This window comes from Chelmon rostratus, chromosome 10 (genome assembly GCF_017976325.1).
Source record: "Chelmon rostratus isolate fCheRos1 chromosome 10, fCheRos1.pri, whole genome shotgun sequence".
Taxonomy (NCBI): domain Eukaryota; kingdom Metazoa; phylum Chordata; class Actinopteri; order Chaetodontiformes; family Chaetodontidae; genus Chelmon; species Chelmon rostratus.
Window position 1 is genome coordinate 252,508 of NC_055667.1, and position 60,245 is coordinate 312,752.

The 60,245-nt window shown below is 40.1% G+C and overlaps 2 protein-coding genes across 3 annotated transcripts; one reads left to right on the forward strand and one right to left on the reverse strand.

The window, feature by feature from the left end:
• The first annotated feature begins 5,057 nt into the window (after positions 1-5,057).
• slc38a5b (solute carrier family 38 member 5b) lies at positions 5,058-20,618 on the forward strand. The gene is made up of 16 exons (XM_041945742.1): positions 5,058-5,196; positions 9,881-9,981; positions 10,071-10,140; positions 11,087-11,202; positions 12,198-12,271; positions 12,435-12,527; positions 13,072-13,153; positions 14,484-14,566; positions 14,890-14,948; positions 15,457-15,573; positions 15,743-15,822; positions 17,238-17,338; positions 17,473-17,597; positions 18,853-18,997; positions 19,528-19,631; positions 19,729-20,618. Exons 2-16 carry the CDS (start codon positions 9,917-9,919, stop codon positions 19,831-19,833), a joined length of 1,419 nt encoding a protein of 472 aa, XP_041801676.1. The 5' UTR covers positions 5,058-5,196; positions 9,881-9,916; the 3' UTR covers positions 19,834-20,618.
• Positions 20,619-21,713: 1,095 nt separating this feature from the next.
• Positions 21,714-49,194, reverse strand: ccdc22 (coiled-coil domain containing 22). 2 transcript variants are annotated; one of them, XM_041945483.1, is made up of 16 exons: positions 48,740-49,194; positions 48,299-48,476; positions 46,993-47,125; positions 44,363-44,469; positions 43,673-43,757; positions 32,761-32,930; positions 26,843-27,058; positions 26,563-26,724; positions 25,564-25,683; positions 25,363-25,479; positions 25,170-25,271; positions 24,940-25,047; positions 24,441-24,536; positions 23,906-23,965; positions 23,725-23,799; positions 21,714-22,452 (listed from the first exon to the last, which is right to left on the reverse strand). In XM_041945483.1, exons 1-16 carry the CDS (start codon positions 48,787-48,789, stop codon positions 22,339-22,341), a joined length of 1,893 nt encoding a protein of 630 aa, XP_041801417.1. In that variant the 5' UTR covers positions 48,790-49,194; the 3' UTR covers positions 21,714-22,338. The 2 variants fall into 2 exon arrangements, with proteins under 2 accessions (XP_041801417.1, XP_041801416.1); XM_041945482.1 differs by having other exon boundaries at positions 26,563-26,727; positions 48,740-49,193.
• Between the last annotated feature and the right edge of the window lie 11,051 nt (positions 49,195-60,245).

A 60,245-nucleotide genomic window follows, 5' to 3' on the forward strand; every position in this document is an offset into this window, starting at 1 on the left:
GTATTTCTCTATTCCTATTGCTATTTTTTTTTTCCCCCAACTGCCATTACCTGCTGCTTGTAAAACCTGAATTTCCCCAGTTGGGGATTAATTGTGTATATCTTGTCTTATCTTCAAAGTAGCCGAATGCAAATTCTCTACCTGTTTTGACTTTCCTTGGCTTTCTTCCCTGGCACCCATGATGTTGAAAGATGACAGCCAACTTTGGCTAGCTAATGCTGGACTGTAACTTCAGGTAAAAGTTATGAGCAAGTGAACTTTAGCATTCATTCATAGACACTTGGCTTCAATTATTGCCACCTTAGGAGACCAGCAGGTGCTTGGTGAGATGTCTTTCCTTAAGCACAGACTGAGCAAGCCTCCACATACTACCAAGTGTCAGCCCCCATCCCAGGCTACCAAAAATGCTGTTCAAGGAGTTTGAGAGTCCAGGTGGTACCAGGGTGGCAGGCAAACTTAGAGGTGTGGGCCCATTAATTGAAGTCAGGTGTGCTCAGGAGAGGGGGAGGCCAGACCAGACCTGCCAGCCATGCCCACACAAGACAGACAGGGGAGAGACAGACTACAGACCTACAGACAAAGGGAAAGGGTAACACAGGAGCATACTAGGCAAAAAAATGAAAAAAAAAAGGAAGGGAGACTTCAAATTGCCTCAGAATTTCATTGTACAATAAAATTAATATATTAAATGATGCATTCAATTATTAATGAGCATAGAAATAAGCTCATATTTAACATTCAGCTTTAACCGAGAGCTCGGCAGTTGTATTGGAATACAATCGTGAAACCGCTTTTTTTTTTCTTTGAGAATCAAGATGGTGCGCGTGCAGACACAGCGGCTCGTAGCTCCCGTGTATACGTTTTTGTTTGTTTGTTTTTACTCATTTTCACATTCACCAGTTTTCTGGAAGCTCTGACACAGTACAGCAGGTCTGAACTGTTGAACTTTGGAGTACAGTTCGGACTCCACACACCCCCTAAACTGGACTTTATTCCACCGGAGCTGCTACGGACCCCAGAGCCCACCACCATCTCCCCGCTGCTGCCAAGGAGACGGAGGAGGCACTGTCAACAAAAAGTGAGCCAGCTTGCGTGCTAGGCTACAAGCGAACCCTCACAGGCCGGCTCTCCCCAGTTTCTTCCTCACTAACACTAGGTCCCTCGCCAACAAAATTGACGAAGTCTGTCTAAGGATAGCTGGATGGACAGCTGTGTTATCGTTGTCACAGATACCTGGCTGGACGACAACATCCCAGACGCAGTGGTGGAGATAGCGGGGCGCTCTCTGTTCCGGGCGGACAGGACTGCAGCTTCAGGAAAGAGCATAGGCGGAGGTTTGGCGCTGTATGTACACAATGCCTGGTGTACAGCCACACCGTCACCGTCAGCACGTTCTGCTCTCCTGATTTGGATTACCTGGTGGTGAAATGTCGACTGTTCAAGCTGGTTAGAGAACTCTCGTCCATTGTTATTGTGGCCACCTACATCCCAACGGGGGCTGATGCTAAGTTAGCATTAGAGGAGCTGTACTGCCTTATCAGCGGGCAAATGGATAACAGCCCCGGGGCGGCTGTGATTGTGGCGGGGGACTTTAATCACGTTTAGGCGGTGTTTCCGAAATTTCACAAATACATAAACTTTCCTATCAGACACAGTAACATTTTGGATCAGGTTTACTGCAACATCCCTGCTGCTTACAAGGCTGCAGCAGCTCCACACCTGGGCATGTCAGACCAAATCTCAGTGAAATTCATTCCTGCCTACAGCAGCAGCACCAGGTGACATCCACCCTGAGGAGGATCAAAACCCGCAGAGCTACAGGACCGGATAAGGTGTCAGGCCAGACTTTGAGGACATGCGCTGACCAGCTAGCAGGAGTGTTCCTGGACATCTTCAATCTGTCCCTGCAGCTGTCTATGGTTCCTGAGTGCCTCAAGTCCTCCACCATCATTCCGGTACCTAAGAAGACATCCATCCCCTGCCTGTTGCTCTGACCCCGGTAATCATGAAGTGCTTTGAGTGGATTCTTCTCAGGTACATCAGAGGCTTCATCTCCACAGACGTAGACAGCCTTCAGTTCTCCTACAGAGGGAAACGGCTCACAGAGGATGCTGTCTCCATCACTGCGGGAGTGACAGGATGATGGAGTCAACAACTGAAATAGAAAAAAAGCTAAAACAAGGTCTCTACCAGTACGTCAAAGACACGCAGCCCAGGGAAACGAATCAAACATCCCCATGAGTATCTATTAATAGCCTATAAAATGACGTGTTGAGAAGACACAAAATCAATCCATTTCTATTATTGTGCGGGCATAAATTCTGGTGCGGGTGGGGGTGGATATACACGTTGCGGGAGCGGGCGGGAGTGTAACACACATGTTGCAGGTGCTGGCGGTAATGGTCAGAAATTCAGCGGGAGCGGGCAGGAGCGGGATTAAGAAAACAGTCCCGCGCAGGGCTCTAGCCTGCATCACTGTGCCACTGTGCTTTCATCAGGAAAGCGGTACAGGAACATCCGCACCACCATCAACAGACTGAGGGACAGCTTCTTCCCTAGGGCTGTCAGAGCTATTACCCCCAGCAGCTCCTCACTGGAGTGAGAGACTGTGGGGACTTTGCTGAGGAACTGTGTGGATCAGCTCTGTGAGGTCCTGTCAACCTGAGCCTCAGCCTGGAGAAGGTTGCCATCTTCAGAAGTTCTCTGATGATCATGGACTTTGTGGACTGGTGTGAGCACAATCACCTGTGCTTGTACACCAGTAAGACGAAGGAGATGGTGGTTGATTTTAGGAGGAGGACACTACGACACTCACCTGTTGAACATCCAGGGGGGAGACATTGAGACTGTGGACAGTGTCAAGTACCTGGGTGTTCACCTCAACAATAAACTGGACTGGTCCCACAACACAGTTGCCCTGTACAAGAGGGCCAGAGTCGCATCCACCTTCTGAGGAGACTGAGGTCCTTAGCACTACTAAGCTAAACAACCTGGTCAGGAGGGCCAACTCAGTCCTGGGCTGCCCACTGGATTCTGTGGAGAAGGTGGGTAAGAGGAGGCCAAGCTCACAGCCACCATGGACAACAGCTGTCACCCTCACAACAGCTTGCACCGGACTGTGGAGGAGCTGAGCAGCTCTTTCTGTGGCTGACTGAGGCACCCTCAGTGCAGGAAGGAGAGGTACCGCAGGTCCTTCATTCCCACTGCTGTCAGACTGTACAACTCTACTGCATAGTTATTTTGTGCAGTAACCTCTGTATCTGCTAATACCTGGAATCAGTGTCACTTTATCGACCACATGTACCTCCTCTGTGATTGCAAACATATATAATCCACTCCTCTTGCACTGGAAGGTTATACTCTTGCCATAGTTATATTATTGCTAGGTGTAGCAGAGAGAATCTGAGTTGGAGACTGCTGCCTCTCCAAAAAGTAGGTCAGCTCCTCCCCTTTCCCAACCCCTCTAAATTGGCAGCCTAGTTAAGACACCTGTGGCATGAAGGCTGCCTTTTTCTCTGTGCCTGGTGGCTGCCACATGGTCATGCCTCTGAGTTTACTGTCTGTTGTGCACTGATGGCCTGGCCGTCGTAGTGTCCATTAAAATGGATTTGAGTGGTGACTTGTTCCAGACTGATTGAAGGACATCAGGGTAATTGTTGTACAATCAGCTGCTGTTTTGTTTTGGGCTATTTTGTTTTGTTCTGTTCTGTTGAAATGAGTGTTTGTCTTAGGTTTGGTTTTTGTAAGCGCTATTAAAATTTGCCCTTTTAGTTTGAACCAACTGGTTTAACACAGTTTTAACCGTTTCTTTAGTAACATTTCCTTTCCTCTCCCTTACAGTGCAGTGATTGCTGGTTAGCGGTGGAGGCTAGGCACTCGGGATGGTTCCCAGCACCATTCTGTTGTAGTGATAAGGGCACTGGGACAGGATAGTTTGCACCCGTTAGGTGGCGTTGTCTGGCTTGCAATTTGTATCATTCTGTTACAGCCCCTTTATAATATAGAAGTACCGACCACAACGTTGCCACATAGGCAAAACACTTAACTATTTTTTTTCTTGAGTTCATTGTACATAGGATATCTTCTTTTTTGGAATTTTGAGTTCTTTTTGTTGTTGCCTATTTGCACAGTTGCATTGTTCTTATTTGCACTCCATTGTGAGATTAACAAAGTCTTATCTATCTATCCTGCATTGATAAAGGGCTAGTGCTTATTAAATATCCTGTAAGTACAGTCATATAGAGCACCTGTTAAGTCCACCATTTACCACCATTACTGCCTTTTTGTTAATCTGTATAATTTATACATTCTTTATCCAGGATTTTTTTTTTTTTTTTTTACTGAACTTAAATGGTCCTTTTCAGCATAATTTCAAATATCATTCCAAATGTTTTGTACACCATAAATCATACAATGATGGATTTAATGTCTTAAGGAATATTGCAGCCAAACCTCCACACACACATTTAATGGAAGTGAATCCTCCTGAGTGGAAACAATATACCAAAAAATCAATGGGAATGTGTGTCCCTGGAGCAAGTGTTGTTTCAAACAACTCTGTGCAGTTGCAGGAGTAAGGTCACTTCGGACACTTCTGGGGAACGCTGGTTTACATATTTACTTTTCTGTGGAACATTTCCACATTGATCTAATAGAGCTAGCTTTTTCTAGTTTGTTTCTAATGCAGAGTTGCCCACCAGCAGTCTGGCTCTTATGCAACCCTGTGCATATCACCTTACCATATGTCCACTGCTAGCACAGCACAGAGGCTGGGTGTGTGAAGAGAGTAGAAACAACTAAACAATTCAATAGGCAAGGTGTGTATGAAAAGGGCATAGGAACCCAGTGAATTCTCCACAGAGCAATCCATCACCATCATCCCTGAGAGAAAGTCACAGTTAACTTCTTTTCTTTATTTATTTTGTTTTTTTGGAGAGGAAGAGGAGTGTCTCTACATGTGACATCACAAGAAACTTGAAACCATCATTCTCACCAGCCCTCCGTCCTCCCTGCATGCTCCCACATTTGCTCCCCTTTTCCAAGCCTCTCCCAGAGACGCTCTATGCTTCTCTGCTAGGCTCCAAAAACAGGCCAGCATTATCATTCTCCTAGCCAAAACTACACATCTGAAGCCCAGAACTTCACCACACTGTTTGCCACTCTGTGTCACAGAGTCAGCTGGGCCTGCTTCTGGAGGTAAGTCACTCCATACTTATGGCTGATTTGGAACTAGAGTGCTGCCACGTGTTTTGGCAGCTTGAGGAGGTCTGCTCTGGATGAGTGAGGAACCATGGGAGAAGACCAAAACTTTGTAACTGGTGGTCTTTAATTTTGAAAGGCTTATCAGACTCATTAGACTGATTGTATGCACAGGTTATGCAGCTGTGTGATCCAACAGTTTGAACAGTTACTGACAGTCAGTTTTTGGTAACCCTTTTATTTATTTTTTTGGTATAAAAAAAAATTTGAGCTTGATTCTTCTAGATATTGTAATTTAAATTGTTAATTGTTATTGAAAGCAATTTTCTAATCTAACTTATCAAGTTTTTTACTAATTATTTTTGAAATGAGTGATGAATGTTTCTGTTATTGTTGCAGTCGCCACTGACTTTGTTCAGAGTTTTTGCTTGCTGTTGAGGTTATTTGGTATCTATTTTGTATAAACATGGAATTTCACTCTTTTGGCAATGTTAAATTTTTCCTTCTAAAAATGTCCTTAATCCTTAAATAACAAATGGTAAGTCTATAGTCTATGTATATATATAATTTGTAAAGTAAGAAATAAGTGAAAAAAGGAGGAAATGCTTTAATTCACTCATTTAATCATGACATGTATGTATACATGTATGTCTGTCAGCTACTACACATAAATGTAGAACGTACAAAATCAACAAAAAACAGTTAACAGTTTGCCTGGTACCAAGGTAAACGTGAGCCTCAGTGGACGTTTGTCATACCAGAGATCTCAGATAGAGATCTATCTATAGATAGATAGATAGTTAGATTTAATTTTTGATTAAATAAAAATGTTAAGCACATTTTTATTAAATATGCTACACATATTAATAAAGAGACTAAAACACATGGGAAAAGGTGACAGTATTACATAAGCTACATATCTACACTTTCCATGCTTGGAAAATAGGGCAGAGCCTCATTCAAGGACACATTGCACACCAGATGTTCCATCTTACTTCAGTGTGTGGCAGACTATATATACTGTCCAGGTCAGATAAAACACACAGTGTAAAAAACCCAAGTCGTCATTTTCATATTTCTCATGTGTACAGATCAAACAAACAGACACATGTTAATCAGTGAGCTTTAGAGGTGATTACAGGTCTTTTTTCACATGCTACCAGCCTTTATGCTAAGATAGCCTAACCACATCCTGCCCCCAGCTCTGTATTTAACACAGACATGCAACTGATATCTATCTGAATGTCTCACTGTAAGAAAATAAGTGTACTCCCAAAAGCTTACATCTGCTAGTTTCTATGTAGGCTAGATTGGGTTAAACCCACATCGGGACAGTATTGTAAGTTGTTAACTTAAAATCATGTTCATGCTTCTTTGGTCTTTGGTGGATAAATAATGATTTCATTCTCAACAACCCACTGAAAGCACACGCATAAATAGAAGTTTTTGTTTACAGTTGTACGTGTCCTTGGCCAAAAAGCATTGGCAAGAAATTCCTGAACCTGATTGGTGCACAGGGTGGGTGGGTGTAACTGCATCACAATAAGTCAAATAATGTCAGGTGAGCAGACAGCTACAGGAAACAGTTTGACTTTGACTTTTATATACTCTACTGACAAGTTTCTTTAATATTAACAACTGGCATTTGGGAGTTGTATGGGACATTGTCTATATAGTTATTGCATCAGAAGTGTAATAATTGTGTGAAATTTTCTAAGCAACAAAAATGCATCATTCATCTGAGTTCAACAAAACTGGGATCCAATCAGATACTAATCAGATCCAGTAAATACAGCTACTACTGATACTAATCAGATCCAGTAAATACAGCCTTTGTAGCATAAAGACACGCAGTGCAAACATGCACCCTTCTTATAAGTATCATTAAAGTCGGACCAGTGCTGTGTGACTAATAACCTTTGAATAGACAGACAAAACCTGCTCTTCCTGTGGATTAATTACATGATTATAAGTGATGCTCTGAGCACACAAATCACTGTTAACTCATTTCCAGACAGCAGAGATTAGTATGCAGAGGTTTATTTTTTCTCACCCCACTTCTGACATGCAACCCTTTACCAAATCTCTGCAGCTGGCGATTAATATAGTTTATCTTATCGTATCGTATCGTATCGTATCGTATTGTATTGTATCATATCTTATCTTATCACTTTACCACCACCTGAACTGCATGACAATGCTACAATAAATGTATTTCTCCCTCTCTCCCTGGAAAACACGGATATAGTAATAGATATAAAGTGCATGATAAATATCTTCTTTGTCTCTCTGCAAAAGGACAGTATTTACAAATATAGTCCATGTGACAACTACAGTACAAAATGTCAATGTCTGAGGAGCCAGCTCAGTCATGTTTGAGGAGGGAGGTCATTCTCAGCTGTTATCATGTTGTCTGTCGTTACTGAGGCCTACAGGGAGAAGATATCCACAACTGGATCCGTACAGACTTGGCTTCACTCCAACCTCTTATCTTTAAAGCCACGTTGCCTTTCACTTGGGATTGGAAAACTGGCTTACCAATACAAAATGTATAATTAATATATTACAGTCCTGGCTAAGGTCTGGTTCTGTGAGCCAACTATATTGATCTTCTCTAAATTATTAATTATTATCTCATTTATTTTTGTAACTGTTAGATAGAGGTAAAAACTCTTAATAGCTAGCTAGATACTGAGTTGATAAAGTTTCCATAAACTGATTCCATACTGGATTCAGATTTTACAAAGTGCTATCAAACTCCAGGGCTGGACTAACTCTAGGCTTGGAGGCCCAGGGTATAAAATAGCTGACATCCCACCACAATATACAATATACTTCCATCTCCAAGGAAGGACTGACAAATTTTTTCATCACTATCAGCTCACAGCACAGTGCTGTTCCTCAGGGGTTGAGAGAGCCAAAACAAAAACAATATTCAGCTTAATATCTAGTCTAGAGAAATGAGCTATTATTCAAATTTGAGAGGCTGGAACTAGTGATTTTGGTTTTTTTCTATTCAAAAATTACTTAAACCAATAATCAATTGGCAAAATTGCAGCAGATGAATTTTCTGTCAATTGAATAATTGAGTAATGGCTTCAGCTCTCATTGCATTTGTCTTAAAATGGTCATCTAAATGGAAAAATAACAGGATACGACATAGAGCAGGTCTGCCTTTTAAAGCTGCACAGATGTATTATGAAATGTATCACCATAACATATGGGATTGTTTCACTTTTTCAGTCATCAGTCTTCAGGGGTGTTTTTTCTTTCTTTCTTTCTTTTGCTGTTTTTTCAGTGAGGTTTTTATCTTGCAAAGCGTTGGCTGTTTACCAGAAGCACCATTGTACCAAGTACATTTACATTTGAAATACTTAATACCTATAGCTTTCTATACATGTGAGTGCAGTTGAACAAGCTACACTGGCACACCATCAACTTTTGAAGGTGTTACGACAAACATTTTAGCAAAACATTTCCAAGGGTGCCCCAAAGCCTTGAAAGCTGCAAAAGTTATTGCTATTTCTATAGGAGCCAACAGCTCTCAGGCTTATCAGCATTTTTCTTGTACTTAGTAACTTAATGGAAAAGTGGTGTTTGATCAGGTTTCACTCTTCTTCCGTGAACAAAGTTCATGAGTTCCAACATGTATATAAAGATGGTCACTCTTTGAGTACAGCTTTAAAGGAGATCAGCAGTTGAGTAATATAGACTGTGCTGTCCCACTTGATTACAGCACTTTATTTGTATAGATGTTTTGGTTTTTACCAACTCCTTAAGGAAATATCTGGCTCTTTAGCTGCTAAATGCTCTACTATGTTCACCAACTAGTCTCTAACTGTGTGTGTCTGCTGTTCGCTGCGGAGCAGGTAGTGTAAAATGGGTTTTTACAGCTTTTTTTCTGGAAACAACCACATGCTGATGCTTGGAAACCGAGATGATGATTATTATATATTATTGTATGTTTGCACACTGTTACTTAGTATTGTCAGTCTGTTTCTCTTTAGTGTGATTTTGCTCTTGCTATGTATGTATTCTGTTCTATTACACGTGTTCATCCCTAAAGAGATATCACCACTCCTTTAACCCTCTTAATGTAACTTTGGAGTGTAGATGGTGTCATGTTCCACAGAAAAGTCCTCTGAGGCACATTTGTGATTTATGAGTTTGGGTTGTTTGAATGAAGTTGACTTAACTTTAAATGTAACAAAAAGCATTTTGCATTTTTTAGCATGCAAGAGTCCTGTCATTAATTTTATTTTTGAATAATTTTACATTTCACATTCGTTGGGTGTCAAGATGTAATATCTCTTTCGAGAAGTGCTAAATAAACTTCATTATTATAATCATTTCACTCTGGACCAAAACAATTGAAGCCCTAAGATTCCGAGACCCATGCTGCTAGCTAACATGGCTACAAATATGCATCTTTTTATTATCATGTATTTGGATTTGTATTACAGTGTTTTTAACGATGCAAAAAAAAAAATAAAACAGTTTTAACCAGTTTACATTTTGATGATTCAGTTTTCTACAGTCAATATAAAATGACTAAATATGCAGTGGTTGCATATGGTGGTTTTAAGCCGTTTGTGTCCTGTGTCTTCGTTTTCAGGTTTCACCTTTCAGTAAGTTTTCATTCTTTTGATTCTTTTGATTTTTCTTTCCCATCTACCTGAAGAAACAAGGCAGCCTATTGTATACACCTGTCATAAGTATGGAACTGCAGAAGCTATCAAATGGTAGTCACCACCATGACGTTGCTGTGCCCGTGGAGGGAGGGTATGTTTCCCATGTGTTTCCAAGTATGTTAATATTATCTAAGTTGTAGATGTACAGTAGTTATTTTTTGTTTGTGGTGAATATTACAGAATCCCACCAGAGGAAGAAAAGTTCCTGCAACACAAGAGTGATGGCTCAAAGAGACCTCAGTTCACAGATGTGAGTATGAGGGAGAGGCAGAGACCATGCAGCCTGTCGGTGCTCCATAGTGTATAATTCATAACAATGAACATTTATTTTTTAGTTGTGTTATCATCATGTTCTAATGGACTATACAAAACTATAAGGTGGGGAGGGGGGCCAGAAAAGGGGACCACTGTACCTTAGTCTATAAATGGTAATTTGGTGAATGTCTTTCATGTGTCCACATGATGCATGTATCATGTGATTGCTTTAATTTTCTATGTCTGACACGTTACAACACCCTCCGATAAAGATAATTCATCTTTTTTTTTATTATTTGTAACCTGAGGATGGTGATGTCTGTGCCTGGTTACCCAAAAATTGTTTCATACATTATGATGTATGGTATGATGATGCAGCATAAAGGTCCTTGGGGCATAAACTGGAATAAAGATGCTTGGGCAAGTTCAAACATTGAAAGTTCATCTTAACTTATTTTCATTATTATACTATCTAATGTTAGAAATCTATACTATATATATTTGAATTATATTTTGGTTTAATTCAACTTTCTTCAATTTAACTCAGCTTTTTGTATGTGCTATGTCACCAACAACAGCTTTTGTGGAGATCTACAATCACTATCTTCACATAATGCTATTGCTAAGTGTTTTTTTAGTTTTCTAACCTGAACTCTGCCAACACATAAACATATTGCAGGAATAACTAGACTGAAAAAAATAACATAATCCAGGCAGTATTGCTTTCCCCAAAAACATAAATGCTATTGCAAAAGTGTTGCATCTTAAAGCATATTGTGGAAGATATGGTTGCATGATTTGTGATTTGGATGCTGAAAGGTATTGCATTGCCTGGACACTGGTGAATGGTGAATGTTGATGTAATATCACAATATGCAGCATAACGTGAAATCATTGTTATATTGTCTTTGAAGTTAATTTTACAGTCATATATTTTCTAGTTTGAGGGTAAGACCTCCTTCGGGATGTCTGTCTTCAACCTGAGCAACGCCATCATGGGAAGTGGCATCCTGGGTCTGTCATATGCCATGTCAAACACTGGCATTGTCTTCTTCCTGTAAGTACCAAAAAATAGACACTTTGGTACAGAGAGTGCAGCTGATAGACTCAAATTCTGTACGTCAGTAGTTCCCTAGAAACGGCACACAGTAGACGCAAGACAAAGTAAATATTACACAACATGGGTATGGCTTATTCCAAATGTAGTTATGACATATACAACCCTGATTCCAAAGAAGCTGGAACACTGTGTTAAATATAAATAATACCAGATGCTATAATTTGCAAATCCTTTTTGAAATATACTCAATTGAAAACAATATAAAGACGATATATTTAATGTTTTACCTCACCAACCAATTTATTTTTTTTTAAATATATGCTTATTTTGAAGTTCATGCCATGGTTCTAGCAAGTAGGGACAGGGGCATCTCATCATGGATAAACTAATTCTTCATATATCTAATAAAAACTCAGCAGTCTTGAGAAATACTTAATATTTCACATTTCAGTTATACTCAATATTTCACATTACAAACACAAATGAATATAAGCCTTCTATTGTTGATTTCCAATGTTTGTTTTCATGATATTCTTTTTACATGAATTGTTACGCATTTGTAATAGATGATCCCAGCAGGAATTGCCTATCAATAATTTGTGCACTCAAATCAATACCTTGCCATCTATACATCTATTTAGCCCTCATGACCATAGTCTGTGCCTTCCAGAACTGTTAGAAATCACTGTTGGAAAATACATCTGTGACAAAACTCTGGTTATCGTTCTGTTCTGGCACAAAAACAGTTTGGTTAGGTGTAGGGACACATTTTGGTTTGGGTTAAATTGAATGGAGGCTAGCATCCACATCTGAATCACTGTAATTCTCCATGTCTATTATGAAAAGCTCACTTTTCAATGTTCAAATTGAATCCCTCCCAACATTATGCCTATCCTGTTTAATTTGGAAATACATTGCAATACGGAATTGTCTTGAAATGCCTTTTCATCTGGACTTTAACTACATTACCTACCATACCTGTTGTTTTGCAGGATCCTTTTGACATGTATTGCCTGTCTGTCCTGTTATTCCATCCACCTGCTCCTACGCAGTGCTGGAGTTGTGGGTAAGGAAATTTAGAAAATATTGGTCTCAGAGCTCAAATTTTCAAAAATCTCTTCACTTCCCCCCTTCTGTAGATGAAGCAAATTCAACTAGCAGTCCTGTACAGATGTCTGAATGTCCAAAGTCAGTTTTGTAACATGGTTCTTTGTCATTGATCTCTTCAGGTATTCGTGCCTATGAACAGCTTGGCCTGAGGGCTTTTGGTCATCCAGGGAAGATCATAGCAGCTGTCATAATAACACTGCATAACATTGGAGGTAAGACACTGGCATATAGGTGTGGTATTTTGAAATGTCTATGTCACACATGATGAACACACTCCTAACTCCTAACTTCTATTCACTCTCTCTCAATAAAACAAAGAATTGATTTTAAAATACTTGTTACTCTTTTCAAATATGAATGAATGGCTCTGAATGGCTAAGCTCCGTCCGATGTCATTGATATGCTCACTGAATCCACAACTGACAGATCTTTGATCATCAAGTAAAAGTCTCCTCACAGTACCTAGAATAGATTCAATGACAGCTCATGATGCCTTCAGTCACATTGGTCCTGCTCTCTGGAATTCTCTAACCTAGGTCCACTACAACAGTGACCAAAGCAGACTAAAAACATATCTTTGTGTGTAGCTAATGGGTAAACCTTTTACCTTAGAATCAGAATTATTGTTTTTATTGTTATTAATATTCCCTTTTTAATGATAATAATTACTCTTTCATTTTTCTAAGGGACATCACAACATCACTGTTATGAAGGAATAAGTAAATGCTAAATACCTTTCCTTTTCCTGACCTGCAGCCATGTCCAGCTACCTGTTCATAGTCAAATCTGAGTTACCACTTGTCATCCAAGCCTTTCTTGGCCAGACATCCAGCTCTGAGTGAGTATCGCTACAACTTTAAAACCAAAAAAATGTGTGAAATTCAATTAGTTTTATCTGGTTGTGTCAATTACAAAGATAGGTCCAAGATAAAAGATGAAAAGACAAAACCCACCTACAGTATATGTTAGTGAGTCTCTCAGTACTTTCTGGCATCCTGTCTGTGGCTGTCAGGCCCAAAGGTTGGTTCTTACTGTTGCTTCACACTGAAAAAGTAAATCTTTTCAGCTGCAAATGAATCTACATTTGGTGCTCTAATGACAAGTTCAGTAAGCCAACTCACATATAATGGATTATTATGTGAATGTAGAGTATGTACAGTAATATACGTTTTTTGGTATTTGGGCTCTGACCTCATGATTCCCCACTAAGAAACACCAAACTCAGCACAGCAGAAAGTTTGAGGGAAGTGACAATATTGACCTCACCCTTGGGGTAAGGTAGTCTTGCAGGGGTGGAGATGTGGCTTGTGAAATTCAATATAAACAGCAGCAGCAGGTGAAAACACAGCTTTCAGTTGAGCACTGTGGTAGCAAGTACATCACCATGAAGAAAGGGGTGCCTTGAACATATGTCGCAGTGAGGAATATGTCATGTTAGTGTAGCAGCAGACTTCCTCTGTTTCACTATACTCACACCAAAGAATTAACTGAATGTTTTACTGTTAACAAAAGAATCCTTCACAGTGAGAAGATGTAGTCGATGTAACAGACCCTCTCTTTCGCTTCAATGAAAGCCTGACCTACTGACTAAATTTAAACAGGTGTTTCCTGCTCTGGTGCAATCTCCTGGTCACAGTAAATTTTTATGATCAACCAACAGAGACACTGTTTGGACATTGAGAGGTTATTTTTCTAGCCATGTGGCATTACCCTTTACAAGTGAATTCATTTATCCAGTGGAACTTACCCATGATCTTACCATTTTGGTACTGAGAAATGAATGCTTTGCAAGATGTAAATAAGTTCAAGCGAAATACTGGAGGAAGTATAACAGAATTTGAAGTAAGTCAACAGCAGACTCCACAAACCACAACAAGAATGGAGAAAAAAGTAATAGTACTTTAAGCAGTAACCTTTTTCTGCAGTGATCTCAACAATACCTATATGATAATTTTCTCATGTGTTGCCATGTTTAGTTGTGTTTACACCATTCAAAAGAAAGGATTGTTTGAAACCTTTAGGTTTTTTCCAAGTAAAACACAATGGATTTTCCTGCCGTGGGACAAATCGAAAAATTTTATTTTACAACAGAACTGACCTCTCTTTTGCTCTAAATGTAGTTTGTGCATATGCTTTACTGTTTTTGTGTCTGATGTTTTGTGGTCTAGTGACTGGTTCATGAATGGAAACTACCTAATCATCATGGTCACTGTCTGCATCATCCTCCCACTGACCCTTATGAAACACCTGGGTAGGTCTCTCAACTATATAATATTCAACATTTCCTCAGAGTAATGCTTTTGACAGTTTGTGGACACCAAGGCCATCAATTATTTCAAGTCTGTAGGAAAAAACTCAGTGTCTGTGTTTCCTTGTATTGTATGGTGTACACTGAATTTCATGCAGACTTCAAAAAGCCACGTAGGAGACAAAAGATTGGATCTGCTTTCCTGCAGGAGAGGAAACTCAAATCAAGCTTACATAAAATCTGTTCAACACAATAACAATTATCCTTATTGTGCCTATATGAATATTTTGAGGTGTGTCTGAGGCTTGTATTCTTGTATTCTGCAGGGTATCTTGGTTATACCAGTGGCTTCTCTCTCTCCTGCATGGTCTTCTTCCTCTCTGCGGTGAGTCTGTGGGTAAACAGGTTGATTGGTAATAGGTGATAGCATCCTGATTGGATATGAAAGGAGCATCCTTGAAAGGCTCAGTTGTTCACAAGCAAGGACCGAGTGAGGTTCACCACTTTGTGAAACACGCGATATAAAGAATGTTACTACATGGACTCAGGAACACTTTGTAACGCTGCTGGCAAGTGATTACAATCTATTTTTATTTACATTTTACACAGCAACCCAGACTTAAAACAAACAAAAAAAGATTGTTTTATGATGCAGTATTTACCAGCAACTTTATTCCATTCTATGACAGTGAGCTTCATGACGTCAATTTATTACTTACCTAGATATAGAGACATGGTAGGGAAGGGTTAAGATGCCAACTAAACATACTGTATGTTGTTTAGTTCGCATCTATGTAGACTACCACGAGTTATGTTGTTTTGTTACAAAAGGCAGCAAAGATAACGGTTGTTAACCTTCCTTTAACTCTCTCTGGCTCTCTCTGTCACAACAGGTGATCTACAAGAGATTCAACATTGTTTGCCCCCTGGAACTGTTTGGAAACTACTCTATGAGCACACCCGTCCCAGAGAACACATGCATTGCCAAATTCTTCACCATCAACCAAGAGGTCAGAGATGAATTTGCTCAATTTTAAGCAGACATAAACAACAGTGTGTTCTGAACAAATGTATGGTCAGGAGCTATTTGTAGATGCATCACATTACATTGGGTGGTGTAGAGTTCATGCACTTCCTGGAAAACAACCAACTGAAATAACTCGGTTACTTGATTTGCAGACGGCATATACCATCCCCATACTGGCATTTGCTTTTGTATGTCACCCTGAAGTTCTTCCCATCTACACTGAATTGACCAAGTAAGATTACACATTATTAGGCTCTTTACATACAGTTCACCTGATGCACTTCCACAGCACATTTGCAGGAAAACTTTCAGGTGGCAAAGATTCTTTATTGTGACCTAAAGATAGAAAGGAATGCTCTTTGGTTCATGGTCCTTCTTGCTCATTGAAGATGCACTTAATTTTGGGATGGTGTCCTCATTATTTAAAAAAAGTTCCATCCTACTCACTTTTAATGAAAAAAGTCAACACAGTTCGGTGTTAAAAGATAACTGGTCTATTACGATTTAGGCCTTATTTTTGTGGGTTTTGGCCACCATCAGTAGCCATCAGTTATAATGACATCTGGGCCACAGAAGATCAGACAAGTTGCAAAAATACATTTTATCCAGTTCATCTAAACCACATTATTTCAAAATCAAAATGAAAGTGAGTGCACCTAAAATGTCTAACTGAATTACCGAAAAAAAAAAAAAAAAAAAAATGCTGTTAATTTCACATTTTTGCACTACAGCAGTATATTGGGGGTGTTTAAGTAAATATTGTCAGGCCAGCACACGATTAGGACTCGGATGCAGAGACTTTAAATGATCACAGCTTTTATTAGCACGAAATTCCAAATCTCTTGGATGACCAAAGGAACAAGGAGCTATGAAATTATCTATCTATCTATCTATATATATATATATATATATATACACATACTACTAATGATATAAGGCTGAGAATTCTACGAAAGGAAAGAAATAACAAAAGGCGCTCTGGCAGAGGAAAAATAAGAAAAATAACAGAAACACTATGATAACTACAAACTGAAATCGCTCCAGAGGGAGGAAGAACACAACAGACTAACAGAAAACAAAACCTGACTAGAAAATCTATTGAAATAAAAGTCGCTCTTAAAAAACAGAGGAATACTAACGCTAAGAATGAAAAGTCTAACAAACAAAAAACTCTGTTAATGAGGACTACAAAACGGGTTAGTTAATACAAACGGAAAAAGTCAAAATCTGAACTATTAAACTTAGAAACAAAAAACACTCATGAAGAGGACTGTGGAACACGTGGACGAGATGCTGTGGCTATGGGAACGGGACAAAGACAGGCACGGGTGAATCGGCTCTCGGACTAAGACACACTGGCACAAGACAAGGGAGACGCAGACTATTTAACACATGGAGGGTAATCAGGAACAGGTGGAGACAATAGGTAATCAGAACGGACACACCGATGACACAGAAGGATGGGCAAGTGCTCTGAAACATTAGGCTTTCTAAATAAAACAGGAAATAACGAGACAAAAACCCCAAGATGAGACAAACCTCACCACAGTGTGACAAATATAAACATTTGGAAAAATAAACAATATTAATGGCTATTCCTCTCTCTTGACTTGATATACTGTAACTATATATCTTTCTTCCCTAAAGCCCAACCAAGAGAAGAATGCAGAATATTGGCAATGTTTCCATCCTCGGCATGTTCATCATGTATTTCTTCACTGCCATATTTGGCTATCTGACCTTCTACGGTGAGGCAACATCTCTTTAAGTCAGCTGCAGAACTTAGCTGAGTTAAATGACAGTGAGGTCTCATGGGGTCTATATCTGTGTGTGTGTGTGTGTGTGTGTGTGTGTGTGTGTGCGTGCGTGTGTGTGTGGGCAGAGAACACTGAAGCAGAGCTCCTCCATACCTACAGTAAGGTGGATCCCCTGGACACTCTGATACTGTGTGTTCGGCTGGCCGTCCTGGTGGCCGTCACTCTGACTGTGCCTGTGGTACTGTTCCCTGTAAGAACATGTCTGATCTTCACACACACATCCATCTGACATACTCACACTGGCCTGAAACACTTGTGTGTTTTTGTACAAAATTAATTGGTGGGCAAATTCTCATATAAAACCTGAGCTGTGTCCAACATATAAAGACTAGGCCAGGTGAGAATACAAAGCAGGTGGAAGTACCTGTAGAAGTAATTGGCATGGTAAATTCATCTCAAAAGAGGTGGATCCACTTCCAGCTACATAGAGTTTCACATTTAAAGCCTACCAGGAAAGGAAGTACGCCAATTAACCAGGCTTTTAATATGAAACAGCTGGGCTGAAAGGTTTAATAAATACTGCTCTCGTTCACAAATTCATCCCATTATTAGTGGAAACACTAGTTCATGTAAATTCTGATTATTTTCTACAGAGGCGTATTGCATTCATCCAAGAAAATAAATGGAGATGACTATGATTTCTGTATGTCATAACTATGACAAAAAATCCCATAATTACAAGATACAGATCACCTTATTACAATCATAATGACCAAATACAGATCTCATGATTGCTGTGAAAATAAAGCATGCAATATGGTAATGGTAAAATGTTTACAGTGGTAAGATATGAAATTACATATCAGGTCACAGAATATGGAATTATTTAAATTTAGTTCAATGGAGAAGTTGTCTCAGGGCACCTTCCATGTAGAGCGGGTCAGGACCATACACTTAATCTACGGAGCGTCAACAATTTTCCCATGAGCAAACACAGCGATTAAGAAAAATGTCCTTTTAACTGGTAGAAACCTCAAGCAGATCCAGGCTCTAGTTGGGCAGCCATCTGCCTCGACTGGTTATTATGAGATCACTAGGAGATTTTTTTGAGAAAATAAGCCATAATTATGAGATACTGAAGTCACAATTCCTTTTTTGGTCATGCAATTTGGTTATTGGGTTTTTTGATATGCAATGTGCTTTTGTACCAACATTTGGAAATGTCCCACATGGTCATGGAATTCTACTGGTTGAATCATGAGTGCAATTTGTAACTTTATTTTATAGTGTAGCGACATGTTTTTCATCAGTACAAACAATAAGACACAGCTGAAAAAAAAGCTTCATGGTCAAATAGTACAGGGTAAAGGACTGTGTCCGTAACCACCCAGACAGCAGCACAGAAGACAAACAGAAACAGAAATCTTCCAATTCTGTTGCCATGGGACCAGTGACTTGGTCCGATACCTGAGCAGCATTGTGCATCCTTTCCTCTGCGTTGTCAGATCCGTCGTGCCCTCCTGCAGCTACTGTTTCCACAGAGGCCCTTCCACTGGCTCCGTCACATCACCATCGCCATGTGTCTGCTGTTTGCTGTCAACTTGCTGGTTATCCTCGTTCCCAACATTCGAGATATCTTTGGCATTACAGGTGTGATATCAGACTTAACTTACCTTAGCCTGAGCGGAAAGGGGTATTTGTAAGAAGAAATATAGCTCCAGTGAAATAAAAGTGCAATCCTATAAAATTCAGTTAGGATGAAAACAACAATGATAGCACATTTTAAAATAATGAGTTGACTTAAAGGTATTGAAATAATCTAATTGATTTACATTGATGTTTTCTCACATAAAATTAATTTCAACAACTGTGCATCAGGATTATGTGCAGTATAGTGTTGGAGTAGATCTCAACCATTGTGGAAGACTGTATGTGGCAAAAATTCAGGCTGGAAAATGGTGCTAAACTGGTTTCAAACTTATTTGAAGGAGAGGGACTACTTTGCGTAAAGTGAAGAAAAATGATGTGGGTTTCCTAAGGCTCCACTCTTAGGTCTCTTCTGGCCAATGATCCCACTAGCTTTGATTCTAAATGTCAAGTTAATATTTTACCATAATCATGCAGACAACACAGATGGTCAAGTCAATGACTGATTTATTGTACCTCCTCTGTGTGTCCAGGGGCAACCACAGCTCCCAGTCTGATCTTTATCCTTCCTGGACTGTTCTACATCCGCATTATCCCCACCGACCAGGAGCCCATGAACTCCAGACCAAAGATCCAGGTAGGTTCATATCTCTCCATGACTGAAAGGACAGACATTGGGCACAGTGGGCCTGGTGATTCTGTATTGATGTGCTGCATCTTCTTTGGGTTTTCAGGCTGCGTGTTTCACAGCGCTGGGCTTCATATTTATGACCATGAGCCTAACATTCATCGGGCTTGATTGGGTGAGTGGAGAAAAGCGAAGTCTCGGTGGCCATTAAAGTGCAAGCCCCAAACCCTACATTAACAGCAGCCCATTGCTGCACACCTCCTCCAGTCCTCTAAATCAGAAGCAAGGTTCAACCTACTGCTGTCAGGTTTGCGGCTTTGGTGGGACTGTTATTATTAATCATAAGGACAATGAGAGGAGGCCAGTTTTGTCACCCCACCCAGGCTGACACCAGGATCCATCACAGGTAGTGTTCCTCTGTTCTACATGAAGCGTTGACACACATGTTGACCATGGAAGCCCCTCAATCACTAAAAGCAATTTGCCTTAACAAAGGCCAAATGTGGTGTGTAATAACAGCAATATTAAACGCAATGTCTAAATGCAAAAAAACATGTGTAATTATCAGTAAAGTTTGATGGAGAAAATGTATTTAGTATCTGCTGGATAAAACTGCTGTTTAAAAATAGAAGTCATCATGATGTTTAAAATTATAGTCCAATTATTTTTATTTATCTGAGAGCCATACAGTATGAGGTAACCGATCAGATGCCTTCAGGAAATTCACTTCAATTAATGTATAGATAAATTGTAATTCTGCAGAGCAGTATTTAGCAAACTGGGGGGGGATGGTTTGGTTTTCATCATCTAAAGTGTAACATGAGGTTAATGCAACTATACGGCAATTAATTTGGTATAATTCATTTGTGAATATATTCTGGACAGCATATGTGGATATTGTTTCACAAAAGTTTTTCTTTTTTGGCGTGATTTTAAGTAATTGTAATGTGTGTGGTGGTAATCACAATATTGCAAATAAAATGCCATTGTACAGGATTTAATGTGCTAAAAAATAAATTTTCTTTCAACTGCATTAAACAGTAATTAATAATTTTATGAGGGAACAGGAAACTAAAGTCTATGTAACAACCTCGATGCTCGATGCTTGTGTTGCTCTGTGTCTATTGGATGTGTCAGAGAGCTGCTGTTTGCTGTTGTTTCCCATGATAACCTGATAAGCCAATTGTATATTGGGACTGTGATTCAGCCAGTTTCTGCCCCCTAGTGTTCAACGGAGCTTTATAATAGAATGGTCTAAATTCTTTTGGAGAGTCCGCATGACAAATTGTTGCCCTTGAGTGAGACATTGAACTCCCATATTGCTCCCAATGACCAGCATCTTGCACCGTGCCGGCAGTGACATTGAACACAAATTGGGCATATGACAAGAACACCATTTCCCCCTTTCTCTCTTGCCATCACTCTTTTCTAACTCACATCACAGTAGGGCAGTAATGGGTATAACAAAATTGGACCTTACCTGTACCTGTATAACATGTAAAATACCAAAGCAACAAATATTCTTAAAAATATTTAATAATTACACAACAATTTGCTTAATTCAGTGTAATTGCTGTCTATATACACCACTGATCAATAATTAAGGACATTCAAGAACACTGTAGTACATTAAAAAAAGCAGAAGAGACTTGTGTTTTTTAAAATTCTTTTTACTTGTTTTATTTATTTGTTGTTTTTATTTTTCTTTGTTAAGCACCTTGTGCTTCTTTTGGATGTTGGAAGGCGCAAAAGAAATAAAGTTTGATTGATTGATTGATTAAGTTAAAGATATAAAAACAGAACCACCGTAACATTGTCACTGGCCCAAATACTGCTCTCTGTTATCCTGATTTCCAGCCTGTTTGTGATGTTGCATGGGGCACACCAGAAAAAAAAACAGCAAAGGCAAACTCATCTATTGGCTCAACTGGCTTTTTAGCAGGTTGACCTGCATTTAAAAGAAACTTCATATACACGGAAATGGTACAGAAGTGGTATATGAAACTGTATTGGGGTGCAGATGATGTAAATGACAGCAGGTCCACTCAACACGACCAGCGTCACAAAGGATTATAGTAAAAGCCGCTCCTCAAGTTTGTAAGGCATCTTTATTTAAGCCGGTACCATATGTACAACAATTCTTTGCTGATGTGGCTGGAAAACATTGAAATGCCATTCACTCAACATAATCAATTCAAATAAGATCATTAGAACAGGGGAATGGCTAATGTCTGGAATGGTGGAATAATTCCTGTATTAAAAATTCAAAGATAAAGATTTTAATCAAGATATCTTACAAAAGCATCTTATACATCAATATGAATGAGTTTACATTTGATGAGAAAAGAACTGACAGCACCCTCTGCTGTCCAGTGTTATGTTTCATTTGGGTACAGGGCAAATAACCACCACAGACCCTCAGACAGCATGCCTTGCTGTGGAAATCAGTTTGAAATGACAAAGTAGTTGTCATAAATTATCCATCCACAGGTTGTGTATTAAAACGTCAGTTTAATTCCACAGTACAAAAATCAGCTTGCCTTTCAAAGGAAAAACAGGTCTCCAATGGCAACAGAAGGTGGGATTGATTAACAGCAGTGCTATCAGTGAAAAAAATTGAATTCCGTTTCAGTCCCATTCAAGTCGTCTATGGCTCCACTTTTTTTTACTACAACTTCAGCCTCAGCAGGCAGCGTGGAGGAAACCAGGGCTTCCTTTAGCCCTCTCTGACTTTGGCAGCGAGTGCAGAGTTCTCCTGTCGAATAGCTTTGTAGTCATCCAGAATCCTCTCCAGGTTAGCCACAGTTTTGTTTCCGTTTTCTGTCTCAATCTGTGAACAATTTAATACACACATGGGTCAAGTAACAAACAAAAAAGCATGGTTTACTCTGACCAAGAAAGGTCCAAACCATTTCAAATTCAAGATGAAACAGGATTTCTTTCTCACTCAGTGACTGGAGTGCTGACACTAGTGACAAGAAGGAATAATACAGCAATACTACAGACCGAAACAGCATTGAGTAAAAAAAAGACATTCGTGCACCAATTTGATTCAATGTTGATTTGTATTGTAGTAAGTCATGCATTTGTCACGTTGCACCTGCCTGATGATCTTTTTGTACCTCTTCAGTTGCCAAAAAGATTACTATCACTCACTGACATCTTATTTTCAACATTTTTTGAAAAACAAATTTTAAAATCCACTCAGCAACCAAAAGTTATGGGACATTCAGGATCATAATAAGATGAAGTACGAAGTACATAACTGTTTAACTACCCAAAGACAAGGGAGATATGGCTCTACCAAGTCTTTAAGAACATTATTGTGCTGCTCAAGTCCGATCTTTGTTGTATTGGTGTGATACAAGATCCACTGCAAGTTGGAAAGATAATTAATTAAATAGGGATGCAGTGTCCAAAGTCTGACTACAAATAGGGATATGTTCAAGGGAAATGAGAAAAGGCTTTGAATTGAATTTATAAAATTTCTTCACACAAGGTATTATATCAATAAGGACTATAACTCACATGGGTGCAATCCAGTTTTTACAGAGGGAATGTGATTTGGAGAACAACAATTTATTTTTTTTGGTATCTCTTTGACAGAGATTTTGAAAGCGATAAGAACAGATTTGCTGTGTAATGCACAGTCATTTCAGTGGTTTGGATTGTCTACACTGAAATTTAACAATGAGGGTTAAATGAAAAATGAGGAAAACGGACTGCTTTTAAAACCCATCACAAAGATGCTACTAAACCCTGACAGCTCATTAACACTCATTTTGGAGTTTCTACTGTAACAACAAAATAAAAAGAAATACAATTTAAGTTTCTAAAAAGGAAATAACTCTAATGCTACCTCTCTAATGAATGTCTTGTTTCATATTTCTGCATTTGTTAAACAGACTTTATATATGATAATGAAAGTGAAATGGAGATGGGCTGCTCCCAGTCTTTATGCTAAGCTAGGCTAACCACATCTGGCAACTCTCTCTGTACTGGACACACTTTTTCTCATCCGACACTGTTTAACATGGCAAAATAGTATTTCACAAAATGTTAGAGAGTATGATGTGATGATGTTAAAATAACTAAATCTTACCTGCTCCTCTAGATCGCGAATCTCTCTCAAGATTGTACCGGTGTCCTCAATGGTTTGGATCAACTGATTACAGTTCTACAGAAGAATGCAAGATAGAAAAGATGACACATGTAACACATGTAACACATTCTCTAATGAGATAAGATGAAATACATGAAATTCAGACATACACATGACATACCTCATGCAGGGCAGCCAGGTACTTATAGGATTTGCGTACCGATTCATCTTTTTTGGCGTCCTACAAATGACAAAGGAGGAAACAGAATAAATAGATTTTTCCAAAAACACAAACACACAGCATGTACTACCATTTAAAGGATCCACAGGATTTTAGCATATGTATACTGTACCAGGCAAGAATTTAAACCTTAACTTTTTTGACATTTTCCTTGTGTAATGAATTGCACTTCAATGTACATCATGAAGATAAAGCACAATACGTTTTTGTGTTAAGTAGGGGTATTTACATTCAGTCAAGGGCAACTTTGTGTTCAGCAGTGTTCAGTTAGAAATCTATCCTTGCGTATTATATTCACACATACATTTACGCACAATGTATACGGTAAGTGCAGCTGAAGAAATAATTGTGTAAATTTTGTTGCTTTGGATTGATGCTGGTTCTACAACCATGGTGAAATAAAGGATTCACATCACTACTTTCACAGTCAAACAAAATGTACAATGTACAAAATGTTACAAGAGTTCTCTGTTACCTTGAAGACGAGCTCATCAGTCACAGCGAAGGTCCTGTCCAGCTTTCCTGTCAAGTTATTAATCTCTTTCTGGAGCTCCTTAGTATCTGACAAAATCTGCAAGCAAAATTAATACAATGCTGCATATGAAAGACGTTACAGTTAACACACAGCTGTGGCTCAGGAGGGCGAGCGAGAGAGTCAGTGGTCCCATCCCTGGCCCTTCAAGTCAACATGTTAAGTCCTGTTGTAAATGTGCTTTGAGTAGTCATTAAGACTAGAAAAGAATGAATGTATATGATTACAGTCCATTTACCATGTATATAGCAAACACTTAAATGTTTAAATCCACTAAAATGAGTTCATTTCTGTTTAAAATGTTGGGATGATTGGGCCATTATACTGCTGTGTACAGGACTAAATTGAAACTATTCATACTAGCCAAGTATTTGCTTCCTTGCTTTATGTATTAGTTAAGTGCAGATAAATCCACCTTCTTGTCAATTGCTTTTAGATGTACCTTTGTAATTTCCTCCTTCTGTTTCTTGATGTTGCTGACAATCTCTAGAATCCTCTGAGTGTATGCTGACCGAGACACATCCTGTGGAAGATTTTCTAACTCCGTTGCCTATGTTGAAACAGGAAGAGACACAATGCTAATTGGACAACTAATTGTGCAACTCCTACCTCCACTGTGACAAAATTTCAAAAAATCCTGTGTCAGCAAGACGTACAAATTCAGTCCATTACCAGTTGTTTGTATATTTCTTCCTTCTTCTTGGCCTCCTCTGTAGACATGCGTATTTTGTCATGCAAAGACTTGATTTCAGACAGCCTTCTGGATGACTCCAGCTGAAAAATTTGAAAACACATGGGCACAATTAAAATGTGTTTTCACTGGAACAAATGTTTGATGAACATGTTGTTCTAAGGCACCACTGACATCTTGGTTGCTACAGATTTCTTTGAGTCTACGGTGTTCATCAATGAGTGGAGCACGGTGTTTCTCCCACTGAGAGGCCAGGTTCACCACACGCTTGGCACTGGCCTCCACCAGAACCTGGAGAAAAAAAAACACACAGGTTTCTCTAAAACTGAGTTCCATGCTGGGTTTGATGACAGACATCTTACTTGGAACACTTACCTGAAGCTTCAGCAGGTTGTTGTCAGCATCTGGCAAAAGGTTGATCGTTTTCTTCTTTACCTGCATCTTCTCCTCTTTTTCAGTGTTCCCCAGCTCTCTCTGCTTCAACTCATCCAACACCTGCACCAAAACATAACCCCTTTACTTCAGAAGGATGCAAACAGGCAGTTATTGACACTTTATGACTGAGTTCTGTGTCATCAGGCAGTGATGTGGGGTGGTTGTGGCTCAAGAAGCAGAGCGGTCATCAACTTATCAGCTCCCGATAGCTGTGCCATCAGTATGTGGGTGCATGAGTGAATGGTTATCGTAACTGCTGAGCGGATGGCACGTTGCATGGTAGCCTCTGCCACCAGTGTATGAATGCATGAGTGAATGGGTAAATGCTGGTTTGTGTTGTAAAGCACTAAGTCATTGGCAAGACTTGCAAAGCGCTATATAAATGCAATCCTTTTGATGATTCTCAGGTAAGTTTTGCAGTTATAAATAAACAAGAACGCTAACATGTATAATAGCCACTGTGCAGTATTTTGGTGCCTGATCAGCCATTAAATGGATTCATCTGTTGCTCCAACTGTACTCCCCTGTAGGCCTGTTTCCAGTCTGAATGCAAAATGTCTTCCCTCTGAAAGCACCCCAGGTCATATTATGAATACAATTTTCTCCACATGTTGAGGAGAATTTAATCTTCAAATGTATATAACACTTGAGAGCTCAGTAAACCACATCTTGACAAACAACAATTGGTCTTGCCTCTTTTTGTATGCATGTGTGTTTGAGTGCATGTGCAGATTCACAGTTGAAAGCCAGAATCCAATTGAATATACATAAAACACAAACAGCATCGTGCCAGTCTACATACAATTCCAAACACAAAATGCTTGCTGGTTTAGAAGTAAAAACGCACTGTATAAGTGAACCACTGGGCCATTACCTTACAATAAGTAAATGATGTCTAGGCTAAGACATAAGTTCATTAGGCTCAGGTGTGTGTTTTACCTGTGTATAAGTGACACTCATGTGCTTCACATCTTCTGCCAGCTGGACAACATCACTGCTGAGCTGTTGGAACTGCTGCTGGATTGCAGTCAGCTCCTCCTGCTGACGGAGCTGTATATCACTCTCTGACTGGTGCCCACTGGGGATGGTCACCGCTGCTGCCTTCTGGAGGACATGCACACATGGAACAGTGCCTCTGACTGTGGCTCTGGCTCTGACTGTAGAAACATGTTTTTAACAAAGCTGTTTTTTTAGTGTTTTGGTCATGAGTGCTTCTCACCTGTGTGAAGGTAAACTTTTGGGTGTGGGTGAAGTGGGTGCCCTTGGTCAGCATGTGGTCAGAGGGGGTGGTGCATCTGAAGGCCTGCAGCAGCTCAGACAGATCAGAGGTGGAGCAAGGACCTCCAAAGGCACTTTCAGGAGAGGGCAGTGCAGCAGAATGCAGCTGCTCCACAATGCGTTTACGCAATCGGGTCAGTTTCCTGCAGCGAAACTCCTGTTCAACAACAGACAAACTCATTTAACATGGAATGGGTTGTAATTAGGATACTTATCATTACTGCAGTCTATCCTGAACAGGTGCAGGGCATCCAACACTGTAAAGTTACAGGCAGAATCTGTGGTTTGTGGTAGGCATTCTTTCCATAATGTTGTCAGACACTTATAAAAACCTGAGTCTCTCAGTGAGTCTCTGTGGAAACAACACTTTAAGTTGACATAAATTGATGGTGCACAAAGACCCAGAGGGATTATATTGCAACACGTTTCGTAGCCGCAGGCTGCTTCACTCTTGTGCAATATTGAAAAAAATTTAAAAATTACTGTCTCCATTTGTCACTAGGATACTATTATCAGATATTTGACCTGGAATTCCTCCTGTTTGTCCTGAACACTGAAGTCTTCCAGGATGTGTGGACACCCAACTGGAATTGCTCATATAGCATCACTTTCACTGACTGAAAATGTAATGTACGCTAGGTCAAGCTGAAATGAGTGCAGAATTCAGAAACGCAGTATACAAGCATTATTTTATTTGCTTGATTTGTGATGTGTTAGTACTTAGATCTTTTGACACTTGAAATAATCTACAAATAGTATGTCTCTTGTTTTACTGATTCTCACTTTGATGGATGTAATGTGCAAAAATAGACTTTTGGAGTTCTGCCACTTGCAAAGAAGCGTAAAACTGAACCTGAGCAGAAAAAAAGACTTTTCTGTGAGAAGTTGCTCTAAGATGTGCTGTGGCTTCAAGCTAATGATGAGCACACTAAAATGTGGAGATATGTCATTCCCACCCAAATCTAGCAGACAAAACAGGTGCGTTTAAAACAGGCTCCAATAATTTTGATCATCTATTATTTGATAGACATGAAAGCAGTAAGGAGCACAGGAATGTGGCACGAGCTATTGCCAACAACCTACTGAGAAAGGTTGCCCGCTTGCTTAATGTCACAACAACTTGAATTAAGAACCACAGCAAGTTCTCGGTAATGTTTTTCTCTTAGCATTTCATAAGGCTAATAACGCATGTCCTCCTTCTTCCTATGCTGAGGATTATGTTTTATTGAAGTGAATGTTGGAGATGCATATCATGCAGAGCCGTGCACAAGCTACTACTGGGGAGTTAAGGGCAAAGTTGCAGTCCTCTGAATTTTGTGGGCTACTCTTTGACAGATTGGAAGGCACCACAAACACCTCCTTGCAACTTGACTTTTGGCAGCATCCTCTGTGCATGATTTGTATGACAATCCAGACTATTATTCCAAAATCAACAAGGTGGTTAAATTGTCTCTTTTACTGCCTTTGATGAGTATGTGAGAAGGGATTCAACATAATAAAAACCAAGTACAGATCTCATCTGCCACATACTCATCTCTCCCTGATGCACATTCAAATATTAAATATGACCACAGAGACATCTGACCCTAAGCCAGCTGCTGACCCGTGGATGGAGACTAAGGAGGCTTAGCCAGCTGGTGAATCTTCATCATGTACCATGCAGGAAACGAAGCAGAGGACAGTGACATTGAGTGCTTGTGTTAAGGTGTACTGTATTATTTTTTTTTTAAGTTTTTGTTTTTCTATATGTCTCTCTTCTCTGTATTGCATTGTGAAAAATCTCTAAAAAAAATAGTATAAAAAAACAAAAACAAAACGCAAGTGCACCCACTGTTCACCTCCCTTTTTTTACTCAGCCACCTTAAGTATAGACCAGACACAGCAGTCAACATTAACAGACTCAAACATTAGTCTGTAGTGCAGCAGAAGTGTTTGATGGTACCCCAGAGGCGATAACATGCTGATGTTTTATTTGTTAAGAAAGGATATCTTTTTATTCATATAAATGCCAGGAATTTGTTGCCGAAGCTTGAGAAGATCAAGCATCTCGCAGTTCTTTCGAAAGCTGCTGTGATTGCACTGTTTGAGACATGAGTTCATAGCTCTATTCAAGTGAAATGTTGGTGTGCAATGGTGTGCAACAACTAACTAGTGACCCTATTTGAGTGGTACTGTACCAGGGGGAAGATGACCGGCATATCTGTGAAGGAGCACAGGAATGCGTCACTATGCTTCTCAGTGAGGTGTTTCTTGAATTTTATCTTAAATCCAGGCAAAGAGTTCCTCTTTTGTGCACCAGTCATTTGAAAAGTCTGAAAAGAGCCTGACCTTCAAACTTTGACAACAACTCCATATTTTGGGTAATCTCTATGAACAGATATTTGCATATGAAGCCAGATCAATTTTAAAAAAGTTAATAAAAAGCTATCATCATCAGATGATAACTGAGGGGTTCTGAAATTGCTTTTCAGCCAATGTAACCCAGCTTTATTACTCTGCACATGGATTGTTTACCTGCAACCAATGACCACTTAAATGTGATTGGTCAACATAACTCAAATAATACATATGGACTAGAAGCAGAAACCGCTCCTGATACCAAAATCTTGTCCCTTGCCTTGAGATTCTGCATTCGTATGCAGATATCTGTGTATGGTTATTTTGCAAAGGCAACTACCTTCACACCATAATACAGATTGACTTGAAATTGGATACACAAGTCTAACTCATTGTGCTGTATAAAAAAAGTCTCTGGACCATGAAAGTCCACAAAGAGATTTTGTTTCCCCAGGTATCTCTTCAGCCTTGTGGCCAGGCTGACAAAGAGTCATAATTCCTTTCTCTATAGTAATGACATCATGAGCTTCTTTAAAGCTATAATTCTTCCTTTTAGAGACACGAAATTCAACACCTCCTGCAGAACACAGAAACCACAGAAGTAGCTATTAAACCAGTACTTTTCTCTCGTCGACAAACTAATCTGAACAATTTCTTCATCAATGTCATCAACCTGTAATTTATACTCCATTCCAACTAAGCTGCTTAAAGAAGTTTTACCCTTAGTTGGCGCTTCTTTATTAGATATGATCAACCTGTCTATCAGCAGGCTAGGTATCACAGTCCTTTAAAGTGGCTTCAATAATACCTTGTAAAGAAGCCTACTCTTATCCATCTAATATATTTGTTGCGGCCTGTTCATCTTCCACCATGCAGATTAAATTTACACTTGAACATTATTAGAAATGGTAGACTACCATATAAATAACACAAGTGTGACACCGAAACCCATTTATAAGGCAAGATGGAGCGATGACGTTTTGCCGATAGTTTGAGGATCCAGTGGAGTTATTAGATTTAGCCACAAGCTCTTTTTAACACTTTTCATGAGCCGAAAGTACTCAATAGCGCTAATTGATAAAAAAAAAAAATTAAAAGAGATCAAGTCACAAGACTATCATGATTCTTCTGCGCACGCTAAAGCCAGTCATGTAGTTCCGTAGGGTTCAGTGTATTCACCCTATATATGCTGCCCTTGGCAACATGATCAGGAAACACTCCATGGTTTCCACTGGATTATTGCAATTCGTTACTGCCCCAATTCATTGCTCAATACTCACAAAATGATCCAGAACACTTGTGCACGTGCCATGACAAAAACAAGGAAAAGAGATATTTCTCCAATACTAGCCACTCTTCACTGGCTCCCTGTAAAATCTAGAACATCGCATTCCCAGAAAGCAGGCTTACTTGGTTCCTAAAGTCTCCAAAAGCAGAATAGGAGGCCAGAGCATTTACCTATCAAGCTCCTCTCCTGTGGAAACATCTTCCAATCTTCGTCCAGGAGGCTAAAAACTTTCCTTTTAAAATTGACAGTTAGGGCTGGCTCAGGCTTGCCTTGGACAAGCCTCTAGTTATGCTGCTATAGCATTAGACTGTCGGGGGACTTCCAATGATACACCAAGCTCCTCTGGTCTTCTCTCCCTCTCCAGTATGCATTTATGCCCTACCAAGGCATGTTAGTAACTTGGCTTCTTCCCCTGAGTCTTTGTGCTTTCTCGTCTCGCAGGTTCCCACAGAGAGTGGTCTCCTGCCATGGCTCTGCCTGACAGCTGCTTCAGTGACAGACTTCAGAATCAACACTGCTCCCAGTAAGACCACAAACACCAAAACTAACAACTCACTAATGTGCAAGATCAGAGTATTCTGAACTGTGTAATATCAATATTTTAATGTGCAATCATAATAAATTCAACCATTGTTTTACTTATTATATTGTTACTTATTTTATCAACCAGTCAAATTTCCGTTTACATCCATGTCTGTGCAGACTCATATAAGTAGTGAATACATGAATACATGTAATAAAAGCCATTAAGGGTATTCCTTTAGTGAAACGGAAGTTATACCTATACTGGCATGTGATTCCAGTGAATAATTTTCAATGAGAGACATGCTGTCTTCACTGTGAAACTATATATATATATATATATATATATATATATATATATATATATATATATATATATATATATATATATATATATATATATATATATAGGGAAGGGCACAAGCATCAAAAACACGTACCTCAAAACCCAGCCGACACAATAACACTAATTTCTGTGTGCATGCTCTGGGGGTAAGTATTCAAAAAATCTAAAGTGTCATATTGGTTGGCGCAAGTGTGTGTGTGCAGTGGCTGTGCTGTTGAGGAGGTTGGGGGTTGGCAGGCCAATAATCTTGGGGGCCTTGTGTGTGATTTGTGTAATTCTGTTCTTTATGATTGTCAATGGTGTGCACTTCATCAATTTATCAAACAAGCAAAGGCCCAACCAGTTGCCAACCAGAACCTTAAAATGAGCATTGCCTGTTGTTTGATAAACTGACCCAGTGCGCCCCTTCACCAGAGCACACAACGAACTGATCGCTGTGCATGCAGAGTCTGCTTATCATTTGCATGTAAACATGCACACAAAATTGGCTACTATCACAGGTGTTGTCATCTGGGTGCTAAAGGCAGGAGTTCAGTTACACAAGGTGGCTTTTGAGTGCTTCTTTTCAAGTTCTCAATGGCACCTCATCCCGGTGCAAGTTAAAAGTTAAACAAAACTTGCATCATCTAGATATAGCTGTACTTACATCTTAGCAGCAAATACACAAATATATTTGTTGCTCAAGTTTGAGAGTTTTAGCCAGGAGGCCTGTTCATCTTCCACCACGCAGATTAAATTTACACTTGAACATTATCAGAAATGGTAGACTACCATGTAAAAACACAGTGTGACACCGAAGCCCATTTATAAGGCAAGATGAAGCGATGACGTTTTGCCAACAGTCTGAGGATCCAGTGGAGTTATGAGATTTAGCCACAAGCTCTTTTTAACACTTTTCATGAGCCGAAGGTACTCAATAGCGCTAATTGATAAAAAAAAAAAATTAAAATTCCGAAATATGGAGATCCAGCAATGCTATATATGTGTGTCTACTACATATACATGCTAGGTAGCTAGATCATAGAAATGTTGTTCTCACTAATTCCACTTAGTTATACTTTTCCGTTTTAAATTGCTATTAAGCTATTGTAAAGACATCTCCACTTTCCTGTAGACGTTTCATATTAAAAATATTTTAGTGGCTCAAAGGGCATAATCTCTCCCTTTAAGTTTAATGTTAAAAAGAGAAAGTGTGACTCGCAGAGAGAGTGAGTTTTACGTGACTCTGTAATGAACATGAATGACTGAATTTACCATGTGAGCTATTACAGGTAATTCCACCTAGCTAAGTGTTAACATTAGCACTTATAGACAATCTAACACTGCCTGAAATGTAAACATGAATCTAGTAAGTGAGATGATTTGCCTGTGGTGTGAGGCGGGACATGAGTCCATGACTGTTCCACTCGTTGTCCCACTCCTGAGCAGCACTCAGTTCAGCTGTGTGCTGTTCCAGTATGGATGCCACCATAGAGGTATGATGGGAAGGTTGTGCGGTCACAGGAGGAAGAATGTCCCGCTGGTAGTCCTTCACCTCTGAAATCACAGCACACACACTCACAGTATTTCAACTCATTCACCTTATAGCTTCTTGTCACATTTTCATACAGCCTCAAGAATACAACAATATATCAAACCTGACAGAAGACATCACACTCTACAGACATACATGGATCCAAAAATATACACTCACGACCAGCACATTCTCAAACTTTATATGCACAAACACAAACTCTGGCACATTACAATTTGAATCTTCTATTCAGTTCTGTTATGGCAGAGGGGACAAAACTCCTGCTGAACTATTTTCCACACCAGTAACCTGTAACAGCGACCAGATGGGAGGGGTATGGTGTGTGCTCTTGGAGGTTTTAGGGTTGGCAGGCCAATGATCTTGGCGGCCCTGTGTGTGATTTGTAAAAGTCTGTTCTTGGTGGGGGTTGATAGCAAATTAAAGACGCAGAGGGAGCAGTAAAGGAGGATGGTTGAATTATGCTTTTGTAGAGCAGCAGCAGAAGGTAGGGGGCAACAGAAAGTGCTCCAATGGCGTGTTGTTCAAAACTCAGTGTGTTGTCCAGGGTGAGTCCGAGATATCTGTAGCTCTCCACCATTTCAAAAAACTTCACCATTGATGCTGATGGAGGTGTGGGTGGGGTTGGAGGCTGACTGTGTGTGCTGGGGGAGTCAAAAAACAGTTCTTTTGTTTTGGTGATATTTAACTGCAAGTGATTGTCCGTGCACCACTGTGGGAGATGGGAGACTGAGTTGGAATGTAGAGGCCAGCTCTCTGTGGCAGCTATAGCCGCGGTAATGTATTATTATTATTGTATTGTCACACCGGAGTAGGCAGGTCACGTGGTGGTGGTACGTCAGCATTAGAGGTGGTATAGTCAGCTGTTCACCTGGTATTGGGGTTTTGAACTGAGAGGGGGTGAACTGGAAGGGCTACTTTTTGTTGGCCGCTTGATTTGGTTGTTGATGGAATTCCTGCCTTTCTGATGTAAGTGTTCGGTTTTCACCAATATAACACCAAAATAATCACCAACAAATGCACGAAGCAGTACTTTTGGAGCAGGTTATTCTTTGAACACAAACTTCAGCCAGCGTCGGGCATGGTATGGTTTTTTTTCCCCTAATTGAGCCTCTCGGCGGCTAAGTGGATCAGGATAGTTGCCTATATTTTGTATTGATTGAACTGTATCAAAAGCTTTTTTAAGATCTATAAATATTCCAATTGCATACGGTTTGTGATCTATGGCATTTGTAATTTCCCTAATTGATTCAATTAATGCCAGTGATGTATTGGTAAGTATTGGCTCACCTGCCTTGACTCGCATTGGACTTCAGTGACATCCCATTCTTAATCCATAGAGTTTAATGTAATGTGATGCCCCCCTTTGCAGCTATAACAGCTTCAACTCTTCCAGGAAGGCTTTCCACAAGGTTTAGGAGTGTGTTTATGGGAATGTTTGACCATTCTTCCTGAAGCGCATTTGTGAGGTCACACACTGATGTTGGACAAGAAGGCCTGGCTCTCAGTCTCTGCTCTAGTTGATCCCAAAGGTGTTCTATCTGGTTGAGGTCAGGACTCTGTGAAGACCAGTCAAGTTCAACCACACCAAACTCTCTCATCCATGTCTTTATGGACCTTGCTTTGTGTACAGGTGCACAGTCATCATCATGTTGGAACAGGAAGGAGCCATCCCCAAACAGTTCCCACAAAGTTGGGAGCATGGAATTGTCCAAAATCTCTTGGTATGCTGAAGCATTTAGAGTTCCTTTCACCGGAACTAAGGGGCCAAGCCCAGCTCCTGAAAAACACCCCCAAACCATAATCCCCCCACCAAACTTTACCTTGGGACAGTGCAGTCAGACAAGTACTGTTCCCAGACTTGTCCATCAGATCCCTAGATGGTGAAGCGCAATTCGTCACTCCAGAGTACACGTCTCCACTGCTCTAGAGTCCAGTGGCGCATGTGTTACACCACTGTATCCAACGCATTGCATTGCACTTGGTGATGTATGGATTGGATGCAGCTGCTCGGCCATGGAAACCCATTCGATGAAGCTCTCTATGCACTGTTCTTGAGCTAATCTGAAGGCCACATGAAGTTTGGAGGTCTATAGTGATTAACTCCGTAGGAAGTTGTCAACCTCTGCGCACAATGTGCTCCAGCATCCGCTGATCCTGCTCTGTCATTTTACGTGGCCTACCACTTCGTTACTGGGTTGCAATTGTTCCCAATTGCTTCCACTTTGTTGTAATACCACTGACAGTTGACAGTGGAATATTGAGGAGTGAGAAAATTTCAGGACTGAGCTTCTGCAGAGGTGGCATTCTGTCACAGTACCACGCTGGATTTTACTGAGCTCCTGAGAACGACCCATGTCTTCACAAAGATTTATCCAAACAGTCTGCATGCCATTGTACTTGATTTTATACACCTGTGGCCATGGAAGTGATCGGAACACCTGATTTCAATTATTTGGATGGGTGAGCGAATACTTTCGCCAATATAGTGCATGTTGGTGGTTCTAATATCCCCTCAATGACCTTTTTTTTTTCTTCCAATTTTCATATCAATTCCGTCACAATCTGTAGATGTTTTGTATCTACAATTATTTACAATATCAATTATTTCTTTTTCTTTAACTGCTGTGTGGAACATCAAGCTGGGATTCCTGTCTATAAGTTTATCATTCCAATTCTCCAATGACGATGGATCAGGGATTTTTTTTCTGCCAGGTCTGTTCCAACACTTACCAAAAATTATTGAAGCTATTCACCACATCATGGATATTGTCTTTTTTAATGTTGTTATCAATAAAATACGGAGGGTAATATTGTTGTCTTGAACCTTTTTTTACTGTTTAATACTTGCCATATTTCTTTAATATTGTTTGTTATTATAGAATATTTTACTATAGTATTTTTTCCTACATACCCCTACAATGTTTGTTAACTTGTTTTTATATTTTTTATATTTATTGTCTGCCTCTTTACTTCTTTGTTTTTTGAATTCTCATAAGTGTATTTATCTTTTAACAGGCATTTTGCAATCCCTTTGTGATCCATGGTCGCTCTGTATATTTTTGTTTTCTGCTATTTTGTTTTGTAGAAGTTTTTATCATGCAATGATGTGAATATCCTTAAAAATGTATCATATGCATTGTCAATATTGTATAAAATATCCAAATTTTGTGCCAGCGAGTCATTCTGTGGTGCGTTCAGTTATCTCTGTCCTCACTCGTCTGTATTGTTGCTTTTCATCGAGCTGACTTCTCTCGTAGTTGCTGTTAAAAACTGTAAAAACTGGTAGCTGGTCAGTGATGTTGTTAATTAATAGTCCACTCATTGTATTATTTTCAATGTCACTGGTAAATATGTTATTGATTAAAGGCACAATGGGATGTGATTCTGCTGGGTCTGGTGATTTTTGGATATAAGCCCAAGATGTACATTGTATTAATGACTTTGTCAGTCATTTTATGCTTATTGGGATTTAGCAGGTCAATGTTTAAGTCACCACAGAAGAAAAAAAAACTTTTTGGTTGGTTTTTGAAAACATCCCTTCTATCTACTCCCCAAATACTTCAATACTAGAGCCTGGTGCTATATATACAGCCGTCCTCAAAATTATTCATACCCTTGCTTGTGATTTTTTAATTTAGTGACGAAATATTACATTTTTTTAAAGTTTGTGTATCAGTTATATGTGAACAACAATTGAACGAATGACAATATAAAATTTAAGAAAATATTCATTTCAGGGGTATTTTATTGCTGGATTCCCAAAAAATGCCATGTTCAAAATTATTTATACCCCTGACAATATTTCAACAAAAATGTACCAAATGTGGTAATCTTTGTCCAGTAGTTACTTTAAGGTGTCACAATGGAATAAAACCCTTTAACATTGTTGACCAAATGTTAAACACTGATTTAAACTCCAGAAGAGTATAAATAGGGGAAAGGTTTTCAGGTTATTCTCAATTTCTGGTCATCATGGTCAAGAAGAAGGAGCTCAGCGAAGACCTAAATCACCGTCTTGTATGTGCCTACAGTGAAGGAAAGGGTTATAAGGCCATTTCCAAGCAGTATGATGTCCCTGTGTCAACAGTCCAGAGCATCATCAACAAGCACAAGAGGTTTCATCTCCTTCCCTTTCTTTTTTTATTATTGAGATGTCACGAATATTTGATTAGCCCGGTGTGCATCCTTTTTTATTTCCTATCTCACACATCAGCGAGGTTTAGACTCTCTTGTCTCCCATCTTGTTCTTTAAAATATGTGACATAATTAATAAGGTGATATGTCAATACAAGCAGTTAACAGTTAACTATCTTATATAGTGGAGACCGCACGGTTCGGTTAGTATAGGCTGGTTCCAAAATGTGCGGTTTGTTGAGCCTCCACATTAGTGTTTGGGATGGCCGCTGTTTTTGCGGCATTGGGTGTTTTTGGGGTTTGTTGTTGTTACTACCTGTTATGCTGCCATTTATATCCATGTTGCCTGTCAGTCCTTCTAGTCCATTGCATTTTCTGCTAAATGCAAAATGATAATTCATAATTCATCAAGGCCAGGAATGAGTCAGATTACTTTCACCTCCTGGAACTGTAGAGGTATGGGCAAAGCTCTTAAGAGGGGGAAAGTATTCTCACAGTTAAAATCTCTATCAGCTGACATTATTTTTCTACAGGAAACCCATATCCAACCAACAGAGCAGAGGCGTTTGCAATCTTAATGGGTATCACATGTTTACCAATCTACCTTTTCTTCCAAAGCGAGAGGGGTTGCCATTCTTGTCCGCAAAACTAAATAAATCAACATTGTTAGCTCAGCTTACCATGGCATTCTAATTTCGGACCACGCCCCTCTCCTAATGAAAATTAATTTCAATCTTTATGCACCCCATTACAACAGGAAACTTAAACCTTCACTATATACGGACAAATCTTTTTGTGACTATATATCAGCCAAAATTTCAGAGTTTTTGCTTATAAATGATAATGGTGCAGTCTCCGATTCAGTTCTTTGGGAGTCCTTTAAGGTTGTAATAAGAGGCCACGTCATCTCACATCAGTCATCAATTAAAAAAAAAAAACAGGCTCAGATCCCTGTCTGATATCAAGACCAAGTTGGCTGCATTGGAAGACAGCTATCGAAACTCAAAATCTGATGATACCTTGAAAGCCATATTGAAATTAAAGTATGAATACAACCACAGCCTTGGTGAACAAGTTTCAAATTATATTCGCAAGCTCAAACAAAAACATTTTGAATTAGGCGATAAGGCTGATAAATTGCTTGCTAGATAATTAAAGGGTGTGCAAGCTGATGCAATATACAAGATTTCCTCCCCTGGACAGTTACTAACTGATCCCAAGATGATTAATGATAGATTTTTCAATCACTATACTCAGCTATACGCTTCTAAAAGCACAGCCACTGATGAAGATATAGCAGATTTTTTAGATGCTTTGGATATACCAACTCTCAGTGAAACTGCCAGGCAGGAATTGGATTCAGATCTCACGCTGGAAGAAATTAAATTTGCTATTCGTTCTTTTCCCAGTGGCAAGGCATGTGGCCCAGACGGGTTCGGTATAGAATTTTATAAATCCCACATAGATACCATACTCCGTATGGTAAATTGCTCTGTGAAAGATGGAATATTCCCTAGCACTCTCTATGATGCACATATTTGCCTTCTTCTGAAAAAAAATAGGGATGACACTAATGTTGCATCATATCGTCCTTTAAGCTTATTAAACAGTGATCAAAAGATCATTGCAAAAGTCCTGACAAACCGTTTGAAGGAACATATTAGCACCTTAATCCATCCCGACCAAACTGGTTTCATTCCAGAAAGATTTTCCGTCTCTAATACTCGGCATTTCTGCGGTTATTTCTTTGGATGCACAACAAGCATTTGACCAAATTGAACGGAGATTCATGTTTGCTACTCTTATGAAATTCGGCTTTAGCGAAAAATTTATGTCCATGTTACGCATGCTCTATGCATCTCCTAAATCCTCTGTTTTGACCAATCAAATTAGCTCTCCCTCCATCACATTATATCGTGGTACCAGACAAGGTTGCTGTCTTTCCTCGATGCTTTTCGCTTTGGCCCTTGAGCCGCTGGCTATTGCCATTCGGGTTAGCCCTCAAATTATTGGGATTAAGTGTGGCACAGCTGAGTGTGCCATTGGCCTGTATGCTGATGACGTGGTCATGACACTGTCAGGTGTAAGGACAGCTCTCTCTCCCTTACTTGGTCTGATAAACAATTTCGGGCAATTTTCTGGGTTTACTATTAATTGGGATAAAAGTTTGCTTATGCCCTTATCGGATGGTCTTGATTACAGTTTTCTTAATAATTTACCATTCAAAATTTCTACTGATCATTTTACATATTTAGGGATCAATATAGCCAGAAACCCAAAAAATCTTTTCAAGCTCAACTATTTAAGTTGATAGGGAATCTCAAAATTCTGATAGATAAATGGAAACTTCTCCCTCTCTCCTTAATTGGGCGTGTTAATGTTATTCGGATGGTGGTACTCCCTAAATTAATCTCTTTCAAAATCTGCCCATTTTTCTTAAGACTTCTTTTTTTAAATTAATAGACTCTATTATTATTCCTTTCATCTGGGCCAACAAACCTTCACGTATTTCCAAGTCACACTTACAGAAGTCTGCAGCCGAGGGTGGCCTTGGGCTTCCTGTGTTTCTACACTATTACTGGGCCTGTACTGCCCTCAGTCCAAGCTGGCCTGAAATTGAGTTGTGTCGAGCACTGTCTCTTACAGGGGCCTCCTTGACGGCCATGTTATTCTCGAAATTAAATTTCACAGCTAAACAATGGAAAGGCGACTTTATCTTGTATAATACCTTTCAAATATTACAACAAATTAAGAAGGTACTGGGTGTCTCGGAGATGTCCATTTATGCTCCCATCTGTCAAAACCCATCTTTTAAACCAGCTTTGATGGACTCTGTTTTCTCAATTTGGTCCAAGAAAGGATTGTCCACCATTAAGCATCTCTATATTAATAACTGCTTTGCCTCCTTTGCACAGCTGCAGGCGAAGTACAATCTTCCTCCAAGTCACTTCTTCCGTTACCTTCAAATCGGGAATTTTGTCAGGCAGTCTTTGTCTCAATTTGACACTCTCCCAGATCAACACAACTTTTATGATTTACTCACCAGTACCGCTACTTCAAAACATTTAATAACTCGGTGTGTTGGTCTTTTTCATTTGGCAACTTCCTCTCTGCACATTAAGGAGGCTTGGATTAAAGATATTGGTGAGGAGATTTGTGATGGACTCTGGATGAAAGGGCTGGCTGGGATCAGGACATGCTCTATAAATGCTCGGCTGCAGCTTATTCAGTTTAATGTGGTTCATCGGTTACACTTTTCTAAAACTAAATTAGATAAAATTTTTCCCACTGTTTCTGCTACTTGTGATAAATGTAAGATGGCTGATGGGACTCTAGGACATCTTTTTTGGTCTTGTCCATGTCTGAGGACTTTCTGGGATAACATCTCACTTGTACAGTGACATATACAACAGACAATTACTTCCTGACAGCCTGCTTGTGATACTAGGTCACTCCAATCACTCTATAACTCTTCCTCAAGCCTTGCAACAAGCCCTCATGTTTGGTATTGTCATGGCGAAAAGGGTTATTTTGAGAGTGGAAATCGGCGTCCCCTCCATGCTTTAAAATATGGTTAAATGACATGGTCTCCTGTTTATACCTTGAGGAGCTCAGATACACTCTCTCCAACATGCACTTTAAGTTCCTCAAGATCTGGAGACCATTTATTGAACACATTAAGAAGGAAAAATGTCTTCCGTGTAATTGATTGTAATAAATTGTTATTTGCCCTGCTGTTTCCCTATTTTCCTCTGTTTTTTTTAATTTTAATCCTGTTGTCTTTCTTTGCCTGGTCTTATGACCTTTGGCTGGTGTTGTGGACCTTAGAGTTGCTCTACTGTGTTACATGGACTCTCCGGCATTCTGTCTGGTTATATAAACATGCTTTGCCCTGCCCTGGCATATGGACTATTTCTGGCCTTCAATCTATCTACGGACGTTTTTTTTTTTCGTTATGGACTGACATGAGCACATATTCTTTCTCTGTTTGGCAGTATGTTTTGTCACACTTACAGGTGTCTTGTTGTTTTTGTTGTGTTCTGTATGTTTTTTTTTGTCATCTAAATGACAATCATAAATAAAATTCTTAAAAAAAAAAAAGCACAAGAGGTTCAACACAGTTAAAAACCTCAGTGGGCGTGGCAGAAAGCGTAAGGTGTCCTCTAAACTTGCCAGGAAAAATCTGCCAAGAGGTCAACAACAATCACAGACCACAACCAAGGCCCTAATTGAAATACTTGACCAGGCAGGGACACAGGTGTCACAGTCCACCATCGAGCGAGTTTTGCACAGAGGAGGTCTCCATGGACGTACACCTCGGAAGACGCCGTTGCTCAGGAAGAAACATCTGGAAGCTCGCCTGGCCTTTTCTAGATGTCACCTGAAGCAAGATCCCAGCTTTTGGTCAACCATCCTGTGGTCTGACGAGACAAAGTTGGAGTTATTTGGCCATACGGATACTCAGTATGTCTGGAGAAAGAAAGGAGAAGCCTACAGACCGAAGAACACTGTGCCCACTGTCAAGTATGGTGGTGGGAACATAATGCTATGGGGATGTTTCTCCTCCAGTGGCACAGGGAACCTCGTCAAGGTCCAAGGAACCATGAAAAAGGAGGATTACATCAGGATCCTGGATGAAAATGTGAAGGAATGTGCTGAGAAACTTGGCCACAACTGGACGTTCCAGCAAGACAATGATCCTAAACACACTGCCAAGGTAGTGAAGAAATTATGTTAACGTCCTAGAATGGCCAAGTCAAAGACCTGAACCCCACTGAAAACTTGTGGCATCACAAGAGTGATGGCTAGGAAACCCAGCTTGAGACTTTCGCCAAGGAAGAGTGGGCCAACATCCCACTGGAGACATGCTGGAAGCTTGTGGACATTGACTATTAAAGAAAGACAAAGGGCAAGGGTATGATGGATTTGAACATGGCATTTTTTGGGAATCCATCAATAAAATACCTCTGAATAAAGATTTTTTAGAATTTTGTATTGTTGTCATTCTTTCAATTGTTGGTCACTTATAACTGGTACACAAACTTGAAAAATTGCATTCATTTCATCACTAAATTAAAAAAAATCACAAGAATTAGCAAGGGTATGAATAATTTCGAGGATGGCTGTGTGTGTATATATATATATATATACATATATATACACATATATACATATATACACACACATATATATATACACACACATATATATATATATATATATATATACATATTAGGGATGTGGAGATTCACCGATTCATATCGGTGGTCCGATTCAAACGGTACAGTGACTGCACCGGTAGAGGGCAAACGAGAACGACGATAGCAGCGACGAGATATTTAATGCACCAAAAAAGACACATAAATCATACAATATTTTGGCAATTAGCAATATTTTGGGTTTTTTAAGCGAGGAGGTCAGCTATACAAGACGAGGCTATCAAGTACATCGGCAGCACAACGAAAGAGCAGGTTGATCTCCCTCTTCTGTCTAAATTGGCCCAAACCAGCCAAAACCAAATCTTTCCATCCCGGCAACAAGCGTTCCCTCTGAACGAGTGTTCAGTACCGCTGGTGACATAGTGACTGGTCAGCAGCAGAGACTGTCAAACCTGCCAGTAGAGTAACTGATCATGGATGTGGTCACCAGATGGAAGCTCTCTCAATTATTTTAGAAAAGGACTGCTACTGACTGCTGGATTGTTTTCGTTTTGAAATTGTACATTGTTCAACCATTTTGCCAAAGACAATTGATGTCATTTTTTTGCACATGCTTAGGCTACTTGGCTGTCTACTTTTATATCATGAAAGAAGGAAAGCAGAATCACTTTTAGGTGAAAAACTTATATATATGAATATATGAATAAAAAAAACACTTTCTTTTTTAAAAATATCACAATAGATATTGTATCGTGGCCTTATCACAGTACCGTGAGTTTTTGGTATGGTTACATCCCTACTAACGAACTGCTAGAATTGGAACTGCATCCTATAAAAATGCTATGAGCAGGAATGCGTGGCTGAAAAAGCTGGAAACTAATCTGTTATATTTAATATTTTAAAAGGCATAAAAGGTAGAGAAAAGAATAGACATATAAATATCCTGTATTCACAATATGTAACTACTATAGTGCTCAGGTACTGAGAAAGAAACAGTGGGACCTGTAGAGGTTCCACTCTAACAGGACACCAGCATTCAAAAACTGTAGATTGTCAGGAGAGAGGAGAGGAGAGAGGTCTAACTGACAAAAAGGGCTCTACATCAATCTACTAATCACAACAGAAGAGCAGGAGAGACACATAAACACATAGATAGTTGAGAGATTGAAGAGTGAAAGAGACATTTTGAAAACTTAATATTTTTAACACCATAAAAAGGTTGAGCCAACATGAAATAGAATGTTCTCATTTGTGTATGTGCCTGTGTTTCTATGTGTGTGTGTATGAATGTCAGTAACATATGTATGTGTATGTGTGCAGTGTATGTACAGTGTGCGTATGGTGTTAATGTATAGTATGTGCATTATGTATGTATGTACAGTGTGTATGTACACAGAGTACATACACACTGTACATACATCACAGAACAGTATGTGTAGTTGGAGGCCTACCTTTCAGCTGCGTCTTTCCTGGACCTTTAGTGCAGTGTGGTAAACTGAGCTGCTGCACGTGGAAGCTGTGCAATGCTCCTGGACTCTTAACAGGAAAAAGGTAAAATGAATATGCGGTACAGGTATAGATATTAGTATTTTTTGACTGACCCCAATGATCAGAACAATTTAGTGATACAAGAAATTTTGGTCATTTAGGCCAGTCATTCTCTTTGTTTCAATTACATTTCTCACATCTTCACATCTTTTCCTTCCATTTGTATGGCAGATGACACTATGATACTCATGAGCCTCAGCTGCAAACTTTTTTTTTCAAAGAATATATATATTTTTTACCAGTTTGTTCATCTTTAGTACTAGTGATTTTGTTCAAAAGTTGAACTGAAATTAATGCAATTTCTGCTAAATGTGCTGGCCCTCACTCACTGTCATATCACTGAGTCAGACTGCTGATTGCTGTTTAGCTTGTTTGCTCCAATGATTAACAGAACACAGTGGCTTATTTCTGAAGACAGTGTTACAATAAATCAATAAACAGTCAATAAACAGAAATTTGGAGATGGATGAGGTTTTATACAGTTAGTCTAAATATGCCTGGATCATCCACTATCCCTACCTTGATGACTGACTTGAGACATGCCCCTGTATTAAAGCTTTTCAGACATCAAAATTGAATTTTAAATAGTTTACTTGTGTTTCACTGTGCAGTGGCAGTCTGCAGTTTGAGGGCAACCAGGGCACAGCAAGCTGGGCTTTGATAGCAGCAGCAATGGCTCTCTGGAGGACCACTGATTTACCTACAGAAGAGAAGACAGCTTAAGATGACTTCTCAAATAAGTGGCACATGACAAACAAAATGCCTTATCTTGCCAACATCAGCATGACCAGACAGATAAGAGAATTGATTGTTTTATCCCATGTAGTATGTGTATCATTTTGGACGACAACCAATGCCATATCTGGGATGCCTCACATCCTAACAGAAAACCTAGCAAAAATTTTGTTTACTTTCCAGGACACAATCCATGACATGCCCCAAAGAGTGCTCTTCCGTGCACAATTGTAAACACAGCGAAGCGAAGGTGGAACTATGAAATAGAGGAACTGTCATTGTATTTTTTCTTTCTTTTTTAGGCTTTGGGAACACTAGACAGCCAGTGTCATGCACATCACCATTGATTGTTTCCATTTTTGTTAACGGAAGTTGGTCCCTTGGATTTCCTTCCCAGTGACATGACGCATGTCATGCAAAAGCTGGCAAGCCATGATTGATTAGGAACCAACATGTGGTCTCATGTCTCTTGGCCAAGTCACGGCAAGAATTCATGACTCTATAAATGCCTAATCTGACATTGTTACCTTTGTAACAGGCTAAAATATTGTGTAGTCTGAATTTAGCATAATAGCTCTTAATGTTTTCTTTTAAACCTACAGAAATGCAGTAGCACAGTTTTCTGGGATATATTTTGATTTCTCATTTCTTATATGGGACTGACTGATTACTGGCCACACTAAATCACCTATGTCAAATTCCATTACTACGTTATTATGCAGGGACTAATATGCTTAACATATCATAATAGTTTAGAGAAGGTCCTGTCCCAATAGATCATTTTATTATTAATAATATTAATTCACTTCTCAGGTTCATGTCAGATCAAAAAACTGGTACTTGTGGCTAGAAGAAATAGGCAGTATGCAGGATCCTTTCTTATTGGCATACCATCTTACTGCCATTTTGTAAGAAACCTAGTAGTAGCATTGTGTTTGCTCTGTATCTACAGTCAAGCCCAAAATGATTCATACCCCTGGCAAATTTGACTTAAAGTTACTTTTATTACACCAGCAAGTTTTGTCTTGATCTTTTTTCCCAGAAGATAATAAGACGATGTACAAGAGGCATCATTGTGGAAAAAAATATTTAGCTTTTTTTTTACATTTGAACAAAAAGTGTTATGTTCAAAATTAATCATACCTTTCTCAATAATCATAATCATAATATTACAGCAACCAAACGCTTCCTATAATTGCTGAGCAGCTTTTTGCATGTCTCCACTGCTATTTTTGCCCATTCATGCTAAGCGATGAGCTGCAACTCTTTTAGGTTGGACGTCTCCTTGCCATCACCCTGATCTTTAGCTCCCTCAACAGATTCTCAATTGGATTGAAGTCAGGACTTTGGCTAGTCCACTGCAAAACATTAATGTTTTTGTCCGCTAACCATTCCTTCACAACTTTTGCTGTGTGTTTTGGGTTGTTGTCATGCTGAAATGTCCACTGGTGCCCAAGGCCAAGTTTCTCTGCAGACTGCCTGATGTTGTTGTTGAGAATCTTGATATATTGCTCTTTTTCATTGGTGCCATTTACTGTGATTAGGTTCCCTGGTCCCTGGTGGTGATCCTTGGATCCTTTTTCACCTCCCTCACTATCCTCCTGGCGGAACGTCTTGTGTTCTTTAATAATACTTTGCATTATATGGCCTTATAGCCCTTTCCTGACTTGTGAGCAGCCACAATGCACAGCCGCAGGTCCTCAGTGAGCACCTTTTGTGCCATGACTGTCCACAAACCAGCTACAGAGAGCTGCTGTTTTTCACCTGTTGACTAAAACAGCTGTTCCCAATGAATCAGGGTAAGTTCAGAGATATTTTTTTCCACTTGTACATCATCTTATTATCTTCTGGGAGACGCCTGTCTCATTTCCAATCAATAAAAACACTTGCTGGTTGAATAAAACTTTAAGTCAAAATTTGCCAGGGGTATGAAGAATTCAGTGTGTATATATCACACATCAGATGTTCTATTCACGCTAAAAACAAATGTAATTTTGGAGAAGCTGTTTACTTGTCTCGCTGCCATTTATGTTTGGGTAAGGTGGGATAAAATTTTGCTTCAGGATTAACAACTTGCTGAAACATCACTGAGTTTACTTGTAGTTATTTGTGATCAAACAGAGATTGATTGATATCTCAAATGTAAAAAGATGATGAAATACATGATAGCTGCAAATCAGCATTATCGTGTCTTATGTTACAGCACAAGTAACAGCACATGTAACAACTTAACAGTACAATATTTATTTATTTTGGTCTGTCTAAGGAGAGGCAAGTGTGCAGCTAGGATAAGACTTCATTGATCCCATGTCAGGGAAATTCACTTACAACAGCAAGAATAAAAGAAGTAGTAGTAAAACAGAACAAAACGATTTTTTTAAAGATACAGAATAAAAATCAACATTAGAGGCTATGTAGATTATATACAAAAGAGTATAAAAAATACTGCCTTGTGAAGTATGGCTCAATTGATACATCTTCTCTGTACCTGTTGGCTGGTCTGAGGCCTCCGCACGTTCTCTGGGCAGCTTCTCCACCAGGAACATTAGCAGAGAACGGATCTCTGGCTCATTGCTGTACAGAAAAGTCTGGTAGCCTATTTCTCCTTTATAACCAATGTCCTGGAAAACAAAAATTTGACATGGGGCGGCTGTGGCTCAGGAGGTAGAGTGGTCATCCACTTATCAGAGGGTCCCTGCAGTCTACATGTCAAAGTGTCCTTTGGAAAGATACTGAACACCAATGCTCCCCAATTACTGTGTCATCAGTGCATGAGTGTACATGTGAATGGTTACTGCTCATTATGAGCAGATGGCACATCATCACCAGTGAACAAATGTGTGCGTGAATGTTGACTCGTGTTGTAAAAGTGCCTCTTAAGTGGTCGTTAAGACTACAAAAAGCGTTATATATATATACAGTCCATTTACCATGTCATGCACATATCGGGATTACTATTGGAGGACTACAGGCAGTGCTTCCATTGGCAGGCACATCAGAACTCATGCTGGCACATCTGAATTTTGCCTGAAACTCTGTACTTCTAGTTAAACATCCTTGTGTGTTTTCACAAGCACAAAAGCTAAAAAAAGTACCAAATGGAAAGCATGTTGAAAATGTTCTCATTAAAAGTGAGTCACAATGCAATAAAGAAATGGAAGACTCCACAAACTGATGAAAGATCTTCATTGAAGATAACTTCATTGTCACACACTATATTTCAAGATGACACTTATTCTCACAAAAATACATATACTAACTCAAGATACATGTGTGAGCTTTCTCTAAGGCTTTCAACCACATGTCATGGTCTTCCTGTGTGAATGTAGTTTGCTCCATGGCAGCAACTAACAATTTTTTTCATTATGGATTAAACTGCAGATAAGTTTCCTGATTAACTTAACAAAATTGAGAAAAATGCTGATCACAATTTCCCAGAGCTCAAAGTGACATCTTCAAATTCCTTCTAGATCAGGCATGTCAAACTCATTCCATAAAGGGCCGTGTGGCTGCAGGTTTTCGTTTCCAACCAAGGAGGAGCACACCTGTCTGGAATCAATTAATCAGCTGATCTTAGTCTTCAGCTGATAACTAAGTGATCCCTTGATGTTGATTGGTTGGCCTGGTGTGCTCCTCCTTGGTTGGAACAAAAACCTGCAGCCACACCCCTTTATGGAATGAGTTTGACATGCCTGTTCTAGAGCCTTTATCGTTTTCGATCCAACACTGACTAATGGGACTAATTAAGTCCATTCATCCTAAATAAGTGTGGTCATACTTCAGAGGGGTCTTACCTGACAAGCCTGCGCCAGACTCATGCCCACTCTGAAACGGGCAGACATGCCTGGAGGAAGGGAGGTGGGCAGCGCGCTGCCCAGGCCTGAATCAATCACCCGGATACATCTGACCACAGCCTCGACAATCAGCTCGCTGCTGAACTGTTTGACGCTGTCAATCTCCTCACTAACCTCTCTGTGGGTCAAAAATCAAATATTACTAATTTTCAGTTTCACCATTCGTCATATCTTTTAAAAGCTTCACAAAAGTTCACAAACTATAACCTACAAACGTCTGAGGTCATATGATGGCTGACGTTGACAACATGGATGGCTCCTGACTTACAGCCGTGTTGCTCAATACCAAATATCACATTAGTCAGCTAACATGTCATTGCAACTTACAGTTAAACTGGCATATGCACCACAGTAAATTAACTTAAGGCAGTGGATACTTACGTGCCGACTTGTTTGAGGGAGTGAATCAAGATGTTGTCAACTTCTTCCATTGCTGAAGTTTTTGTGAGATATAGCTAGCTACTAGCTAACGGACAGGATCAAAGCAGAGCATCTGATTCCGGGGGTTTATGTAATCACATCGAATTTGCTAATATTCGTGCGGGTTTCCCATGGATTAAAACAGACAAGTGAACTAGCTTTCCTCTTCTATACGCTAACATATGAACTAGGTTAGCTACTAACAGCTACTTCATTAGCAAAACTGGCAACATCCATTGTAATACTCCAGTGCACTTGAAGCGCCTTGCTACAGATAAGCTTTCAATAAAACGTCAGTGAAAATTTTGTTTTCCCAACAGATTGAACCTGACCCGCTACAAACGTAACAAGTACCACATTTGTGTGTGTCTCGCTCGGTGAGGAAATGAAATAATTTGGGAGAAGAGCAGCAGTGTTTCTGGGAGGAAGAGTTTCATTTGGACTCACTGACGTCAAAAACAAACGGGAAATTAGCAACCTCGAAATACATCTCCCAGCATGCACCAGAAGAGAGTCCCATGACCGGAAGGGGGTTAGATAGTATCGGAAAGAACTGTCAAATGTGTGACCAGATGTCCTGTCCTGTTAACACATTTCCTTGTTGCATTGTTTGAATCTCTTTAAATGTCGTTCTGATGGTTTCTGATGGTATTTTCTGAACTTGTAGGGTTTATATTTTGTCTTTTTGAGTCTGAAAGTCTAAACTCTGCCCAGTGTGTGACATGGAGAGGGTTCATCATCTGTGCTAAATTAGTAACTGTGCAGACAAACCAAGCTTACAAGATAGGCAAGAACGATGTCTGTGTGACAATTTGGCATGGCTCTGCTGCACTTGTTATGAATGCCTGCTATGTTCTTTCTGGTTTACAGATTTACATGGGTGCCATTTTTCTAACAAGGAAATTAAAGTCCTGGTTATGTTTCTCTGTTAAACATCTTATAGTTATAGATTTAAAAAAAATAACCAGACTGTTCAGACAGGGTAAATATCAATAAGCTATCCCTGAAGGTGCATTTTATACTGTGCTAACATAAATAATGTGACTTAATATCCAAGAGAGAGTCAGTTGCTGAAATGCAACTTTTTAAAGACAAAAACAATAATTAAAAGACTTGCTCTCTACAAAAACACTTTGCATTCACAAAAGAAAAAAAATGCCTTATACGTATGGCTTATTGTGCCTTGATTGCTTGAGGTGGTGTCATCTCTGCGGGCAACAGAGATGCCTATCTCTATCTAAACAAGGATGATGATGACTTATTAAGTTAATGTTAGCTTGTAGACTAGGTAGCCTAAATGCCACATTATCATCATAACAATGATCTGTGGGATTTTTTTTGAAGGGTGTGAAAATAAAGTTTGTGATTGTGGAGAACAGATTTGGTGCTGTAGAAAAAATGGGCTTTACTGAAAATCACAATTCACAATGTTTATGACTAAGGAATAAAAAGTTGATGAGTACACTACTGTTGGTGAGTTGTACACCCTGTCAGAAATTGGGATTTTTCAGTTTTACCTAAGCCCAACGTGTCACGTATCTGACACAAGTGGACAGCAAGATGGACAGACATGGTGACACTACAGTAGAGCAGCAGAGACAGACCAATTATTCTGATCATCAGCAGGAAATATCAGTTAGTGTAAATTAATCAAAAACAGAACCATCTAGTACAATTAAAAGACTAATCATGGGAGCTCTGATGCCCATGCAGCTGTAGTTGACCTAACAGATTTTACCTCCTGTCATGAATAGTCACTGTTGTAGGAAAATTCAGGGCCTAGGTTGACTCACTTTGGCATTTATCTTGCCATTTATTAGTGGATAACACACAACGGTACACCTGCGTTGTTCCTGTGTAAACACACTGATGACGTCACTGGTGCGACTACGGCAACCTGTTTGTCATGTATCATCACATCTCCCCCTTAAAGTGGTTAACCCCACATACTTTAACCAAGATGCATATCTCACACATAAACATAAATATTGACAATACAACAGCTTTAGCTCTAGGATTGTCAGGGCCCTCAGTACGCAGCAACGTAGGGATTATTCTGCCCTCAATAGTTGCTGTTCCTATCAGGGTTTGCAGAACAGTCATAAAAGTCCTTAGATGGTTACTGTATTACAACAACAGGGAAAGTTAGGATTTCACTTTCTTTTAACTCAAGAGTAATCTCATTACTTCCAGAAATAACTACAAATAATATGCAACATGTAACCTCAAATCAACCATAACCATGTAATTCCTTTAGACTGTCAGACTAAACAAGAAATTATCCTGTACTCAACTCATCTCTCACACAACTGTTGAACTGAACTGGGTGTGAAGCTGAACAGTTCTAAGTCTTTTAAGTGTCTCTATACCTGAGAGGAACTCTGACCTTCTTCACCAGGCGGCAGGGTTCATGGACCAGGAGAGATCAGATGTGATGTGGAGGCCCAGGAACATGATGTTGTCCACACACTCCACCACTTTTCCGTCCATGAGGAGGGGGGTGTGATCCGTCTTCCTGGACCTCCTGAAATCCACAATGACCTCCTTGGTCTTCCCTGTGTTCAGCACCAGGTTGTTGGCTGAACACCACTGGGTGAGCTGGTGTATCTCCTCTCTGTAGTGGGTCTCGTTGTTACCTGAGATGAGACCCACTACTGTAGTGTCGTCCGCAAACTTCACAACTGTGTTGGTGGGGTGTATGGCAGCAGAGTCTTGAGTAAACATGGTGAAGAGGGCTGGGCTGAGCACACAACCCTGTGGCATGCCCGTACTGAGGACCAGAGGGGATGATCGTATGTTCCCTATTCTCACCACCTGAGGCCTGTTAGTGAGAAAGTCTCTGATCCAGTGGCACAGAGACGCAGGCAGACCCACTGCGTGTAGCTTCAGTGCCAGCTTGTCTTGTCTGGGTGTTAGCTGAGCTAAAGTCTACAAATAGCATCCTGATGTAGGTGTTGGGCTGCTGCAGGTGGGTCAGGGCTGTGTGCAGCGTGATGGAGACAGCATCCCGATTCCCTCTGTAGGCGAACTGAAGGCTGTCTAGGTCTGAGGGGATGAAGCCTCTGATGTACCTGAGAATAATCCGCTCAAAACACTTCATGATTACCGGGGTCAGAGCAACAGGCCGGTAATCATTCAGGCAGGTGATGGATGTCTTCTTTGGTACCGGAATGATGGTGGAGGACTTGAGGCACTCAGGAACCATAGACAGCTGCAGGGACAGATTGAAATTGTCCAGGAACACTCCTTCTAGCTGGTCAGCACATGTCCTCAAAGTCTTGCCTGACACCTTATCCCGTACTGCAGCTCTGCGGGTGTTGATCCTCCTCAGGGTGGATGTCACCTGGTGCAGGACGAGGGGCTGGTGCTGCTCCTCCAGCCGGGGTAGGTGTGTAGCTTCTCTGCTCCCTGATGTGTCGAAGCGGGCAAAGAAGCTGTTTAAGGTGTCAGGCAGGGTGGGGTCGTGGCTGGCAAGCTGAGTGTTAGGCTTGTAGTCCATTATGGTTCTGATGCCTCTCCATGTTCTGGGTTGTTGTTATTGAAGTGCTCTTCAATTTTGTTTTTGTACTGGAGCTTGGCCTGCTTAATTCCTTTCTTCAGCTCTGCTCGAGCCCTGCTATAAGCCAGCCTGTCACCAGCTCTGTAGGCAGTATCCCGGGCTTTCAGCAGGGACCGCACTGCGCTGTCCAGCCATGGTTTCTGTGATGGTCTTAACAGGGAGGACAGCATCAGTGCAGAACTGGACATAGGACAATACAGATGATGATTAGTAATTTCATATACTAATATTGAGGTGCTTTGCTGTGTCAGTTAATATTACCAAGTGGTTTATGTTAAAGGGATACCAGAAATTCCTGGCCAAAACTCAAAAATTGAGTTTTGGCCAGGAATTTACTAATATTTGTATTTTCCCTGCTGGGACTAATCTTAGCTCTGGTGCAGTCTGTTAAATGCAGTCTGTAACATTACAGTGATGTCAGCAACTGTGTCGATTTTAAATTTGACTATGCTGTCATTTACAGGTAGCTCCACGAGCCACTTGTCGTCAGTGTCTGGCTGCTCGATTACAGCTGGCTTAGTTTGAGTCACTGCTCCAAGGAAAAACATGTCCCTGTCCCCCTCTGATGTGTTGTTAGAGACTACTGCTACTTCTTTCAGCATTTTTGTTTGACAGGCTGCTTTGAAATGTCCAATTTTGGAACACTTTCAGCACCTCTTATTCTTAGCTGGGCAGGGTTGTTTTCTTCCATGTGGTCAAACACAGCGAGAACATGCAACAGGGTTTTTATGCTCACCATGCTCCTGCTTCTGCCGCTGTTGTCCGCCAATGTCACTCTTTTTGCCGCGAAACTGCTGCTCTCCTTGTCTCACTGCATCCACTCTGCCTTGCCTTTTCCTGTCACAGTCGTTTTGATTTTTGTTTTTCCCCCTTGAGAGCGATCTTTAGTTATTAGAGTGGTTTGTGTCTTCCTCTGTAAAGAGCGATTTATTTTGTTATTTGTCATTAAAGATTGTTTGATTTGCACTTTGTCTCCTGAGTCGTGTATTTGGGTTCAAGTCCTAGTTCGGTAGTGACACACTGATGACATCACTGGCGTGACTACGGCAACCTGTTTGTCACGTATCATCACACCTCCCAGTCTTATGATTCAGAGGTGTTCAAAGTTGGCCTGGTAGCTGTATCTTCTGCAAGCCAACTGGATGACACTGCTCCAGTTTTCCACTCCACAGATGAAGTAATCAGGGGTTCCATTACCACATACACTCCTGTCTTGGGAGACTGACCTATTGACCATGCTGTCAATGCTATCCATTCAAGTGGACACTGTGACGCACTCTCAGAGATCCAGCTGGATGACACTGTTCCAGTTTTCTCTCCACATCCCTCCCATCTCAGAGGACCATGTTGAACATAATGACCATTCAAGTTTTGATGCAGACTCTGAGCTACTTACAGTTGGTATCAAACATCACAGAGTAAATCTGATCAATGATTTGTCAGTTCAGAGATGAGTTGATTCTTAATGACCAATTAAAGTGTAGCTTGATTAATGAAAAGGGCTGGTGTGATGCAGATGGTGTAGCCAGTGATGTCTGAACTGTTTTTTGGGGCAGAATTTTTGGACTGTGCAGCAGAGGGGGCAGACATGAGTGTTCCATCCCTGTCAACAAAATGGAGGGAGGAAAAAAATGGATGCCTGTGGGGAAAATATTGGCCAAGGGTTTTCTGGACCAAGGATACTTTCCATTGCGCCTTGCCCCAGCATTTACCACAGCACAGATATTTGGAGAAAATGCTTTGTCTACTGACTGACTTTCTATTTGAATCTTTGCTGTTGAATCTGAATCAGTGTGAGAGTGATCTTATGGCCACTGCTTTACATGAAGGTATTGACAATGATGGCCAGGGTGAGTTCTTATATCTACCGGATCAACTGGGAGTGAAAATGGTTCCTGCATGAGAACTTGAAAGCAGTCCTACTTCAAGTAGGACACAGAGAAATAATTCAGAAGCCAAAGTTGTTATGTCTCGTCGGGTCTGTAGAGGTGTTGTTCACTGTTGTCTGGTCTGTGTCTTGCACTTCCTGTCTTATTGTGAAAACTATTTCTCCTCTCGTTTGTTTCTCTGATTGTCTCCACCTGTTCCTTGTTACCTCGTGTGTATAATGTCTGCATTTCCCCTGTCCTGTGCCAGATTGTCTCGTGCCAACCCTGTGTTACACAGTCCAGCGTTTGTCCTCATGAATATCATTTATAGTAAAAGAGTCTTGTTTTTGTCTCCTGAGAATATCCTTAGCGTTTTTTGTTGTACTTTAGTATGTCTTTTGTACTTTGCATTTTTGACACCTTTTGTTCTATTTTGTAATATCACCTTGAGTTTTGTAATAAATTGGCTTGAAGCCTTTTGTTTTTGAAAGAAGTGTCTGAGTTGTGCAATTGAGTCCAGTACTTTGAGCCTTGCCGACATCACAAAAGTATGCTCTCAATAACATGTCAGCAGCTGATCTCTCTCCATTAGGCTTTTGTCCTATTGTGCCTTTCTGTTTCCCTTCCCCTCTGTCTAGTGTGTGTCTCATGCCCTCCACTTCGGGCTCCATCTAGTGGAGCATTTTGTTATCCTGTTCCTGCTTATTCTGACTGGCTGGAGGCGCACCTGTTCCCAATCATGAATCAACTGATTACAGCTGCGGCCAACCATTATTCACACTGCAGCCAACTTTATAAGAAGCCAGCTGACCACAGCTCGACGCCGCATCGTAAAAGTTCTTTAATCAGTCTGTCTGCATATGCCTAGCACGTTTGATCCTCTGGCTTGTGATTTGTTCTGCTCTAACCTTGGTTTGTTTGTGCTCCAGATACCCTCCTCGCTGCATCATCTCACCTGCCATTCCACAACCTGCCCCGCTGCATCTACTGGCTCCTGTCCACCTTCACCTACCTTCCTGTCCTCCATTCCAGTCCGTCATCTCCAGCTCTTTTGCTAGTTCCCTGTGTGCTTGCACTTAGATCATTTCTGTTCCTTAGGTTTAGTATTGTGTTAGGTAGTTCACCCTTATAGTTGTCCACCAGCCTGTTAAAGGATTGTGTTGGTTTTCAGTTGATAGTATTTCAGCTTTTTAAATCTTCCTCCCCTTCTGTTAGAGGGCACACTATTTGGTTTTCCCTATGCCTGACCTGCATATCATCTTGTGTAGTAAGTGAATCTTATATACATATATGAATATACACATATATATATATATATATATATACACACACACACACACACTCGCCGGCCACTTTATTAGGTACACCTGTCCAACTGCTCGTTAACACAAATGTCTAATTAGCCAATCACATGGCAGCAACTCAATGCATTTAGGCATGTAGACATGGTTAAGACGATCTGCTGCAGTTCCAACCGAGCATCAGAATGGGGAAGAAAGGTGATTTAAGTGACTTTGAACGTGGCGTGGTTGCCAGATGGGCTGGTCTGAGTATTCCAGAAACTGCTGATCTACTGGGATTTTCACCGACAACCATCTCTAGGGTTTACAGAGAATGGTCAGAAAAAGAGAAAATATCTAGTGAGCGGCAGTTCTGTGGGCGAAAAGGCCTTGTTGATGCCAGAGGTCAGAGGAGAATGGCCAGACTGGTTGGAGCTGATAGAAAGGCAACAGTAACTCAAATAACCACTCGTTACAACCAAGGTGTGCAGAAGAGCATCTCTGAACGCAGAACACGTCAAACCTTGAGGCAAATGGGCTACAGCAACAGAAGACCACACCGCGTGCCACTCCTGTCAGCTAAGAACAGGAAACTGAGGCAATAATTTGCACAGGCTCACCAAAAACGTTGCCTGGTCTCGATTTCTGCTGCGACATTCAGATGGTAGGGTCAGAATTTGGTGTCAACAACATGAAAGCATGGATCAATCCTGCCTTGTATTAACGGTTCAGGCTGGTGGTGGTGGTGTAATAGTGTCGGGGATATTTTCTTGGCACATTAGTACCAATTGAGCATCGTTTCAATGCCACAGCCTACCTGAGTATTGTTGTTGACCTTTATGACCACAGTGTACCCATCTTCTGATGGCTACTTCCAGCAGGATAACGCACAATGTCATAAGGCTCGAATCATCTCAGATTGGTTTCTTGAACATGACAATGAGTTCACTGCACTCAAATGGCCTCCACAGTCACCAGATTTCAATCCAATAGAGCACCTTTGGGATGTGGTGGAACGAGAGATTTGCATCATGGATGTAAAGCCGACAAATCTGCAGCAACTTCGTGATGCTATCATGTCAATATGGACCAAACTCTCTGAGGAATGTTTCCAGTACCTTGTTGAATCTATGCCACAAAGGATTAAGGCAGTTCAGAAGGCAAAAGGGGGTCCAACCCGGTACTAGCAAGGTGTACCTAATAAAATGGCCGGTGAGTGTGTGTGTATGCACTTGAGCCTGTGAGCCCTGCACTGTGACAGTGTGTGTTACTGCAGGATGTGGCTGGCAGGTCTGGTCAGTCTTCCTCCTCTCCTGAGCACACCTGATACCAATTTTTCAATCAATGTGGCTACAGGTTTTCATTCCAACCAAGGATGAGCACATTATCTTCAGCAGATAATTAGGTGACCCCTTGACTGGAGAAGAAAAACCTGCAGCCAAACAGCCCTTGATGGAATAGTTTGGACATGCCTGGCTTACACAGCATAACAGCGCTGACCTTCCAACCAGGGGCCTGTTGCACAAAACCAGGATAAGGGATTAAGCTGGGATATGTTAGTTATCCTGGATCAACTTATCCTTGATCTGGTTGCACAAAAGCGGGATAGGAGGAAGTGGGATATGTAACTTATGTGACATAAGTTACCATGGAGATATATTCTGTGGAGCTAGCCTGCTCCAGACCAGGCTAAATTCCAGGATCTTTTTAATCTCATCCCTTATCTCAGTCAGCTGTTACCACAAATGAAAACCAATATTTATTCCACCTCCCACTACACATTCAACGAGACCCACTGTCATTATTTAAACATTTGTGATCATTAATTGCAATCATATATTATATATAAAAATACACATCACACAGTAACATGATGGCATGACGTTCCTTTATTGAATAGGATAAATGAACGAAAGTAATCCATCAGTTCCTTTCAAAAGTGAAGTCACACAGTGCACTACAAGATAGAAAGTACAGAATCAAAGCATATTATTCGTCACAAGAATAAATACACATTGTCAAAGGTCTGTGTATAAAACACCCTGCATGTCTGCACACTGGAATAAATGCAGAACAAATCCATACTTAGCACACACACACACACACACACCCTGGACTATGAAATGCCCCCACCACACACACACACACACACGTACACACCCTGGACTCTACAAACTCTCACTCTCACTGATGTGAGCTCCTCCCCTCAGGAAACAACACACAGTCACTTTATTCACCACCAGTCGTTAAGCTAATTCTTTTTGCACTACCATTTACATTTGCACTATTACATTTTCTCATGTTTCAATGTTTAGATTGCACAGTGTTTTTTACTTAGATTGTGCAGTTTTTATTTACATTGTACAGTTTTTATTTATCTCTTTTTAATATATGTCCTGTCACAAAAGGTTGAAGAGTAACGCAATTTCGATTCTCTGTTTGTCCTGTACATACTGCAGAATTGACAATGAAGCTGACTTTGACTTTGACTTTGACTTTTGACTTTGACTTTTGACTTTGACTTTTGACTTTGACTTTTGACTTTGATGAACAGACAAATGTCAGGCCTGTATACACACAAACAAAATATAACACCTCTGCTATTGCAGGCCATATTCAACTTAAATGTATAGAATGCACTTTAACCGAAATCATTTCAAACATATTGGTCTCTGATCAGCCGACCACTGTCATCATCCGGGAAGATGGCTGGATTGTCCCGCTCCATGTCTGAGGGCACTCTGGGGGCCCTCTCCTTCCTCAGACAGGCCACATTATGGAGGACAGCACAAGCCACAGTAATATCGCACGCTCTGTCTGGACTGACCCTCAGATGGTGCAGACATTGGAAGCGTGCCTTCAGGAGGCCAAAGGTCATCTCGATCCAAGCTGTGCACTAGGGACCTGGAGCCGCTTGTTGTGGCCATGCGGCTGTACTATCTACCGAGGGAGTTTCGCACGTGATTGTGTTTTGCATGTACATTCCTCCTTCAGCAGAGGCTTCGGCCACGTGTGAGCAGCTCCACAGCGCTGTCATCCAGATCCAGACGTGCCATCCCCGGGCCCTGCTGCTGATCAGTGGGGACCTCTTAACTTTCCTCTTCACCATCAACACCTTGGACTTCACCTACAACACAGACAGCTGCCATCTTATTCTACTTTGAATTGGCCTTAAACATAGCCATACACGTGGAGAGGAAAATCAAAGCTCCCACTTCTCATGCTTTCTTTGTTTTTGTCTCATGTGTGTGTTTATGCTCATGCATGTGGAACATGACGAGGAAGAACAACGAAAAACACTTTGTTTCTTGTGCCACACCCAACATGCACACGTCTAAGCAAGTGTATATTTCCTTTTGCTTGGTTACATATTGTGTGTTTTCGTCTTATCTTGTGAATGAATGCTTTGAATATACCTGCTTGTCTGTTCAGTGTATCACAAGAATGAATGGGAATCCCAGATGGCACCGCACAAGTGGTGATCTTTTTTCCGTCACTAGTCTCAGTCGATCGTGCGTTCCTACGGATGTACAACTGGTGAGACTAAGTGATTTGCTTTTTGTTTTATTTTTATTTTATTTTATTTTTTTGGTAAATGTTCTCTATGTCTGTTGCTATTTTTCTTCCCACTGCTATCACATGCTGCTGTAATGCCCAAATTTCGCCAGCTGGGGATAAATAAAGTTTTCTTATCTTAATACTGCCAACCTCTACTACTCAGAACTCCAAAACCCTTCAATCACTGCTATTTATATGGTAATTTTGGTTGAAGTAATTCATTTAATTATTAATCAGAGTTCCAGACTGATTTCGTATATTTGATGTGACTTAATTCATTGGTTAACAGTTTTCCTTTTTCAAAGAGAGGTGCCCCGAGGTGAGTTGAATGACAATTAAATTGTGATATTTTGTCGAAAAACTGATGCTATTTAAGTCTTTTTCCCCCATATATGCTACTTATACTACACTACATCTCAGAAGGGTAGTTGTAATTGTTATTCCACTGCCTGTTTATATTACAACCCCACTTCCAAAAAAGTTAGAACACTGTGTAAAATGGAAATGGAAACAGAATGTAATGATTTGCAACACTGAAACCATTCAAACCATATTCAATTGAAAATAGCACAAAGACAACATAACAAGTGTTGAAACTGAGAAATTTTACTGTTCTTTTCAAATCATATGAAACATGAAACATGAATGAAAGAGTCCAGGTACTGAATTGGCCTGCCTGCAGTCCCAACTTGTCCCCCATTGAAAATGTTTAGTGCATTTTGAAATTAAAAAGAAAACTGCCAAACTGAGCAGCTGAAATTGTACATCAAGCCAGAATGGGAAACATTCCACTTTCAAAATTACAGTAATTCGTCTCCCCAGTTCCCAATCAATTAGAGAGTGTTGTAAACGTTGCCCTGTCCTAGCTTTTTGAAATGTGTTGCATCAAATTCAAAAGGAGATAATTTTCAAAAACAATGAAATTTTCCTTTGTGCTATTTTCAATTAAATATGAGGTTTCAGTGTTTTTATTTTTCTTTTTGGAACCAGGGTTGTAATATATAAAAACTTACATAATCACTTTGTGATTCACTGTTAGAGATTAACAGTATAGAAATGTGTAAAACCACAATATGAAAAGCACTTTGATGCACCAGTATTAATTATCCAGTAATACAATAATGAATAATTCTCAGGGGCCATATTTTGCAATGTGCATATCTTTACTTTTAATTGTCTATGTACGTTTAGGTGATAGCACA

Coding starts and splice junctions, on each gene's coding strand:
- ccdc22 (XM_041945482.1), bottom strand. CDS start 48,789: ATGGAAGAAGTTGACAACATCTTGATTCACTCCCTCAAACAAGTCGGC. Junction 32,931..43,672: donor AGGAAAGACGCAGCTGAAAG/GTAGGCCTCCAA, acceptor CTGTGATTTCAG/AGGTGAAGGACTACCAGCGG. Junction 26,728..26,842: donor AAAAGTTTACCTTCACACAG/GTGAGAAGCACT, acceptor CATGTCCTCCAG/AAGGCAGCAGCGGTGACCAT.
- slc38a5b (XM_041945742.1), top strand. CDS start 9,917: ATGGAACTGCAGAAGCTATCAAATGGTAGTCACCACCATGACGTTGCT. Junction 12,528..13,071: donor AACACTGCATAACATTGGAG/GTAAGACACTGG, acceptor CCTGACCTGCAG/CCATGTCCAGCTACCTGTTC. Junction 13,154..14,483: donor GGCCAGACATCCAGCTCTGA/GTGAGTATCGCT, acceptor TTTGTGGTCTAG/TGACTGGTTCATGAATGGAA.